Source organism: Physella acuta, unplaced genomic scaffold (assembly GCF_028476545.2).
Source record: "Physella acuta isolate Inbredline_101_S28 unplaced genomic scaffold, ASM2847654v3 ptg001074l, whole genome shotgun sequence".
Classification (NCBI taxonomy): Eukaryota; Metazoa; Mollusca; class Gastropoda; family Physidae; genus Physella; species Physella acuta.
This window is the reverse complement of record NW_026732591.1, coordinates 10,152-82,240: the sequence shown is the minus strand read 5'-3', so window position 1 is coordinate 82,240 and position 72,089 is coordinate 10,152. Positions and strand designations below refer to the sequence as shown.

General features: G+C 42.5%; 1 protein-coding gene and 1 long non-coding RNA gene across 2 annotated transcripts; one reads left to right on the top strand and one right to left on the bottom strand.

The window, feature by feature from the left end:
• Window positions 1-13,131: 13,131 nt before the first annotated feature.
• On the top strand, window positions 13,132-17,542 carry LOC131955530 (uncharacterized). Its single transcript, XR_009388867.1, has 2 exons — window positions 13,132-13,269; window positions 17,176-17,542. It is a non-coding gene; the product is annotated as an uncharacterized LOC131955530 (long non-coding RNA).
• An 11,430-nt stretch (window positions 17,543-28,972) lies between these two features.
• Window positions 28,973-33,803, bottom strand: LOC131955528 (uncharacterized protein PF3D7_1120000-like). Its single transcript, XM_059319686.1, has 3 exons — window positions 33,795-33,803; window positions 32,899-33,645; window positions 28,973-29,143 (listed from the first exon to the last, which is right to left on the bottom strand). Exons 1-3 carry the CDS (start codon window positions 33,801-33,803, stop codon window positions 28,973-28,975), a joined length of 927 nt encoding a protein of 308 aa, XP_059175669.1.
• Window positions 33,804-72,089: the final 38,286 nt, after the last annotated feature.

Here is a 72,089-nt window from a genome sequence, read left to right as displayed (position 1 = left end):
CCAACGATCATATTATTTTGCAGTTAACCATGCCCACTGATCATATCGCTTGCCAGTTAACCTCGCCCCATGATCATATCATTTGACAGTTGACAGTTAACCACGCCCACATATCATAGTATATGACAGTTAACCACGCCTAATGATCATAACATTAGGCAAACTTAAACCACGCCTACCAATTGTGGCCAAACAAAACGAATTGACCATTGATGATATGGCTCGCAAAAAACATAAGATCCACACACCCACACACACAAGGTTTATATTTTATTACCACCCAAACCCCCCCCCCCCCCCATACCACCACCTATTCATTCACGCCAATCAAAATTGTCTATTTACTTTTTCCATCCCCCACCCCCAAACATATTTACATCCTCTGCCTACCCCCACCCCTATAAATCTTTACCACCCCACCCCACCCTCACGAATTCACTTCCCCCACCCCCCAACCATCTTCACCTCCCCCTGTTTTTCCCCCTTATCTCCCAAGTTTCCAGCCACTTCCGCTAAAGAATCCACTGTCCTTTATCCGGGACACGTAAATCAATCCCTCTCGATGACGCAATCAATCTGTGTGTAGCCTGCCACATCATCGGCGTGCTACCCACCACAGACCCCAATACCCCCAAATTGAACTTTTCCTCTCGCTTCAACAACACTACCACCCCGAACAGCGAAATGCGTTTACCCTTTATTGAAGGGCCTGTTCCCTAATGGGGCGACGGAGGGGTCAGGTGGCCCGGTGGTGTAGGGTGGGGGAGAGGGGGTGGGGGTGGAAGGTCAAATTTATGAATACCTTGAACTTCATTTTGAGGGTTTTGGATGAGTAAAGTTAAGTGTAGTGTGATTGTGTGTGTGATTGTGTGTAGGAGATGTGATTGTGTGTTGGTTGTGTGATTGTGTGTTCTGGTGTGATTGTAAGGTGGTTGTGTGATTATGTGGAGGTGTTATTGTGTGTTGGTTGTGTGATTGTGATTTTGTTGTGGGATTGTGCATTTGTGTGGGATTGTGATTTTGTTGTGGGATTGTGCGTTTGTGTGGGATTGTGATTGTGTGTTGGTGTTGTGATTGTAATGTGGTTGTGTGATTATGTAGAGGTGTGATTGTGTGTTGGTTGTGTGATTGTGCTTTGGTTGTGTGATTGTGATTTTGTTGTGGGATTGTGCGTTTGTGTGGGATTGTGATTTTGATTGTGTGTTGGTGTTGTGATTGCAAAGTGGTTGTGTGATTACGTAATAGTGTGGTTGTTATTTTTGTGTCATTGTGTTTGTTGAGTGATTGTGGGCTCGGGTTGTGATTGTGTATTGGTGTTGTGGTTAGGTTGCTTCAAATATATACAATTTGAGATACGTATCGGGTGTTATTATGTGGGTGTTCAGTGTTTTAAATTACTAGATCCGAGGGTCTAGATCACGTGTGGTATACATTTGATGCTAAATTAAGGGTTAGCATATATATTTTAATTAAATTAACGGAATGGGGTTGGGGGGAGGTAGTTTTTAAAAATAATTCTAGTCACCATTCCAAAGTAAATTGAAGGGTGACAGCGATCGGGTGCTGGTGCTCCAGAACTTTCCAGAAGGTTCTTGAGGTACCTCTCACGTCCCGACTCTCACATAAATGACGTCACGGATGTACTAGCTGCTAGGTGGATGGGGGGGGGGGTGAAGGTTGAGGTGACCGTAGCTGGTTGGTTGGCCTGGACTTGACCACCTTGTGGTTTTTGGTTTAGTTTGGTTTAAAACAAGTTTGTCACATGATGCGGCTTTTATCTAATGCACTCACACTCACACACACACATACACACACACACACACACACACACACACATATATATATATATATATATATATATATATATATATATATATATATATATATATATATAATGTATATATATATATATATATATATATATATATATATATATATATATATATATATATATATATATATATATATATATATATATATAGGCCTATATAATGTATATATATATATATATATATATATATATATATATATATATATATATATATATATATATATATATATAATGTATATATACATAAGCATATATTAACGCCTATATATATATAGGCCTATATAATGTATATATAAATATATATATATATATATATATATATATATATATATATATATATATATATATATATATATATAATGTATATATACATAAACAAATATTAACGCCTATATATATATATATATATATATATATATATATATATATATATATATATATATATATATCTTGTGTATATACATATCTATTTACAAGTACACATGCAGATATTTAAAACAATCTGGCTTTACTTGTCTATGACCAGTGATCTAACGAAAAAAAAACTCAATCAGATATAAATAGCTCGCTATGATCTGTTTGTTCGCTGAGATAAAAGCCTGTTTGGTTTGGCTGAATTTGGGATTGAATCTCTGAAGAAACTGCAAGAATGTATTTTTGTTTAACCTGCCCCAAAAATAGACCTACGTCCTCCTATAAAGGAAAGAGTTCAACATGTTCCCGTGTCATCAACTTAAGTAATGTTCGTGTTTGTCACAGAAAAAAAAAATACGCGAGTTATTGTTCCTGGTTTTACTGATCTCCCCTGAAAATCTAATCGCTGTTATGCGGAGGAATATTTATTTTTAAATATTTTTTTAATAGCTAAAATCGATCGGGAAATTCTTAACCGGCAACAAAAGATGAAAGGGCGAAATGTAATACCCGGCATCGTTCACCGGTGCTCCAATAGGAAGAGCTTATGCTAATGAGCCTCGGAAACATCCTGATTGGCTAGGATGAAGTGATTACGTCATTATGGTGCAAAGCATCGCTAGCGTTAGCTAAGGACCAAATACTTTTGTTTTGATTAAATGTTTCGCTGATTCGGGTACAAAAGTAACAAAAATAGCCACGGGTCAGATATAATTTTGGTTTTGTGAATTGTGTTTGTCAGCAAGGTACAATACAGAAATAGCCGAGGTCAAAATGATTTTGTTCTGTCTAACTTAGGTCCCTTGGAAGAAAAACAAAGATAATTATTTAATTGTATCCCCCTATATGTCCGACAATAGACTATTCCAAAATCAGGTGTATTAGATTGTTATTGAGCTAATATCGAATACTGGTACAACACATACTCCGAAAATTTCACATTTAAATGTAAATTCTTACGTAATTTTATGCTTTTTGTGTTACTGCTAAAATGTGGTACATGCGTTCTCATGATGGCGCACAAAAATACTTACATTGTGCCTTCTACCAGTGTTAGCCTACACGACAATTGCTTAGTGACCGCCATTCTTACAAACTAGGCATGCTGCCCAGCTTCGCTTAGGCTTTCGAAAACATTGAGAATTTGAATGCTTAATTAATTCGCCCGAAGGTCGGTCTACGACCTCAAGAGTTATGAAGAGGTTCCTCCGTGGACATTTTTTTTCGATTTATAGCTCATATAAGGTACCGGTCAGTCGAGGTCAGTTTTGACCCCCACATCGTAGACTTTTCGGCCAACCGGCCCCCGTGTTCTGTCGCATCAAGGCAAGATCATGCCAAATTTGAAGCGCCTGCGGCGCCGGGAAGTGCCCTATCGGACACCCGACAATCTAGATCTAGATCTAGATTTCTAAAAGAATTTTTTTTTTAAGTTTAGCCCGAGCATAATAAAAAATAATACATTAACCAAGTTGACTTGCTGTGTCTCGAACCCGCACCACCTGCGTGGTTTAATGTACACTAACATCTCCGCTATTTAGGCAACTTATAAAATACGGAGAATGAAACACGTATTTTAAAATCTTAACTTACGCGAATATGCCTATTCTTTCAAATTAATTTTTTATCCCAAATTAGCCAGTTCCAAACAAAGATTTTGTATAAAATAAATAAGTCTTGAAATAGTTTAGTCCTAATATAGAAATTTATTTTTGGAATTGATTTTAGAGAAGTTAGAGTCTAAATCTAGATCTTAGCGTCTACGCCTAGATCTAGTTATTGCGTAGATTTAGATTTAGTCTAGATCTAGAATCTCTAGATCTAGAATCCAAATAAATAAAATAAATTTTATGAGTTTAGGCCGGAAAAATTGTATTGTATACATTTCATAGTGTACGTAGATCTAAATCAAATTTGAATGAAATAGTTCATTTCTTTTCATTTAAAACACAGCAGATGACGTCATTAGTTAATGTATAAGCAATAGCGACGTCACAGTTTTATGCGTTCTTTTTCACATGTATTAATGCTTTTCCGGTTGCATAAATAATACTGTTTCTCTACATTCGAATACGCCTTTAATTTTTATTTTTCTTCTTTAAGTAAAATTGTGGTTATACATTTAAAACATCTAACATATTATTTTCAACAAAAGTCCGTAAAAATTTCTCGATATATCGCTGCCGATTCTGACGTGATGTCCGGCGAAAATTTTTTGCGGACAGAGAAAGAGAGAGAGAGAGAGATGTGCGAACGTGGGGATTTATATATTAGGATAGGAATACAAGCAGTTGGTGAAAATGCAGGTGAAGTTTGGTTCGACCCGTGGAATAGGTAGGAACCAATCGTAGGGGTGGTTGACAAAATGTTTTAGCGCACACACACACCTATATATAAATACATATATATATATATATATATATATATATATATATATATATATATATATATATATATATATATATATATATATATATATATATATATATATATATATAATATTTATATATATGTATATGTGTATATATATGTATATATATATATATATATTTTATACATATATATATATATATATATATATATATATATATATATATATATATATATATATATATATATATATAACATAAATAAAGCGATACTGTTGAACTACCGACAAAAACTGGAACAACTTGAAATAGCTTTCAGTATGGAGTGTATACTGTATACCACCCCTCCTCTACCAACAACCTCCTGCACACTAGACTTAATTGGTGTTTAGTGTTAATCGCAGTCTTTGTTCCTTCATAGATGTCACACCAAATTACGAAACTATCACGCCTTTACTAATTGTGATACCTCATTTTGTTACAATTTCTTAATTACATTTTTAAATTCTAATTTTGTTGAACTATCCGTCCTGTTTTCTCATTCTAAAAGTCAAGTTGTGCTAAAATCCATACTTCTTTAATTTTTTTTTTCAAAAAGAAAAAAAAAAATTCCCCACTAGGAATGATAGAATTTTTAGGATCCAATCATACATCCAGCCCCAACATCATAAAGTAAGGGATGGAATTCATGCAATATTTTCCATCGAGTGATCTCCCCTCGTTGCCTGTAGATCTCAGGGAATAAATTGTGTTTATAACTTAACATTACGGGCTAAAAATACACGGGACAAAGAATTATTTGTGGTGGGTTGTTTTTCGTGTGTGATATATTTACAGGAGTACATCTTTAGTATACGTGATTAGGTTGGTGAATTAGTGAGGTGGGTGACTTATGGAGGTGGGTGAATTATGGGGGTGGGTGACTTAGGGAGGTGGGTGACTTAGGGGAGGTGGGTGACTTAGGGAGGTGGATGACTTAGGGGAGGTGGATGACTTAGGGAGGTGGGTGACTTTGGGAGGTGGGTGACTTATGGCGGTGGGTGACTTAGGGAGGTGGGTGACTTAGGGGAGGTGGGTGACTTAGGGAGGTGGATGACTTATGGAGGTGGGTGACTTATGGAGGTGGGTGACTTTGGGAGGTATATGACTTTGGGAGATGGGTGAATTAGGGAGGTGGGTGACTTATGGAGGTGGGTGACTTAGGGAGGTGGGTGACTTAGGGAGGTGAGTGACTTAGAGAGGTGGGTGACTTTGGGAGGTGGGTGACCTAGAGAGGTGGATGACTTAGGGAGGTGGGTGACTTATGGAGGTGGGTGACTTAGGGAGGTGGGTGACTTATGGAGGTGTGTGAATTAGGGAGGTGGGTGACTTATGGGGGTGGGTGACTTATGGGAGGTGGATGACTTAGGGAGGTGGGTGAATTAGGGAGGTGGGTGACTTATGGGGGTGTGTGAATTAGGGAGGTGGGTGACTTATGGGGGTGGGTGACTTATGGGAGGTGGGTGACTTATGGGGGTGTGTGAATTAGGGAGGTGGGTGACTTAGAGAGGTGGTGACTTAGGGAGGTGGGAGACAGGAAAATGGGAGTCAGGAAGGTGGGTGACTTAGAGGGGGGTGACTTAGGGAGGTAGGTTACTTAAGGAGGTGAGTTACAGGGAAATGGATGACTTAGGGAGGTGGATGACTTAGAGTAAGGGAGGTGGGTGACTTAGGGAGGTATGTGACTTAGGGAGGTGGGTGATTATTGAGGTTGATGAGGGTTGCAGAAAAATAAAATTGGGTGTCTTCTCTTGAGCCTGCAAGACTTAACATCCAATCTTGACTGCACCAGTAACCGGATGCGCTGAGGTGCGCGTGGCGCTGAGGTGCGTGTGGCGGTGAGGTGCGTGTGGTGGTGAGATAAGTTTATCTCAACTTCCAACCTCACCTTTTTTCCACAACCTAATCTCACTGTAAAACCTCAACACATTTTAACCATGTACCTCTTTATCTCACTTGTATCAGATTTTTTTTTTTACAATTACAGTTCCAGGAAGAGGGGGGGGGGGTGACCGGAATGGATATTTGACGGGGTGGGGGTGGTCTGGTGGTGACGTAAAACGGGGTGCCGTTAACGTCTCATTAGGGGATGCCTCTCTGTTCTAGCCGCGCTTGTAAACCGGATATCTCGGAGAGATAACTCTTCCTGCAAGTGAATACCTCTCAAAACTTTTGGAGTAACGTCCCATTTAATTGGAAGTAATGGCGGGGACGGGGGGAGGTGGAGGACAGATTGAGTCTAGCAATACCGGTTCGCATTTTCGCATCGTGAGCGAAGGATGGTCATGGTGGCTGGATGACAATGGCGACTAAATGACCACGAGAGAGGACGGCCATGACGAGTTGCATTCTTTTACTTTCTCGTATACAAAGTATAGAGAAAGTATTGTAATCGTGCAAAAAAACAACTACGTTTTACACCTCCCTGAGTCGAAAAAAAATAGTTTTGCAATCTTGTCCATATGTCTGTCTGTGTGTGTGTATGTGTGTGTGTATGCCTGTAAACTCGATAACTTGAGTACCGTTACAGATAGGTTGATGAAATTTCATATATAAGTATTATATCAATTTGTAGTTCTGTATAAACTTTTCAGTGATTTCCGGTACCCGGAAGTGGAGCTTATTCTACTTTCATTTTTTTCAAAAGCCTATAACTTGAGAGCTGTTGCCGACAGATAAACAAAATTTCACATATAAGTAAAAGATCTACATTTCTGCCTTCTCTCAAATTTTGAGTAATTTCCGTTGACCAGAAGTAGTAATTTACACCATTTCCAATTTCTCAAAAACCGCATGTGAATTTAAATATATTCCGCAGATTATACACAGATTGTTTGCCGCTCACTTGGTGCGCAATTCTTTTTTTTTAAATACGAGATTCTATTCTATTTTTAAAAGTTTAAATAAATAAAAATGGATTAAAAATATTGTCTATATCCCGAGTTGCCATCCCCCGTAGTGTTATATAAGAATATTCGAGAAAGTTTAGGGGAGATCACTCCCTGTTTATTTTACTTATAGGTAATGTAGTTGACCTGGGCTAAAGATTTTTAACAATAGCTCTTTTCCGTTACAAGGGACCAGTTTGCTATTTTGCAGCTTTCTGGCTTCAAGATAAGAAACAAAAATTAACACCCATTTTGGTATGAGATGATTATGATTAGGATTATGGGGTTTGGATTATTGTTGCGTTGAAGTATCCTGTGTGGACAAATTGCGAAACTAAATCTGTTATGTATATATATTGGTATACATTTACTTGTATACATATATTTTGTGGACTTCTAAAGTTAATCATCGTAATAAAAATTTGTGACAGTGATAGCTGTCTTCGAACTTAGATGTTATGGCTACCTTAAACCTACTCATGATGGCTACCTTAAACTTACATGTGATGGCTACCTTAAACCTAGGTGTGATGGCTACCTTAAACGTACTCATGGTGGCTACCTTAAACCTAGGTGTGATGGCTACCCTAAACCTACACATAATGGCTACCTTAAACCTACTCATGATGTCTACCTTAAACCTACTCATGATGGCTACCCTAAACCTACATATGATGGCTACCTTAAACCTACTCATGATAGCTACCTTAAATCTACTCATGATGGCTACCTTAAACGTACTCATGGTGGCTACCTTAAACCTAGGTGTGATGGCTACCCTAAACCTACACATAATGGCTACCTTAAACCTACTCATGATGTCTACCTTAAACCTACTCATGATGGCTACCCTAAACCTACATATGATGGCTACCTTAAACCTACTCATGATGGCTAGCTTAAACCTACTCATGATAGCTACCTTAAATCTACTCATGATGGCTACCTTAAATCTACTCATGATGGCTACCCTAAACCTTCAAATTATGGCAACGGTGTGACATAGGATTTGGTGGCTATTGATTCACGTGCTCACCCCCCCCCCCCCCCCAGCCCCTCCCCCCTCCCTAATATCTCCCACCCCACATCAAATTCTCTTCATGTTTCTATATCGTTTTTAACCCCCAGCCCTAACACCAGTCCCGTCCCAACACATCAAGTCACCCCCCCCCGGTATCACAGCCTATCACACTCGCACCCCTGCCCTACCCCCTTCGTTGAATCGACCGACCCCTTTTGACGAATCGATAATCCATTTGGAATAAACCAATTTAACACCCATAGGGATGTCCAGCTCTCGCTAGGAACATGTACCCGCAGCAACAGCTCGGCTATGATTACATTCCGTGCTTTTTTTTTTATCACCTCGGTGTGGCGAACACAAAAATATCACATACCAACATCACATATAAGCATCACATGCACATATAAACTCAAACATCACATACAAGTATCTACTAAAACATCACATATAAGCATAACATACAAGTATCTACTCAAACATCACATATAAGCATCACATGCAAATATCAACTCGAACATCACATATAAACATCACGTACAAATATCTACTCAAACATCACCGATAAGCATCACATACAAATATGTACTCAAACATCACACATAAGCATCACATACAAATATTCACTCAAATATCACAGATTAGCATCACATACAAATATCTAATCAAATATCACATATAAGCATCACATGCAAATATCAACTCAAACATCACATATAAGCATCACATACAAATATTCACTCAAATATCACAGATTAGCATCACATACAAATATCAACTCAAACATCATATAAGCATCACATACAAATATCAACTCAAACATCACATAAAGCATCACATACAAATATCAACTCAAACATCACATATAAACATCACGTACAAATATCTACTCAAACATCACATATAAGCATCACATACAAATATCTACTCGAACATCACATATAAGCGTCACATACAAATATTTACTCAAACATCACATAAAAGCATCACATACAAATATCTACTCGAACATCACAGATAAGCATCACGTACAAATGTGTACTCAAACATAACATATACTCATCACATACAAATATCTACTCAAACATCACATATAAGCATCACATACAAATATCTACTCGAACATCACATTTAGCATCACATACAAATATATATTCGAACATCTCATATAAGCATCACATACAAATATCTACTTGAACATCACATATAATCATCACATGCAAATATCAACTTAAACATCACTTCATATAATCATTGCAGGTAAAAATTAACATAACATACAAACATACGAAAACCTCACATTTAAGCATCACATACAAACAGTGTTTCTTCCAGACTTTTTTCTCCGGGGGGGGGGGCACTTGAAATTTTCGGGGGGGGGGCGGTAAACTTTCTTCGGGGGGGCGGACACTGTTAAAAGTATATATTTTCTATATAAATTATATAAATTTCATTTCGTTCGGGGGGGCGGTAAAAAATTTTCGGGGGGGCTTCGCCCCCCCCCCCCGAAGACATGCCTGGAAGCAACTCTGCATACAAACATTAGCACACACATCTTATACAAGCATTGACATCAACATCACAAAAAAAAACCTTCACACGAAAACAATGCATACACAATTAACACAAACATCCCATAAACATTAATACAATCACATACTAACATTAACATCTCATATCATAATTAACACAAACACCATATATAAAATCAATTAAAACATTAAAACGAACATCACATATCACATAAAATACACACATATCACATAGAACAATCCCAATATTAGTAGCATAAAAATCCCTGTCAGACCTACACGATGGCTACTAGATCAAGTATGATCTTACCTAGGTAACAAAGCTCTTACAACTCGTAGGGTCATTGACACTATTTTTAGTTTTGTGATATGTTTTCTGGAAACCTGGAGTACCTAACAAAAACTTATTACAGTGGCTCCTGTCACACCATGGCTCCTGTCACACCATGGCTCCTGTCACATCATGGCTCCTGTCACACCATGCTCCTGTCACAGTGGCTCCTGTCACAGTGGCTCCTGTCACAATGGCTCCTGTCACAGCGGCTCCTGTACCATCATGGCTCATGTCACACACTGGCTCCTGTCACAGTGGCTCCTGTCACACCATGGCTCCTGTCACATCATGGCTCCTGTCACAGTGACTCCTGTCACACCATGGCTCCTGTCACACCATGGCTCCTGTCACATCATGGCTCCTGTCACACCATGGCTTCTGTCACACCATGGCTCCTGTCACAGTGGCTCCTGTCACAGTGGCTCCTGTCACAATGGCTCCTGTCACAGTGGCTCCTGTCACAGTGGCTCCTGTCACAGTGGCTCCTGTCACACAGTGGCTCCTGTCACACCATGGCTCCTGTTACAGTGGCTCATGTCACAGTGGCTCCTGTCACACCATGGCTCCTGTCACACCATGGCTCCTGTCACACAGTGGCTCCTGTCACATCATGGCTCCTGTCACAGCGGCTCCTGTCACATCATGGCTCATGTCACACACTGGCTCCTGTCACAGTGGCTCCTGTCACACCATGGCTTCTGTCACATCATGGCTCCTGTCACAGTGACTCCTGTCACACCATGGCTCCTGTCACACCATGGCTCCTGTCACATCATGGCTCCTGTCACACCATGGCTTCTGTCACACCATGGCTCCTGTCACAGTGGCTCCTGTCACAGTGGCTCCTGTCACAATGGCTCCTGTCACAGTGGCTCCTGTCACAGTGGCTCCTGTCACAGTGGCTCCTGTCACACAGTGGCTCCTGTCACACCATGGCTCCTGTTACAGTGGCTCATGTCACAGTGGCTCCTGTCACACCATGGCTCCTGTCACACCATGGCTCCTGTCACATCATGGCTCATGTCACACACTGGCTCCTGTCACAATGGCTCCTGTCACACTATGGCTCCTGTCACAGTGGCTCCTGTCACACCATGGCTCATGTCACAGTGGCTCATGTCACAGTGGCTCCAGTCACACCATGGCTCCTGTCACACCATGGCTCCTGTCACAGTGTCTCCTGTCACAGTGGCTCCTGTCACAGTGGCTCCTGTCACACCATGGCTCCTGTCACACCATGGCTCCTGTCACACCATGGCTCCTGTCACACAGTGGCTCCTGTCACATCATGGCTCCTGTCACAGTGGCTCCTGTCACACCATGGCTCCTGTCACATCATGGCTCCTGTCACAGTGGCTCCTGTCACACCATGGCTCCTGTCACACCATGGCTCCTGTCACATCATGGCTCCTGTCACACCATGGCTTCTGTCACACCATGGCTCCTGTCACAGTGGCTCCTGTCACATTGGCTCCTGTCACAATGGCTCCTGTCACAGTGGCTCCTGTCACACCATGGCTTCTGTCACACCATGGCTCCTGTCACATCATGGCTCCTGTCACACCATGGCTTCTGTCACACCATGGCTTCTGTCACACCATGGCTCCTGTCACAGTGGCTCCTGTCACAGTGGCTCCTGTCACAGTGGCTCCTGTCACAGTGGCTCCTGTCACATAGTGGCTCCTGTCACACCATGGCTCCTGTTACAGTGGCTCATGTCACAGTGGCTCCTGTCACACCATGGCTCCTGTCACACCATGGCTCCTGTCACATCATGGCTCATGTCACACACTGGCTCCTGTCACACAGTGGCTCCTGTCACAGTTGCTCCTGTCACACCATGGCTCCTGTCACAGTGGCTCCTGTCACAGTGTCTCCTGTCACAGTGGCTCCTGTCACAGTGGCTCCTGTCACACCATGGCTCCTGTCACACCATGGCTCCTGTCACACCATGGCTCCTGTCACACAGTGGCTCCTGTCACATCATGGCTCCTGTCACAGTGGCTCCTGTCACACCATGGCTCCTGTCACATCATGGCTCCTGTCACAGTGGCTCCTGTCACACCATGGCTCCTGTCACACCATGGCTCCTGTCACATCATGGCTCCTGTCACACCATGGCTCCTGTCACACCATGGCTCCTGTCACAGTGGCTCCTGTCACATTGGCTCCTGTCACAATGGCTCCTGTCACAGTGGCTCCTGTCACACCATGGCTTCTGTCACACCATGGCTCCTGTCACATCATGGCTCCTGTCACACCATGGCTTCTGTCACACCATGGCTCCTGTCACAGTGGCTCCTGTCACAGTGGCTCCTGTCACAATGGCTCCTGTCACACAGTGCCTCCTGTCACAAAGTGGCTCCTGTCATAGTGGCTCCTGTCACAATGGCTCACGTCACAGTGGTTCCCGTCACACGCCGAAATTCATGACCCCCCCCCCCTCCCCATCCCCCACCCCGACACACCCCACCGTCCACCCAGGGTCCGCCATTGTTTTCCCCAATTCGATTCCATCATCGGCACGGCACGGCGGCCATCTTTCAGCAGAAAACAATCCTGGCAACAAACTTGCCTCTCTCCGCCTGGAGACCGCCGGCACCCCCCTCCCTCTCTCCCTCCCCCCCGTCCCTCCCCCCTCCCTCGATGCTCGAAGCTTGCAGAGCACTGCGAGTATTTGACGCGAGAGTTTGCGCCTCGGCTCGCACCACTGGTACAAGTGTTTGTTGTGCTTTAACACATTTAGTCTTCTTAGTCGTCCGCGCGTTTTCTTTTCTCTATCGGATTTATCAAACGTTTTTTCGAGGGGATATCGGAGCAGTGTGGTACCCGTTGGTCCAGGTTTGTATGGCGTTAGATAACTGGTTTAACCCTTTCATTCCTACGTCAGCTGTGGCCAGGGGGTTAAAATAGCGCCATGGGGAAATGGCCGGCTAAGGAAAAGCTAAGTGTTATGGCCGGGACAGAGAGACAGCTGGTCAGTTTACACGATTGCGTGTAGTTTACTGGATGGGTGTATTTTATTGAATACGTGGTTTTTACTGAAAGCGTGTATGTTACTGAATGCGTATATTTTACTAATATATTATTTTTCTAAATAAGTGTATGTTACTAAATGTGTTTATTTTACGGAATTCGTGTACTTTACTGAATGCGTGAATTTTACTATATGCTTGTATTTTACTGAAGTTGTGTAGTTTGCAGAATTCGTATGTTTCGTTGCGTATGCTGTTAAGGTGATTTATTTGATGTAGTATTTAGCTGATGGTGTATTTTGTTGATGGTATTTAGCTGATGGTGTATTTTGTTGTAGTCATCCTATCGAGCAAGCCCAAATTTTCAGGGTCACTAGTTAAAATGGCTGGTCAATCCACCAAAATTAGTGGCAGAAAGTTCCACCACAGAGCGGTGGCAAACATCCACCACACGGATGGTGAACCCTCCACTACACTGACCACTGAGTGGACATTGCTACGCCACTAACCACTAACTGGACGCCACTAACTGACCAGTAGCTGGACGTCACTACACTGACCACTGAATAGATACTACTACGCCACTAACCAAACTGGACGCCACTAACTGACCACTAGCTGAACGCCACTACATCATCATCATCATACCTTTGTGGCCCCTGGGGAGCAATGGGCTGCAACTACACATCTCCATCGGACTCTGTTTTGGGCTGCTCCCTTTATCTGTGCCCATGTGAGCCCAGCCACTATACAGGCCACTAATTGGATATAATTACGCCACTAACAGCTAGCTGGACGCCACTACGCCACTACACTAACCACTAGTTGGCCACTACTACGCCACTACACTGGTCACTACTACGCCACTACACTGGTCACTACTACGCCACTACACTGACCACTACTACGCTACTACACTGGCCTCTACTACACCACTACACTGGTCACTACTACGCCACTACACTGGCCACTACATTGCCCACTACTACGCCACTACACTGGCTACTACTACGTCACTACACTGACCTCTACTACGCCACTACACTGCCTACAAATCTACCATCACGACGTACTGGCGTGTTGCGCATCTCTGGTCACAAGTATCGACCAGCCGGTATCGATCTCAAGGGATCGATATCTCGGTATCGAATATACCTAGCAGTCTTACCTCCTCTTTGATTGATTTTTCCCCCTTTCTCCCACCCGGCGTGTCAGAGAATCCGTCAGCTTCTCGTGGTTTGAATCTCATCTTTTCTCGTGTTGGTGTGGTTAGTGTAAGGCGTCAGGCCGTCACTGGAGTCAACGGCGTCAGTGACTTAAGTCTTTGGCATCAAGCAATGACTGAAGCCCCTGGCATCAATGACTTAAGTCACAGACGTCAACAACTTGAGTAATTCGTGAATTAAATTTAAAATAGCATCAGTATTGAACGCTTTAGCGACAGTCAATCATCCCACGTGACACGTCACTATTTAATTTCTCAATGCTAGCACGGAAGTCACTTTGTGACACAGGAGAGTAGAGTTTGTGTCACCTGAATTAAACATCATGTGACTGAAATCTCACATTTAGCTACAAATAGGTGACACATCTATGACAGTCATTATATATATATATATATATATATATATATATATATATATATATATATATATATATATATATATATATATATATATATACTTATATATACTCATATATATACATATATATATACTCATATATACTCATATATATACATATATACACACACACACACATACATACATATATATATATATATATATATATATATATATATATATATATATATATATATATATATATATATATATATATATATATATATATATATATATATATATATGTGTGTGTGTGTGTGTGTGTGTGTGTGTGTGTATGTTTTTGTGTGTATGCATAGAGAGAGAGAGAGAAAGAGAGAGAGAACATATACATGTATACGCCTATTAGTATTATTATACAAATACATAAATACATATACCAGGTAGTGTCAATGCGATTGAGCCGCTGTATAGAAATGGTATATACCTGGGGGCTCACCTTACCATGTACACACTGCACGTGTTGTTAGTCAGCTGTGTGAGCAGAAACACGTGCCGGGAAGGGCAATGACAACGTTCAATTTAGTGGTACTCTATATATATATAGAGAGAGAGGGAGAGAGAGAGAGAGAGAGAGGCCTATATATTTAACGTTTTCAGATAAGCAGATGCGCTCTTCTTCATCTTCCCTGTACTCATTACTCAATTACACCCAGGAGCTTATTACTTTATACCCATAAAGCTTACATACTACATTACTTGAGAAGTAAACCTGGTGTATAAATCTTTGATCACCCCCCCCCCCCTTTCCCCACTCTCTCTTCTCCCCCAATGTGTGATAGTCCACTAATGATATTCACATATTTTTTGTATGATTTCACACACTTGATGTAAATGAGATGGATTTATTATTCTCGAAGATTTTTTTACATTCATGTAGAAATTAGATTAGCCGTACCTTGTACGTGGTGCTTCTTTTATCCTTAGTTGTTTTGTGTGTGTGCGTTTGTATGTACGTGTGCGTGTAAGTAGTGTTTATATGTGTTGTTATCTGGTGAATGTGTGTGAGTGGGGGGGGGGGTGTTTGCGTGTTTGTCTGTTTGTGTGGATGTGTAAATGTAAGTGCGAGTGTAAGTGTGTATGTATAGGTGTGTGTGTGTAAGAGTGTGTGTAAGTATATGTGTGTGAGTAGTGTTTGTATGTGTTGTGTGGTGAATGTGTGTGGTCGTGGGTGTTTGTGCGTTTGAGTTTGCGAGTTTGTGTGCATTTGTAAGTACGAGTGTCTGTATGTAAGTGTGTATGTATAAGTGTGTGTGTAATTGTGTGTAAGTGTGTAAGTGTGTGTGTAATTGTGTATGTAAGTATGTGTGTAAGTGTCTGTGTGTGTGTTCGATGTTTTATTTCCTGCACCCAATCGACCCTACTTGTCCTCACCCATCCCACCCCACCCCTATTGCAAACCCTCATTTGATGACGTCATGGGTGCAGAGGTTAATTACTCTGTAAGTATGTGCAAGTGGTGCTTGTCAATAGTCGGCATGGCGGGCTCAGTTCTGGCCTTTGGTTATGCATTGGGAAGGAGGGGTGGGGTGGGGGTGGTGAGCCCACCCACCCGAGAATGGGGAGCTAGGGGTCTGACTTTAATGACTCTGCGGGATTTCGGAGGGTTGAGAAATGTGACGTCACATTTGGTATGTTTTGAAAATAATAGTTTAAAAATATGTTCATGTGGAGTTATATATATATATATATATATATATATATATATATATATATATATATATATATATATATATATATATATATATATATACTAGGAGATGACTGGGCTAGCTGTTTTATGATGTCAGTAAAAAAGGTATCAGCTTATTTTTAATACTACTCCACTGTCAACAAGTTAACGAAGCTCTAACCCTAACCTTTTCCATTGTTACATTTTTTCTGTGACTTTCTTCTGTGACTTTTTCCTGTGACTTTTTTTCTGTGACTTTTTTCCGCTCACTACATCTTTTAGTAGCTTGTTAGTTTTAAACGTAGACTTTCCACTGCCAAACATTTTAAGCTTTGAAATTTTATTTATTTTTTTAATTATTCGTTTTCTACAATTAGTGCATGTGAATATGTAAAATTATTTTTTTTAAATGTTTTGGAAATATTTTAAATTTTTTTTAAAATGTGTTTTTGTTGATAACGGAATTGTTTTCTGACAGGAACACCCGGGGGAGGAATTTCTAACAGCCGGAACTCGGCGAACCCCTGGGTAGCGCGGGATTAACAAAAACTATGTCACGTGACACGGTGCTTGTCCGCTGACTGCACCGACCGACCTCTGACCCCCCACTGCACCTGTGCATGGAGCGTCACTTGCTCGTCGTCTGCTGCCACCGGCTTGGTCCACACCTGGTCGCACCCACACGTCTGCACTAGGGTGACGTCACGCCGCCTACGTCACACGCACGGTTCGTCTGAGTGACGTCGCGACAGGCTCGTTACGGTGACGTCACGCCCATGGAAGGATCGCTAGAGTGACGTCACTCACGGATTTATCTCTTCTGGGGAGAAGGAATTGTTATTTTTTTTTTTAAAATAGCAGCGACCTTGACATTGGCTGCTTTGAAGTTATGGACTAATTGGATATTATCTTCATCTAATTAGGGTAAGTACATTATTTTTAAAAAAAATTGCCTTACGAAATCAGAGTGCTTACGGTTTAGCTCTCGCTACATAGATTTTTATACGACATTGACATTTAAGAGTTGCTACACTACACTGCTACATATTGCTATATACTGTGGCTACACTACACCGCTACACATTGCTATATACAGTGGCTACATTACACTGCTACATATTGCTACATACTGTGGCTACACTACACTGCTACAAAGAGTCGTGATTCGACATCGCTACATCCAGGTGCTACATACCGAAAGTGGGTACTATATCAGCAGACAATATGTTGCTACATTAATAGCTAGACCTACAAACTACGATCCATCTGAAATAAACACAAAATAATAACAAAATTATCACAAAATAAGCACAAAATAAGCACAAAACAAATCCATAAAACATTTTGTTACACTTGTTCACCTGTGATGGGGAACATTGGATTTTTGGATAACAGCCGTTGTTGGTTTTTTCCGTAGTACCAGAGTTTTTTTTACAGGCATCTCCCTTAGTATGGAGGGTAGGGGAGGGGCTGTGCTACGTTGGGCATTGCCCCCCCCCCCCTCCCCCTCCCACCCCCAAACTAAATAGCATTTGTTTAGAGATTTCACTGCGCCGTTTGATGCAAAAAGCCGGCACATCAGTGGGTGATTTTTAATTCACTAATCCAACACAGAACACATTCATTGCTACACAGGGACGTAACGAAGGGGGGGGGGGTGCGGACCGGGTGACATCATTTAGGGGGTGACACCAAGGCAAAAAATAGCAAAATATATAGAGAAAAACTTGAGGGGGGGTGCAAATCGAAAGTTTGAGGGGGGGGTTGCAAATCGAAAACTTGAAAGTTTGTCCCCTGGAAGGGTCGCTACGCCTCAGGGGGGTGCCGCACCAGGTGACACCCGACCTCGCTACGCCACTGTTGCTACCTCAACTATTTCACACATTCATTGCTACATTAACCATTTCACACAGTAATTTCTACCTCAGCTTTTCATAAAATTATTGCTACCTCAACTTTATACACCATTATTGCTAACTCAACCTTTTACACAATAATTGCTACCCTAATTTACCACACAATCATGATTACCTCATATTCCACACAATCATTGCTACCTCAACTTTTCACCATCATTGCTACCTCAACTTTTCACCAACATTGCTACCTTAACTTTTCACCATCATTGCTACCTCAACTTTTCACCATCATTGCTACCTTAACTTTTCACCATCATTGCTACCTTAACTTTTCACCATCATTGCTACCTCAACTTTTCACCAACATTGCTACCTTAACTTTTCACCATCATTGCTACCTCAACTTTTCACCATCATTGCTACCTTAACTTTTCACCATCATTGCTACCTCAACTTTTCATCATCATTGCTACCTTAACTTTTCACCATCATTGCTACCTCAACTTTTCATCATCATTGCTACCTTAACTTTTCACCATCATTGCTACCTCAACTTTTCATCATCATTGCTACCTTAAATTTTCACCATCATTGCTACCTCAACTTTTCATCATCATTGCTACCTTAACTTTTCACCATCATTGCTACCTCAACTTTTCATCATCATTGCTACCTTAACTTTTCACCATCATTGCTACCTTACTTTTGCTGCCTCCAATACCCACACAATCCCTGGAACCAAACTCTCGTGGAATTCAATATTTTTGCAGCATTTTTTTTTAACCTCACCACTTTGAGTCTACGCGACTAGAAGTGGCTGACCTTTCCATAAAGCCACGAGAGGTCAAGGCCGGGGCATCCTTATCTTCAGACATATTTCATCAAAAGAATTTTTTTTTTAAAAACCTAACACCCACTCCCACCGCTAAAAACGGGTAAATTTCACAAAAACGTAAACAAGAACATCTTTCAAAGCAAACTGCATGAATGTCGTTGAAATTTTTTTAAATAAAAAATTAACTCGTTAGCAAACACCAACCACATTCCTCAAAAAATAAAAACGGCTCCACAGCAAAAAAGCGAACCTACCACATGTTATGGTGATAACCACATTCCACGTTAAGACAACAACCACACAGAGACAACAACCACATTACACAGACAACAACCACATTACACGGACAACAACCACATTACACAGACAACAACCACATTACACAGACAACAACCACATTACACAGACAACAACCACATTCCGCATAAAGCCAATAACCACATTCTACATCGAGACAACCACAGTCCAACTAGATACCTACCACTCTTAGCAAAACCCAACTACCACCAAATACCACCACCAACTCATGACATTAAATCAAGGAAAAAACTAGCACCAAAAGGGCAGCAACTCTCGGCTAAATCAAAAGTTAACGAGGGAAAGGGAAAATACCCAAAGGGTGATCGTTGCCATAGTTGCTTTGCACATCCAACCTTAGCTTTTCCCTAAGTCTAGCTTGATCATAGATTCATTCACATCCTTATATTGCACTAACTTATCTAGTTTTGTCATTGTTTCATAGCCATCTTTACACAAACCTAGGTATTAAAATAGGTACTCCCCGCCCTTATATTTCACCAACTTTTCTAGTTTTGTCATTGTTTCTTCTATTTCACCAACTTATCTAGTTTTGTCATTGTTTCATGTCTTTCTTTACTTTACACATGCCTCGGTATTAAATGGCTATATCCCCATTTTTATCACCGCTCCCCCCCCCCCTCTTTCCCCCACCTCCCCGTAGCTAATTACGTCAAGCCTACACTAGCGAAGCAGACAGTATAAAATCATTTCAAGAAGTCAAATCACGCCAGTATTGACAAGGATCTCTGGCACTGGGGTCAGACTTTGGGGTGGGGGAGGGGTTGTATTACACCGTATCACGTGCCTGGGTCAGACTTTGGGGTGGGGGAGGGGTTGTATTACACCGTATCATGTGCCTGGGTCAGACTTTGGGGTGGGGGAGGGGTTGTATTACACCGTATCATGTGCCTGGGTCAGACTTTGGGGTGGGGGAGGGGTTGTATTACACCGTATCATGTGCCTGGGTCAGACTTTGGGGTGGGGGAGGGGTTGTATTACACCGTATCATGTGCCTGGGTCAGACTTTGGGGTGGGGGAGGGGTTGTATTACACCGTATCACGTGCCTGGGTCAGACTTTGGGGTGGGGGAGGGGTTGTATTACACCGTATCATGTGCCTGGGTCAGACTTTGGGGTGGGGGAGGGGTTGTATTACACCGTATCATGTGCCTGGGTCAGACTTTGGGGTGGGGGAGGGGTTGTATTACACCGTATCATGTGCCTGGGTCAGACTTTGGGGTGGGGGAGGGGTTGTATTACACCGTATCACGTGCCTGGGTCAGACTTTGGGGTGGGGGAGGGGTTGTATTACACCGTATCTTGTCCCTTACCCTAGCATTGTTGTGTCTCCTGTAGATTGTGTTGTTCAGTGGTTAATCGTACATAAACACAGCGATTAAACACCCATAAACACAGCGACTAAACGCCCATAAACACCGCGATTAAACACCCATAAACACCGTGACTCAACCAAAAGGTCACTTTAAATCTTAACTTTACCCTAAACTTTGGTGCCACCCCTCACACCTCCCCTGATGCCACCCCTCGCGCGTTCCCTGGTACCACCCCTCACACCTTTTAGTGCCACCCCACCCCTGCCTCCCCTGATGCAACTCCTCACAAGTCGCCTGGTAACGCCCCTCACACCTCTCCAAGTGCCACTCCACCCCCGCCACCCCTGGTACGACCCCCGCCTCCCCTGATCCCACCCCTCACATCACCCCTGCTACCACCCCGGATGTAAACAATGACCTGTATCTCATCTTACCCTACTGAAGAATTTTGTTTCTTTTTAATGTTGTTGTTTCTGATGATTCATCACAGTGAGCATACACCCCCCTCATTCCCCTCCCCACGCACCCCCCCCCCCAATTCCACCCCACTCAACCTATCTATATTAGATTCCTGCAGTCTATAGTACCAGGGGCAGATAGTCGCGGAGATTAAGTTAGGGTGGGGGTGGGGGTGGGGGAATGTACCGAGTATAGGTAGTCTTTAGACTCAGGTCATTGACCTTTGTGTTGTAGGTAGGGCAAAAGTATTTTGGTTTAAGATGGAGGGGGGGGGGGGGTGAGGGTTGAAACGATTGTATCAGATTTCTTTCATTTTACAAGCTGGAGGGGATGGGCGCTTCATTAAAATATTTCAGGAGTTAATTAATAATTAATTATTACATTACACAGACGTGTCAGATTTTAATGTTAAAATCTGATCTTAAGTGTGTCTGTTAAAACAGTGTGTGTGTGTGACTGTGTGTGTGTGTGTGACTGTCTGTCTGTGCGCATGTGTGTGTGTGAGTGTATGTGAATATATGCGTGTATGTGTGTATGTGAGCGTGAGTAATGTAATATTGATCCTAACTTTAGTAGTAGTACGTTTTTTTTCTAGATCCAAAGCTTTTGTGGAAGACATTAGATGTTTCAAAGTAGGCTATAGGGATTTAAAAAAAAATTAAAACCGAAATTACTTCTTTTACAGAAAGTTTATATATTTTTAGAGCGGGATTAGGCAACCCTATATATATATATATATATATATATATATATATATATATATATATATATATATATATTTGTGTGTGTGTGTATATACAGTGGAATAGAAACAAAGCATTGCAATATATTTTATTGAGTGAAGATAGCTGATAAATGAGTTTCGTGAAAGTTTGAGTTTGAAACTTGGACGTTTTTCTAGTTTGGTCTAAAGCTGCAATAAATCTGGCCACATAATTCATGGCTTGCCACCGACGGTAATTAACTTATTTTTTAAATGTTTTTTTTTGCCTGCCCCGTGTGGCAGGAGAACTCGCCCGTGCCAGGGGATGATGACTGGGTAGTGTTGGCCTCTTCTGACATCGTGACGTCACACGGGAGGGGTGGGGTGGGGGGGGGGGGGTCGAAAGTCACTATGGTTAGAGAATACAAAGTGATTGACCATGACATGACACCATTGGTAGTGAAATCATTACACAGCCTGATGTGGTTTCATAAACATCATGTGACGTTACATTGTGTGACAGTGATGACGTCACAAAGGTACACATTTGTAACTGTTCTTTGACCGAGCTTATGTTTTCATAACCGTAACGTAACGTCACCCCCCCCCCCCCAACCGCCCGTGACGTAGCCGCGGTCTTAAACCGCAGGTCGTGACAGCCGAGTGACGTCACGAACTCAGCAGAAGACACGCGCATGACGCGAGTGTAATCGTGAACCAGCTGGCAGTATCGATTCCTCTTTTCAAAAGGAAAACTTCAGGGCGGAAAGAAAAAAAAAGTGGATTTCGCTTCCAAGGTTGTTCGGGCAATGCAAATTGTTCCTGAGGAAAATCAATGAAGTCTATGATGCCAGAACTAGAGACAAGCACGGTTTGAGCAGCCTGCAAGAAGTTCTTGTCACAAAAGTTGTTTCCCTTATAGCACATGTTATAGTGTGTCCTTGCAATACATGCATCGTGTTCTCAAAACTCAACAAACCGTAACTCAAAAGTATACCATTATAAAACAAAAGTATACCTTTATACAGCAAACGTATACTTTTAATCAAAATTATGCCTTTATACAACAAAAGTATACCATTACACAACGAAACAATACCTTTACACATAAAACATTACCCTATATACAACAAACGTATACCTTTATACATAACAAAGGTATACATTTACTCAACAAAAATATACCTTAATACAAAAAGAATATCCTTTATACAACAAACGTATTCCTTTACACACAACAAAAGTATACAATGACACAACAGTCAAATTAATTTCACTAATTACATCCGTGTCACATTAGTGAAACCATTCTAAAATTGTATTTTCACTACACTTAGTTGTCTCATCAATCGTCACGTTATAGAAATATATGGTTTTTAACTATACATCAAACGACACACTAAAACATTAAATTATGACACATTAAACCTTCTGCTCCTCACGACACAATAAACCATGCAATTACGACACACTAGACCATCAAATTAAGACACACTTAACCATGCAATTACGACACAAGAAACCACCAATTTACGACACACTAAACCACCAACTTACGACACACTAACCCAACTATTTACGACACATTAAATCATCAAATTACGACAAAGTAAATCAACAATTTAAGACACATTAAATCATCAAAGTACGACTCAGTAAATCACCAAATTAAGACACACTAAACTACCAAATTACGACACACTAACCAATCAAATTACGACACACTAAACCATCAAATTACGACACACTAAACCACCAAATTACGACACATTAAACCATCAAATTACGACACACTAAACCACCAAATTACGACACACTAAACCACCAAATTACGACACATTAAACCATCAAATTACGACACACTAAATCATCAAAACACGACACACTTCTCATCCAAGTTACGACACACTAAACCACCAATTTACGACACACTACATCACTTCATCTCAAGCCGCTAAAGCCTGTCTCTAAATTTCACCGAGCCGTTTGCCGGCATCGACCGGCAACTTGCCGGCATCGACCGGCAACTTGCCCTAGCGCCATATTTAGCAACCCGCCTCTCCCCTGAACGACACAAGACCGTCTTAGCCTTCTCTCGGCTTTCATTTTAAAATTAGATCAGCCTCGTGACGTAGTAACCAGGGGACGTAATCGTGTTACATCGAACCGGGAGGAGTTACGTATGTGTTTAGAGAAGCGTTGCTTTGTAGGGTGCTTCTGATGGGGTGAGATTGTTGGGGTTTTTTTTTTCATTTTTTGGTGACGATACAGGTTTAATAAAAATCATGAGAGGAGGAAGATTATGCTTTTTTCAGCCCCCCCCCCCCCCGCTCTATGGGGTCGTCCATAAATGAAGTCACACTGGTAGGGGAGGGGCGTCCGTAATTTTGTGACGGTGTGTTATGAGGGGGGGGGGGGGTTCAGATAGTGCGACGTTACACTTCTGAATTATAAAAAAGTAGTTAGAAAACTAATTTTAGACGTTATTTCGCGTTTTAGAAAACTGTTTTAATAAATTGTAATAGGAATTGATTTAAATACTCTATGTCGACAGAGTTCTAACAAGATTTTGGAAAAATAACGATGTTTTATGAAAAATTCAACTGCTATTTTGAGGGGGGGGGGGTTGTAGGCGGAGTTGTGACGTCATTTTGGGAGTTGGTCTGGATTTTTGTGACGCTCTGTGACGGAGGGGAGGTGGGGGGAATGTAAAAATCGTTCCAAAAAAGCGTGACGTCATTTATGGATGACCCCTATCCTGTTTGTGTTAACGTTAATGATTGGTGTGTGTGTGTGTGTGCTAATCACTTGCATGTGTGTGATAATGATTTGTGTGTTGCTTGTGGTAACATGATATATTGTACACCTGTCTTGTCACCTGTGACATGTGTCTTATAAGAGGTGACACAGGTCGGTTGTGTGACAGTGATTGTGACAGCAGGTGTAACATTATGACCTTTGAAGTGACAGTAGTTGTGTTAATATGACAAGGAATGCTTGACATCAGGGTGAGGTGTGGTTGAATGGTAGCGCGCTAGACTGCTAACCTGAAAGTCTCGAGTTCGAAACCCGGGTGGGAACTTTTTGGAGTCTACCCAGCTCTAATTGGTGCCTGACACATTAGGACAACAAAGACGACTTCTCCTAGTAATGTGACAGTGTGACGCTAGGCGTGACAGGTGTGACAATCTGCCTTTCTCGTATTTCATATAAGATGTACACATATAATTCATTAGTATATAGAAAAGGCTGAACAAAGTATTAGGAATATTCCAAAGAAATCAAAGGGAAGTAACTGCTGGTTAAGGCAATAAGGGGGACAATCAGTTGCCTTTTGTTACGGTACATATTTGTATGGAGTGGCTATTTCTGTGTGGCTACATAGCTTCAAGTTGGCTATTTCTGTTGTGGTATTATTGTTACAAACTGGCGTATTTGCTTCACATTGGCTTTTTAGACTGGCTATTTAGACTGGCTATTTCTGTTGTGGTATCTTTGCTTCACATAGGCTATTTAGACTGGCTATTTAGACTGGCTATTTCTGTTGTGGTATCTTTGCTTCACATAGGCTATTTCCAGCTCAATTCCCGGAAAACTTTCACCCCATATTGTTTAGCCGGAGACAGAAACGATTCTGTTGATCTATAAATAGACATCCGGGGTCGGTAACGATGAGGGTGGGAGTCATGTTTTGGGTAGGGTTGGGTAGAGGGTGGATGTTGTATTTAGGGTTGGTGTGGGTATATATGGGGGTCGTGTTTTGGCTAAGGGGTGGGTAGAGGGTGGGGGGCGGGTTTTGGTAGGGATGGGTATATATGAGGGTGGGGGTTGTGTTTTTGGGTAAGGATGGGTAGAGGTGGGGGGCCGGGTTTGGGTAGGGGTGGATAGGTTTGGGTATATATCAGGGTGGGGTTGTGTTTTGGGCAGGGGTGGGTATAGGGTAGTGGCCGGGTTTATGTAGGGGGGTATACATAAGGGTGTGGGTCGTGTGTTGGACAGGGGTGGGGTGGGTATTATTGTAAATGGAAGCGTAAGTTCCACGTGCGTGACATGAAGATGTTGGGCGATGGTTTGGGGGCGTGTGACCAAGTTCGCTGATGAAGACGTGTGGGCGAAACAAATTAGACGTGACGTTGTCCGGGCGGTGGGGTGGGGAGGGGGGGGCTAGATGACAAGACTAGAATAGTCGTAGCAGAGCAGAGGTGTACATTTTAGGGACCACGACAACTAAAATCACACCGTCCATATTGGAACCCACCGCCAACATTTAGAGCCCAATAACACCAATACTGAAATAATGATGGTGTCCCTTTTGTTTAGTTCGAAAAAAGTGACGTTATATCTCTACATTGCTGAGTGCTTGATTATATATATATACAACGGACACTAAGACTTACCTGTAACTTTTAGATCAACAAAACACGGCCCTGCCACAATGACTTACTTGTAATTTACCTGTAACTTTACTTGTAAATTTACCTGTAATTTCTAGAACAACAAAACACGCCCAGACCTCAAGACTTAACTATAACTCTGTAAATTTACCTGTAAGTTCTAGAACAAGACTTACCTGTAAATATACCTGTAAATTTACCTGTAAATTTACCGGTAACTTTTAGAACAAAACACAGATGACTTACCTGTAATTTTACCTGTAACTTTACTTGTAAATTTACCTGTAATTTCTAGAACAACAAAACGCGCCCAACCCCAAGACTTAAGTATAACTTTACCTGTAAATTTACCTGTAAGTTCTAGAACAAGGTCCTGCCCCCAAGATTTACCTGGAACTTTACTTGTAATTTTACCTGTAGCATCTAGAACATGCCTCTAGAGTTGCCTTACCTTGCAGGTCAGACTCGAGGTAAGTCTGCGATATTCACCCATCCTTTTCCTCGGCTTAGCTGGATTAGAGGAAAGATTCGTTAATCTCTTAACGCTTGCTGGTAATCGTAAAGGTTTTTCATTTCTTATAAGTTGCTGGACGTCATTTTATTCATGTTGGGAGACTTCCTGTTTATAATGTTGACGTGACGTACTCGTTTTAATAACGTTGTTAGACTATATTGTTAGACTATATTGAATAATGTTTATATACATTTCTTGCATAAAGTTCTATTTTGAGGTCATTCTTACGCTAGGCGGAGATTGTTTTAACTGTCTCCCCACCCCCCCCCCCACTCTCCACAGTTTTAATACAATGAGAATAATATAAATATATAGATATGTATATGTTTATATATATATATATATAAATATATAAATATATAAATATATAAATATATAAATATATATACATATATATATATATATATATATATATATATATATATATATATATATATATATATATATATATATATATATATATGTATATTATATACACTTATCAAACATTACTACCAAACCAGCAATTATAGAAACATACATTTTTAGTTTCGTCATGTAAGCAGTAAATGTTAAATCCTGCTAGCTCTACTTACCTTAACCCTTGCCACCCCCCCCCAACCCCCATTTAATTTCCAACCTGAAATTTCGAAGGTAAAATAAATGGCATCAGTCTGGGGTCGGTGGCAGGAAGCGGTGAGTCATGATTCACGTGTGAATGGAAGAGTTCTCTGCTCCTGCTTGAGCTTTGGTGTTTTAATGATGTTGGTGTTGTCTTTGAAAATATTAGCGAACATGCTGTTTTGATGGATCCATTAAGAGAAATATTTCTCGGAGAATGGGGTGGGAGGAAGGTGTGAGTGGAGGGTGTGTAGAAGGTTACAGGTTGCTGGTCGTTAGTGGGTTAAGGTAGGAGCTGGTTCGTGAAGGGTTAAAGGAAGGTTTCGTAATCGTTTTGTTGGGATTGTGGTTATTGTCTACATGTTAGAGAGACAGAGAGAGACATATAGAGATAGAGAGACAGAGAGAGGTATGTAGAGATAGAGAGATATACAGAGATAAAGAGAGACATATAGAGATAAAAATACAGAGATAGAGAGAGGTATAGAGATATAGAGAGACAAAGAGAGACATATAGATAGATTCAGAGAGATAGAGATAGAGAGATAAAGAGATACAGATATAGAGATACAGAAAGACAAAGAGACCAAGATATAGAGATATAGAGAGACAAAGACACAGAGATAAAGAGAGAGAGAGATATATATAGTTATAGAGATACATATATAAAGAGAGACAGAGATATATAGAGACACAGAGACAGATAAAGAGAGACATTGATATAGAGATAGAGATACATATATAAAGAGAGACATCGAGATACAAATAGACAAAGAGACCAATATATAGAGATACAGGGAGACGAAAACACAGATAAAGAGAGACGGATATACAGCTCTTAAAGATGTTTTGAGAAAACTAACGGCAGAGTTCTAGAATTTTCTTCAGAGAGGTGTTCATAGAGGGAGTTTTTGTATATGGAAGAGAGGCAACAATGCAAGGATTTTTAAGATCGCAACAGGAAAGAGAAAATGACTCTGATTTCTATGATATACGGAAGATAGGATACTGGGATTTCCGAATATACGGAATATTGGGTCGTGGGGTTTTAGGATATACAGATGATCATCTCTAAGCGTACAGTAGCTCACGGGGCATGGCAAGTGATCGCCATTTCAATCAAACCTCTAGCTCTGTTGGAATGTTAGGTCTCTGTACTTCAACACTTTCTCCATTGATCTTCTCCATCTTTCTTCTGGTCGCGTTTTTTCCCCCTTGTCCTGTGGTGTCCATCTGACAGTTTCCCCTAGCCCTGTGATGTCCGTCTGACAGTTTTCTCTAGCCCTGTGGTGTCCATCTGACATTTTTCTCTAGCCCTGTCATGTCCATCAGACAGCAGTCCTTGCCAAAGTAACTGCTCTCATCCCTAGCACATGGCCCAACCATCTCCATCTTCTGGGTCTGATAACTGCCGTTAATGGTTGAACGAGTGTTCTTCTTTTTAAACTCCTTGTTTGGAATGAGGCTTTGGCCTGAGGATTCTCAATATTTGTTGTAACATTTGCTCCGAGAAGCTTCTAGTTGCATCCCAATCCCATTTGTGTTTTTCCAACATTCCAAGTCAAACAAGAGAACACTAAGCACATAGCATTAAAATATGCGTAGTTTGGTAGTAAAGCTAATCTTTCCTGAGTTTCGTATGTTCTTTAGCATCCATTGGGATTGGTTGGCTCTCCCTAGTCTATTTTTATCTCTTTAAAGCAATCAGTGTCATATACAGAAAATTGGATACTGGGATTTTAGGATACACATCAGATTACTGGGATTTTAGGATATACAGAAGATTTGGAGTTTACATGGATTTTAGGATATACAGAAGATTTGGAGTTTACATGGATTTTAGGATATACAGAAGATACGGTACTGGGATTTTAGAATATACAGAATATAGGATACTGAGATTTTAGGATATACAACAGATTTGGAGTGTATTGGGATTTTAGGGTATACAGAAGATAAGGTACTGAGATTTTTAGGATATACAGAAGATAGGATACTGGGATATACAGAAGATAGGATACTGGGATATTTAAAAGATAGGACACTGGGATTTACAGAAGATAGGCATCGATTCACACTCTCTTGAAATATCCAATCAAGAACGGAAAAGCTTTTGTATCCTAGTTGTCCCCCTTGCTGAGTCCTCGCCCTTGATCTGATAGAAAGCAAGGCGCCCCGTGGCCCCCAAACGTCTGCGATCACTCCACACCACCCCAGCTCCCAGGGCTCCAGGAGCTTCCGCGCATGCGCCCAAAGAACGCTAAGTGGAGATAGCAGCGAGATGGAGGCTCCCATGAGCAAACTGTGTGTTTTCCATTCTATTTCTATCGCGGGAATTTTTTTTATCAATCAGAGGAGCAGATGTTATCACATCCGGGGACCGTCTTATCCGACAAGGGCGGTAATCAGATTTTAACATATCTATTTATAGAAATTCGGCCGTACTTCTCAAAGGATATAAGATGACGCTAACTACGATATGCATTAGCTGGTTAAGGTTAGGGTGCATTAAACCGTCCATTACGCCATTATTTTCCAATCCTGTTGAGGCTATGATGGTTTATATGTTTAAAGAAAAGGGGCTTGTTTTCTAGTGGTCACCTTTTTTTTCTATTTCCGCAACAATGAAAGAAAAATTGCTATATAAGACTAGTTTTGTTTTAAGCTTGTGGGTCACTTTGTGTAATTAAATGATGATTCAAGGGATTTTTTTTCATAGGCGTGGTGAGTTGAGGGGGTTTGGGCTTTTAAGTAGAGCTGAAATAAATTTAGGATTAAAGAAAAATAAGATTTTAAAAATTCTAAGGAACCGGAATGGTATGCTGATTACAATGAGACACACCAAATCAAACCTATGTTCTATATCTATAGCAGTCCTCCCACAATTTTTATTTTATTTTAATTTATTTCAAACATTTAAAATAGTAATAATAATTTATTTGGTAGTTTTACACAACTTCAAAGACTTGGAAAGTCAAAAGTATATATAGTTATTAAATGGAGAGAGTAAAATGGCATAAGAACTAGACTAAAATAGGGTGTGCAACTCGGTTTCTTTTGACTGCTTAGTTTACTGTGCTCCATCCTCAGTTGCGAAGTCAAAAGTTCACATTGTAGCCACTCATGGACAGAAACAAAAAAAAAACGACTGTAGGAAAAGGGTCTCTGTAATACTCATACTGATCTATTGTACGTTTCTCTTACTAAGTGTATAATAAAATAATTTTGAAGACAAAACAAAAAATGTGGGTCAGTTTGTGTGAATTTTTGAGTGGGTTTGGGAATATGTTTGTGGTAGTTTTGGGTTTGGGTTGTGATCAGGTTTTATATCTCAGCTTTGACCCATATCTTCTTCTTCTTCGTTCTTAATATTTTTTAGTGTTGAAGGGATCGAGCCTTATCTGCCAGTGGGTTTGAACTAGAGACTTTCTCGAATTTATCAACCATGAGCTTTTGCCTACGCGACCACGCCTCCATCACAATTAAAGATACGTGTCAACTGGTTATGCCATTGACCCCTAATTTCAGCCTGCTTTTCTTTTTGGATTTGCTTCCATAGCCTTTGTCCAACCAAGAAAAAACTAGATATCTACAAGGTAGCAGTTGTTTGATTTTGGAGTTGTCACTCCTAGAAGGAGTGGCTGTCCCCAGTTAACGAGCCTCATCTGCCTTAAGGTTCGAACTCGTACCTTTTTCGTTTTAACAACCATGAGCTTTACCAACTCGACCACGCCGACCCATATGTTTGGGTAGATTTCTTTGAAATATAATATATAATTCCATGTCAAAGCAATGATGTTAAATGTTAACATATTACATATAAATTAGGGATGTCCCATTCAGCGATGAAAAAATGCATTAAAATACGGAAATAAAACAAAACAAAAGTTTAATTTCTTAGAATTTCTAGCAAATAGAGTTGGTTGATACAATTTGTAAAATAAATGTCTAGCACCTAGGTTTGTAATATTAGCACCAAGGTTTGTAATATTAGCACCTAGGTTTGTAATATTGGCACCTAGGTTTGTAATTTTAGCACCTAGGTTTGTAATATTAGCACCTAGGTTTGTAATATTAGCACTTAGATTTGTCATATTAGCACCTAGGTTTGTAATATTAGCACCTAGATTTGTAATATTAGCACCAAGGTTTGTAATATTAGCACCTAGGTTTGTAATATTAGCACCTAGATTTGTAATATTAGCACCAAGGTTTGTAATATTAGCACCTAAATATTAGCACCTAGGTTTGTAATATTAGCACCTAGATTTGTAATATTAGCACCAAGGTTTGTAATATTAGCACCTAAATATTAGCACCTAGGTAATGTCAGTACCTAGGATTGTAAGACAAAAAAGCGTGTAATCTTCTGTTAACATCGATTCTAAGAGAATCGGCGTTATTTGATGGATTATTAGACAGGAAATGTCATAATCGAATACTTTAACATGGGGCACCTTTTGACAAAAAGAAAGTACATGAAAATATTTAGTCTTAGTGATGTAATTTTTTAAAATTGTAATTACTGAATTACCGTAGTACTCCAAATAAATACTGAAACAACTGCCTGATCATAACTCTCATACACTACCCCGTTCTTTGTGACTCCAGCTCTGCCGACTCTGACTCCATTTTTATCGACCACCCAGGCCCCCATCGATGGGTCATTAGATGACAGATGAATCTCACGCCAAAACTAATCTCATGTTCAATGATGACGCGAGTGACGCCCCGTCAAAGTTTTTTTTTTTTTACATTATCGAAACCGTGTACTGGGTGGTTGGGAAAGGGAAGTAATCGATAACTCCGACTTTGTATCTTGATGGATTGTGCCCATCACGTGACCGCCACGTCTCTTTCTGACCGGGTTGAAAGGTCAGGGGGTCGGGAGAAATTGCAGGTTATCAATCAGCCTACGGGAGTGCCCGGGTACCGGGCTGAGCGAAGCCCTCTAATGGAATTCCTATAGTTGGTGCCGGGTTGGGGTTCGGGGTTCGGGGTTTGGGTCTGGCCTCGGGGTGATCCGGTCTGTTGGCTGCCGAAGACGTTCGGTCGAAACAGTTTCGATGTAGATCACGTTAAGACGAATGTACTTGACCTTGAGTTTACTTGACCTTGAGTTTACTTGACCGTGAAACTAGCCCGCTCTTCGGAGAGACGAAACTAATTGACCTCGATTCGAATATATTCGTCTTTTTTCTGACCTCAATGCGAATATATTCATCCTTGTTACGAATCTTTTTGACCTCGATACGAATGTATTCGTCATTGTTACGAATCTTTTTGACCTCGATACGAATGTATTCGTCCTTGTTACGAATCTTTTTGACCTCGATACGAATGTATTCGTCCTTGTTACGAGTCTTTTTGACCTCGATACGATTGTATTCGTCCTTGTTACGAATCTTTTTGACCTCGATACGATTGTATTCGTCCTTGTTACGAATCTTTTTGACCTCGATACGAATGTATTCGTCATTGTTACGAGTCTTTTTGACCTCGATACGATTGTATTCGTCCTTGTTACGAATCTCTTTGACCTCGATACGAATGTATTCGTCCTTGTTACGAATATTTTTTACCTCAATACTAATGTATTCGTCCTTGTTACGAATCTTTTTTACCTCAATACGAATGTATTCGTCATTGTTACGAGTCTTTTTGACCTCGATACGATTGTATTCGTCCTTGTTACGAATCTCTTTGACCTCGATACGAATGTATTCGTCCTTGTTACGAATATTTTTTACCTCAATACTAATGTATTCGTCCTTGTTACGAATCTTTTTTACCTCAATACGAATGTATTCGTCCTTGTTACGAATCTTTTTTACCTCAATACGAATGTATTCGTCCTTGTTTTGAATTATGTTGACCTTGACGCGAATAGGCTCGTCCAGCGCGCGAAATGGTTCGTCCTGATAACGAGGAAGCCTCTCTTTGTTACGAACCTTCGAGGACCCAAAACATTTTAATACAATTTACAAGTGTAATTTTCAAAAAAAAAAAAAATCAAACTCTAGTACACACTTTCTGATGACGTCAACCGCATCTTTAACTCCACCCCCACTCTACGCCACCTACTCAGCCACTAACGAACCGGAATCATTATGGTGACTGCGCATGACCGGACGGTGGCTGAAGAATGCTACAGGAAGTTCTATTTGTCTACAGAATTTAAGGTCAATTTCCCCCCCCCCCTCCACCCTCTCGCATCTTAACTTTACTCACCTCCAGAAAATGTGCGCAGTAATTGAGTGCTTAGTGTGTGCGTACAAACTAATTTCTGGCACGTGTGGTCTTCTCTTGATTCTCGTGTTCCGGCCCTACCCAAATAGCCTGTTTTAACTATTGAGACAGCCTAGACCAACAGTAAAACAGCCTAGACTTAGACCAACAGTAAAACAGCCTAGACCAACAGTAAAACAGCCTAGACCAACAGTAAAACAGCCTAGACCAACAGTAAAACAGCCTAGACCAACAGTAAAACAGCCTAGACCAACAGTAAAACAGCCTAGACCAACAGTAAAACAGCTTAGACCAACAGTAAAACAGCCTTTAAAATTGTAACCAAACAGCTAGCATAATCATAAGCTCTGTTTGGCAGAGCTCTTTGGCTGTTTAGTAAAACCGGCTATATAGCTAAGCTGTTAGGTTGTTTCGTAAAGTGGTTTGGCTGTTTGTAAAGCTGTTTGGCTATTTAGCAAACTACTTGGCTGTTGGTTGATTAGTGAAACAATTTGGCTGCTTAGTAAAGATTATTAGTAAAGTTGTTTGGCTGTTTAGTAAAGCTGTTTGGTTGTTTAGTAAAGCTGTTTGACTATTTAGTAAAGATGTTTGACTGTTTAGAAAAGCTGTTAGGCTGTTTAGTAAAGCTGTTTGACTGTTTGGTAAAGCTGTTTAGTAAAGCTGTTTGGCTGTATCGTGACAATGTTTCTAGGGGCTATCACATTATCTGTTGTGACTCTTTCTGTCTCTGTTATCTCTCTCTCTGTATCAGATCTTTCTTATTGTTTTTGCTTCTCTCTCTCGATCTGAATGTCTTTGGTATATCTGTATGTCTCTCTTTGATGGCTCTTTCTGATTCTCTCTTTGATGGCTCTTTCTGATTCTCTCTTTGATGGCTCTTTCTGATTCTCTCTTTGATGGCTCTTTCTGATTCTCTCTTTGATGGCTCTTTCTGATTCTCCCTTGATGGCTCTTTCTGATTCTCTCTTTGATGGCTCATTCTCTCTTGATGGCTCATTCTGAGCCTGACCTGGCTCTGTATGACCCTAACACTATTCCTCCTGGCTCCTTGCGAGCCTAGCATTGTTCTACCGGCTCCTACAGATCTATGAAAACCGGCCCGGAAGACCGTCAGACACGTTGATCAAATGAATGGACCCCCGACGCCGGCCTAAAGAAAAGCGGCCCCTGTCGTCGGACTCTAATATCGAGCCTGGGTAAGCGAGAGAAGTTGATTATCTTCCCTTGGCTGGTCGTGAATGATGCGACAGCCCTACAGTTCGGCCAGTCAGGGGAAGGCAATCTGCGCCGGCCAGGATCTAACACACCGAGGAGGAATTATGGCCCCTTTTCCCGTTTATTAAGTCAAAAGATATTAGTTATTCGGTTCAAACGGTTGATTAATTAATCAGTTAATTGATTAATTGTGTGTTTTTTTTTGTTCCAATTGACGTTTGTGAGAGCTGTACGGTAGAAACCTGGAACGTAAAGGACAAAAATATTTTTAGTGTTTCTGTGACGTTCGCTTAGAATTCTGCAATGGATAAAACAAGGAGGGCATGCTAGTTGTTTTTGAGTAAAGATCGATAAAGCAAATCAAAACACTAATTGTTCTATGAATTTTTTTCGTGATTTTTTTTCCGTGACTTTTTAAGCACTGCTCGCCCCTGGGCTAGTCGTGGCACTGACGTCACGATTTCAGTTTACCCCGCGCTACGAGAAGTAGAGGAACTCTACTGCACCTGCAGGAGAATTTCTGGCCCAGCTTGCCATTACTAAACTGGAATTAAGAGTTCTGTTCCCTGTCAGTGTTTCTTCCAGACTTTTCTCTCCCGAGGGGGGGGGGGGGGTCGATACTTTATATTTTTCTTTGGGGGGATGACTCAATTTTTCGGAGAGGGGGGGGGGGGGGGCGGACACTGCTAAAAGTATATGTTTTCTATATAAGTTCGACTCCGTTCGGGGGGGGGGGTAGACTTTCTTCGCCCCCCCCCCCCCCCCCCCGAAGAGATGCCTGGAAGAAACTCCGTTCCCTGCTTAAACCTGTAGGACGCTGATTCCCCACCCCCTTTACCCCCCACCCCCGCCCCTCACATACACACACGTCTGAAGCCGGAGAGCGTCACAACGAATGGATACTGTACTCACCATCAGTCGGGTGTCTGGTTTAAAAAAAAACAACAACAACACAAACATAGACTTGAGGTGATGTCATTGGTAATCCCTCCTCCCCAACCCCAGCACATGACCACTCCCCTACCCCCAACTACCCCCCCCCCCCCCCCCCCGTCGTACACCATCCGGATCCAGGCTCGCTGTGGCATAAACGCCGTGTTGTCGTTGTTTACTTTTTATCAAACACAACAATGCGGTGTGGGGGGGGGGGAGTTAGGGGAGTGATTGGACAAATGGACAACCTTCAACGTTGCCAGCTATAATGATTGGTTGGTGATTGGTTAATCTGCCTTTTGTTTGGTTCTTGGTAGCCAGTGCGAAACTGCTAAAACTGGACGGAGTTTTTTCCCTTTGTTAAACAATAATGGGCTCACTGGGTTGTATGCTACACACACACACGGTCATTAATGTAGCTAGAAGGCTATACATGTTGTTAGTGCTACACATACAAGGCCATACATGTAGCTAGTGCTACACATAGGAGGCCATAAATGTAGCCAGTCCTACACCTACCTGCCCATACATGTAGCCAGTCCTACACCTACCTGCCCATACATGTAGCCAGTGCTACACCTACCTAGCCATACATATATCTAGTACTACACCTTACACAGATGAACCCCATTAAACTAATAATAAGAGTTGAAATACACTAACAAACAGATCATTAACTGAATTGACTGATCAATGAATTACCTATTGCAATCTTCGGATTACCCAAATTACCAGTAAATCACATCATATTTGAACTACTTTGTAAAATCACTAGTAAAACGCTTACACATGTCGGTTAATTTGTTGTGAGTCACGTTTCAAGTCATTCTGCGTGACTTTTTCTGTCGACCTAACAATAGCAAATAAAGCAATATAAAAAACAGCAGTGCATTGTACATATATTTAATCAATTGAAAACACAAAAATTCCAAAGATTTCGTATAATTTAGCTTCAACAATTTATCAGAATTGGATATATAATTTTCAGTGCGTTTTTTCAGTGTTTAGTTGGGTTTTTTCTTCGAAATTAGCCAGAAAAAAAAATTAACTTGAGCGTTCATTACCAGATCAATGTTTGCAGGAGTTCCCTGGGAAGGGAACACGGGTGGAACTTTCTGAAGGCTCCGTCTGTACGCTGTGTGGTATCCGCTTTTGTTTGTGTACGACGTACTAGTCACACGAGATTTGTTTATGTCTCGCGAGATTTGCTGTAGACTTACGAGATTTGATAAGTCACACGAGATCTGTGCTAGTCACACGAGATTTGGTATAGTCACGTGAGGTTCAGAGGCGTAGCGATGGGGGGGGGGGGCAGGGGGGTACATATGTCCCCGGGCGCCGACCTTGGGGGGGGGGCGCCAAAATGGGTTGTAAAAACAAATTAAAATGTCATTTTAGCTGCATTTTTGCAGTTTCAGAGGGGGGGTGCAAATCGAAAGTTTGAGGGGGGTGCAAATCGAAAATTTGCTCGCGAAGGGGCGCCAAATTGAAAGTTTGTCCCCGGGCGCCAGGAAGGGTCGCTACGCCTCTGGTGAGGTTTGATCTAGTCACACGAGCTTTGGTCTAATCACATGAGATTTGGTCTAGTCACACGAGATTTGGTCTAGTCACACGAGATTTGTTCTACTCGCAGGTTTGTTTTCGTCTCGCGAGATTTCTCTCTCACGAGATTTGCTCTGATCGCACGAGATTTACCGTCGTCACGACGCCGTCATAGTTCTGTGTGTATACACGACTCCTATCAATCGACCGTCAGCAGTTTGACAACTCCGTGCCTCTGTTCACTACGTCATAAGTCATAATTGCTCCCTGGCTCCTGAGATGATGAGGGTCCCGAAATAGCCCCGGGACCCCCATTACAATTTGTTTTGTTAAACGCTTGGTTATGAAGACAAACAGCTCGAACTTTGGGAATGTCTTCGGCTAAATAATGCCGGCTAAAAATAGAAGTTGGGGTTTAATTTTGTCCAATCAACTAGTTTCTTGCCAAGACGTCATAAACAGATGACGTCAGTAGGAGGTATTGGCCTTGTGGAGACTGTACTGTAAAACGCGTTCTTTGTTGGAGGAAAATGCTTTCAAACGTATAGAGTACTGGGCGCACCTGACAGATTAGAAGCGATTGTAATCATTGTTTTAGCTAGAGGGTGTAGCGTTGGTCCGTTATGGGCATAACGAAGGTCAGTTTGGGAGTAGCAGGGGTCATTTAGGGGAAGAGAAAAGGTCATTCAGGGGAGGAGAAAAGGTCATTCATGGGAGTAGCGAGTAGCAGAGGTCTTTCGGGGGAGTATAAAAGGTCATTTATGGGAATAACAAAAGACAACCAAAATTGACCTCTACAATTCAACCTAAAAAATATAATCTGGCCTTAAAATTAAAATCTAACCCGAAAACACTCAAATTTAACCTAAAAAGAAAAATCTATCCAAAAATATTTCATTTTAAATCTAGCCCAAAGACTAAAATTTAACCTAAAAAGAAAAATCTATCCAAAAATATTTCATTTTAAATTTAGCCCAAAGACTAAAATTTAACCTAAAAAGAAAAATCTATCCAAAAAAAAATAAAAAGACTGCAATTTTACCTAAAAACTAAATCTAATCTAAAAATTAAAACTGCACACTAAAAATTAAAATCTAACCTAAAAACTAACATGTAGCCTAAAAAACTGAGGCGAGAGGGTACGCTAGACTTGTATTTGTTGTTGTAAAATTCACAATCTTAAAATAAAAATATAAACAGCGCAGTTACAAATTTACACGCTCTCAGCTCAATGTTTGGTGAAAACATGTTGGCGCAAGTGGCTAACGACGATAATTAATTATCGTTTATTTAAACTCGCCGATACTGCCGCGAAAACACCGTGGCTTCCGCGGTTTCTATGGACGCACACCGGTTCTTTTTGTTGCTATGGACGCGGTTACTCCGTCCCGATTTCGTCGCATGACGTCACGGGGTTTTAAAAAAATAACAGGCACGTCAAAATATTCGCTACAAACTCCAAATTTGTTTAGGGGGCCGGTTGAAACTGGATTTAAGTTTCATGGGTAAACAAGGCATCAAAGAGACGTCTGCTTTCGTCAGAGCGCGCGAAAAGCAGATGATGGTTTCATCCTGCTAAGAGATTGCATGGGCAGATAATTTGCTAAACGGGAGTTGCTGCCCCTGCATCAAATTGAGGATTTTTTTTTTAATTTGTAATTTTGTTAAATGGAGCTCATTTTGAAATTTGAAGGAATAATTAACGATTAAGATTTGAGCTCAAATTTCTTTTATTGACTCAATGTTTGAAAATCCCATACACAATTAGATTTTTTTAGGTGGTTTTAATCGATTAGCTTATTTCATATCAGATGTAGATGAGTTGTTTAACGGAAATAACTACCATGTTTGGCTAGACATCTTCAGCTAGGCATTCTTAGCTAGGCTTGTATGGCTAGGCATCTTCAGCTAGGCATCTTCAGCTAGGCATTCTTAGCTAGGCTTGTACAGCTAGGCATCTTTAGCTAGACATCTTCTGCTAGGCTTCTTAGCTAGGTATGTATGGCTAGGCATCTACGCCTAAGAACAAACCATATCGTTACAAACATTTCACGCCCTCTCACCCGATGATCCATTTTTTTTTTCTTTAATCGGACGACTTAGTCGAGTGGAAGACCACGCCATTGCTAACCTCAAGGTCCGGAGTTCGGATCCCAGGAGTGGGGGAGGGGGGAATTAAAGCAGGCGTGGCGTATGGTCAACCACACGTTCCTACCTTGAGGACATCGAAATAGATAGCTACCTCTACCCTACCTACCGCTGTGTGAAACTACTGACATTGTAGCTTAGCCGTTCAGAACTTTTCTTATAACATCGACCCGCCCCTTCTGTAATTAACCTCACTCTTTTCTCAGTCAGCCCACTCCCTCTCTTCCACCACAACCCCAACGTCACTCCCTCTCCCTTTATTGTCACCCCTCCCTACTGTGTTACCACCCTCCCCCCCCCCCCCCCACCCCCATGTGAAAAACCAAACTCAGTTGTAATAAGTGTACTCAGCCATTACTCTCCACTCGCCCTTTAGTTAAACGACTTAGTCACCCCAACTCACTCATGTCTTCCTCACTCCGTTCCGTCACCCCCACCCCTTCCAATGCCACCCTTAACCCCTTCTCTGTCACTCCTCCCCACTTTTGTGTCACCCTATCGTATCACCACTACCTTCCGTACACCTTATTTCTGTCACCCATACCCCCCATGTCTTCCTTACGCCCTTATTTGTCACCCCGAACTTTGTCACCACTCCCCCCCCTCCATCACCCCTACTGTACCACCCCCTCCCATGTCAAAAAACAAGCACTGTTTTAATAAGTGTACTCAGCTATTACCCTCAGCCTACCCTCTAATTACCCGACCCGACCCCCACCCCCCACCCCCCCCCCCCCCATACACACAAATTATTCCATCATCAAAAAAGGGAGGGGCCCTGCAGTCGATCGCAGTCAACTGAACACGTCCCGACACCCCCCCCCCCCCTGCAGTCAACTGAACACGTCCCGACATCGCAGTCAACTGAACACGTCCCGACATCGCAGTCAACTGAACACGCCCCGACATCGCAGTCAACTGAACACGTTCCGACATCGCAGTCAACTGAACACGTCCCGACATTGCAGACAACTGAACACGTCCCGACACCCCCCCCCCCCCCCTGCCGTCAACTGAACACGTCTAAACCAGAGGGTTCGAGGATTTGCCGGGCTATTTCTGGCATTAGAGTGCAGGAGGAGCAGTGACAGATACAGCTTAGGGTGGGGGGGGGGGGGGACATTCATATGTTTCGAAGTTAGGTGAGGGTGGGGGCATTAATATGATTCAAAGTTAAGGGGGGGGGGGGCATTCATGTTTCGAAGTTAAGGGGGGGGGGGGGAGGGACCAGAAGTTATTTCCTAGTCGTTTAAAAGGGAGTCGACACAACTCGGAGTTGTTAAAAATGTAAAAAAAAATTAATTTAAGCAGAGTTTTTAAAAAAAAATTCATAAAAAACGTTTTAATAATAAGCTTTTATGTAATAATGCACTAAAAAGTAGAAAATAGATTATAGACTACTATTTAAATAACTATAAAGAAAAGCGTGGGTCGCTTTAGTATCTATTGGATACCTTTACTTATGTTTATGAAGAGACCCACGCGTTTCTTTATATTTATTTAAATAGTAGTCTATAATCTATGTTCTACTTTTTAGTGCATTAGTACATAAAAGCTTATTATTAAAACGTTTTTTATGAATTTTTTTTAGCACTTTACATGTTTTTATTTACAAAAGAGTTTCATGACTAAAAACCATTGCGCACCTATTAAACGTGATGGCACAGCTATTGAACGTGAAAACGCGCTTTTGCCGTGATGACGCGTTTGGATAGACATGCCTACTAATTCGGTCCAAATTTTAATTAATTCATAAAAAAATGAATTAGGCATCCAATTAAGTCAAATTTAATTTCACATTGCATTGTCTTCATGTCTTGACCCACGTGCCAAGTGTGAACCGTATCGCTCAAGTAGAAGTGTCCGAATTTTCGCTCCGTCGTTTCGATCTAGACAGACAGATAGACAGAGGAAGTGAGTTAAATAAAAGCTTGTAAAAAAATGTTTATCCCGATGAACTCTAATTTAAGCGTACCACCCACCTGTCAGTTTTAGCTTTTTTAACTTTCTTAGGGTAAACCTTTCTTTGGGTATACCTTTCTTTGGGTATACCTTTCTTTGGGTATACCTTTCTTTGGGTATACCTTTCTTTGGGTATACCTTTCTTTGGGTATACCTTTCTTTGGGTATACCTTTCTTTGGGTATACCTTTCTTTGGGTATACCTTTCTTTGGGTATAATTTTCTTTGAAATATCTTTCTTAAGGTATACATTTCTTATGGTATAACTTCCTTAGGGTATTACTTTCTGAAGGCATGACTTTCTTATGGTATAACTTTCTTTGGTTTGATTTTCTAAATATATAACTCTCTAAGAATATAATTTTCTTAGTGTACCAATTCTGTTCAGTATAACTTTCGTTCGGTATACCTTTTTCCCGTACAACTTCTGTTCCGTGTAGCTTTCTACGAATACAACTTTCGTTAGGTATAACTTTTCTCCGTACAACTTCTGTTCCGTGTAGCTTTCTACAAATACAACTTTCGTTAGGTATAACATCAGCCCATCAGCTCCACACCGAGCAGGGCCTGAGCAGTGTGATGTAATAACATCAGCCCATCAGCTCCACACCGAGCAGGGCTTGAGCAGTGTGATGTAATAACGTCAGCCCATCAGCTCCACACCGAGCAGGGCCTGAGCAGTGTGATGTAATAACATCAGCCCATCAGCTCCACACCGAGCAGGGCTTGAGCAGTGTGATGTAATAACGTCAGCCCATCAGCTCCACACCGAGCAGGGCCTGAGCAGTGTGACGTAATCAGGCAGGCAACCTGCCTTTCACCTGTCTACAGGTCAGGAGTGTCAGGTTAGTGTTAAACGTTTAACCATTACCAGGCTTAACGCGTGGGGTTACGCTAATGGTTTAAGTGATTTAACAAATCTCCTTACATTCCGTGTTTCTCGCCTGTACTCCGGCGTAATCCCCCATCTTGTTCCGTGTAACGTTCTCCGTCGTATTCTTCCTCCTATTTTTTATCCTTTTCCACATATTATTAACTATCATATTCTCTATCATATTCTCTATCATATTCTCTATTATGTTCTCTATCCTATCCTCTATCCTATTCTCCATTCTATACTCTATTCCATTCTCTATTCTATTCTCTATTCTATTCTCTATCCTATTCTCTATCCTATTCTCTATCCTATTCTTTATCCTATTCTCTATCATATTCTCTATACTTCTCTCTATCCTATTCTCTCTTCTATTCTCTATCCTATTCTCTGTCCTATTCTCTATCCTATTCTCTATTCTATCGTGCATTCTGTCCTCTACTATTTTCACCATTTGTTTTATTACTTTCTCGTATACGAAGTACAGAGGAAGTATTGTTATCGTGCAAAAAAAACAAAAACCCAAGATTTTTACCAATCTTGACGTTTTACACCTCCCTGAGTCGGAAAAACATAGTTTTGCAATTGGTAGGTATGTCTGTGTGTGTGTATGTATGTATGTGTGTATATGTCTGTGAAGAAGATAACTTGACTACCGTTACAGCTAGGTTGATGAAATTTCATATATAAGTATTATATCAAATTTGTAGTTCTGTATCAACTTTTCAGCGATTTCCGGTAACCGGAAGTGGAACTTATTCCACTTTCAATTTTTCAAAAGCCTATAGGATTGTTTCATTTTATGTTTATATTCGCTCTCTAAACCTTTTTTTTTCATAATCCAGAAGGGTTAGCCTTTAATGTACCAGATGTTTAGTACTTTTTGAGTACTAATGTACTGAATTTGTTATAGTACATATTTTTAAAGTGCATATTTTGTGGAGTGTAATTCATAGGGTTGGAGTGTTGTGAAGGGGTGGAGTGTGGTTGGTAGGGTTGGCGTGTTTGATTGGAGTGTAGTATTCGATTGGGATTTGTGTATTGTTGTAATGTGGTTTATCTTTAGTGTGTTATGTGGTAGGAGTGTGATGTGTATGATTGGGGTATTGTGCATGATTGTAGTGATGTGTATGATAGGAGTCTGTTGTATTATTAAATTATGCTGTATGATTCAAGTGTGATGTATGATTAAATTATGATGTGTGATTAAAGTGTGATGTATGATTAAATTATGATGTATGATTAAAATGTGAAGTATACGTAGGCGTGTTACATGTAAACTAGCTGATGATTTGTAGAGTGCATTAAATCAAGCCGACACCCAGCAGACGCTAACATGCACGCCTGCCGCACGCCTGGCCTCCCAGACATGCTAATTATTTAGTGCACTCACTTGCCGCGTGACATCGCGAAATGCGCGCAGTATCTCGCGGCAATCAACTGGTGTATCTTAATACTGGTGGTGCGCCGACAAGATAATTATACCTCAGAGGTTTTCGTATTTCTCGCGCGAAAAAAAAAATGTGTTTGGGTTTTTGTTTTTATGCTAACCTCAGGTAAGAAGATTAGCTCCACTCCTCCCTGATTCCCCTCTGTTTTGTAATATACAAGATTTTATATTGTTTTATAACGCGTGGACATGGTGAAATGACATGTTGTTGACTGAATAATGCGGATTGTAATGCAGGGGTCTCCAAACTACGACCCGCGGGCCTGATGCGGCCCGCGAAGTCCTCTCATCCGGCCCGCGGAGATCTTTTTGTCCAAGGAAAAATCGTTTGTCGGTGATTGCTGAGGAACTTTGCCCAGAAAAATCAAAGACATGCCTGGAAGAAACTGGCCCCCGAACTGAAATTTTATAGTTAATGCGGCCCTCGGACTGAAAAGTTCGGAGACCCCTGTTGTAATGCTATGCTGTAATGTTTATGATCGCTGTTACGTAATACACTAATTAAAAAACAATGTCGTCATGATACAATTATCCTATCAGTCAAGTCATCCAACTTTAAACTCATTAACCTACAACCTGGTTCTTTTAAAAGTAAGAAAATTACATTTGAAACCTTTATTTCCGGTCAACTATTATGTAATTTTATGATTTAATGTAAACTCGGTTGTTTTTTTTTAGCGTAAAAATGATTTCTTTTAAAACCCTTAATTTCTGTCAAATGTTATGTAATTTTCTGAATGTATGTAAATGTTCATATAAACATATTGATGTTCGTCTCCGTGTTTTCACGAACTTACTATCAATGTAGTTTATCAGCAACCACCACCCCTACCCCCTCCCCAGCATGTTATAGATTTTCTCTAACAAACTCGCCTGTCTGCTCCCCCACCGTCCCGCCCCCACCCCCTCACCTACCTGCATCTACCTGGGCTAGGTGTCACGTGATTCATGCTACCTGCCCCAGGGCTGTTGCTACCAGACAGACCGGTGTCTGATGTTCATCACGGCTACCTGTCTGGCTAGTGGCTACCTGGGGTAGCAACTGGCTTGCTACCTCGGCAGGTTACTTAGGTAGTGAATGGCTAGCTACCTCGGCAGGCTACCTAGGTAGCGAATGGCTAGCTACCTCAGCAGACTACCTAGGTAGCGAATGGCTAGCTACCTCAGCAGGCTACCTAGGTAGCGACTGGCTAGCTACATGTTTGGCTAGTTGCTACCTAGGATAGCGACTCGCTAGCTACCTCAGAAGGCTACCTAGGTAGCGAATGGCTAGATACCTAAGCAGCTTGTTTGCTACTAGACAATGCAATACCAATCAAACTGGTTACCTACAGTTTTTTGTGACATGGGTAGCCATTGGCTACATGGTTAGAAGAGGGCTACAAGGGTAGCAGGTGTTTACATGGGTATCAGATGGCTACATGGTGTAGCATACGGCTACAGTAGTAGCATGTAAAGATTTACACAGGCTGTAGGTGTTTTTTTCTTTTAAACATTAAACTTATCAATGATGTCATGTGCTGCCCAAAACATCTTTTTAAGCCATCTTTTTTAGCAGAGAGAGGTAGGAGGAGAGGGGGGAGGGGCAGGGGAGTAGAGAGACAGAGAGAGAGACAGAGAGAGTATTTGGGATGCAGGGAATTAAAGATTGAAAGACATGGTAAATTAATATCGAAGATACACCAATAAAAATAGGGAGAGTAAAAGAGAGGTAGGCAGGGATGGAGAGACAGAGCGAGAGAGCGAGAGAGAGAGATTCTACTCTCACCAGACAGAAGAAATTAGCATATGTTAATGAGGGTATAGGTCGGCATTGTCCCCCGCAACGCATTAATAAACAATCCGGCTCTTGTGGCGGCAGTACGAGAGGTGCCGGAATATGACACGAGGGCTGATCCACAGGGAGATAACGTTTATGATACTGACACGGCCCTTGGGCGGCTTGTGTTCTGGGAGCGCATGAATTTTGTGGGGCGCTGGTTATGCCGATTGCTGGGTGACAGGTATATGGCTGGTGTGTTGGACGTCACAGATTTTATGTTGGATGACGGGCGGACGTCACAGGTTTTATGTTGGATGTCGGATGAGTCATGTTAGGCGCATGTCGTGTTGAGTTGGATGATGGTCCGTGGTGTCTTTGGCTGTCTTAAGTGTAATGTCGATAGTGACATTTGGATATCTTACGTGACATTGGAATGTCTTAAGTGCAATATTTCCTGATGACATTTGGCTGTCTAAAGTGTAATGCTCCGTGGTGACAGACATTTGGATATCTTAAGTGACATACGGCTGTCTTAAGTGCAATATTTCATTATGGCATTTGGCTGTTGTAAGAGCAATGGCCGAATGTGACATTTGACTGTCTCATGTGCGATGTTTCTTTTGTCTGTCTCAAGTTACTTAGTCACCATTAAAGCCCATATAAACTCTCGTACCGACCAATTTGACCACGCCTATTTCAACTCTTTGACCACGCCTACTTAAGCTCTTTGGCCACGCCCACTTCAGCTCTTTGACCACGCCTACTTCAGCTCTTTGGCCACGCCCACTTCAACTCTTTGACCACGCCTACTTCACTCTTTGACCACGCCCACTTCAGCTCTATGACCACGCCTACTTTAGCTCTTTGAATCAACCCACGTGATGAACTGGCCTTGAACTTCCGGTCTACCGGACGTTCTCCCCTCGTCCAGCCCTCACTGCGCATGCCCAGTGCCATTATTTCACACCAATCGCTGATTACATCACCCCCACCAACAGTGTGGCTATGTGTTGGCTGTGCCAAAGTAAATTCGAGAAATCCCCAGGGGTAGGGGCGCTTGTGACACTACAATGTCCGCTCCCATCCCGGCATCGATCCTCACCCCCCCCCCCACACACACACACACACCACTGTTCTGTTATGTCCGAAATTGTTCTTTTAAAAGAACACACTCTAGGTGTTTGATGGTGTTTTCCTATTCTGTGTACCAAACAACTTATGCATTATGCAACGTAAAGCTGGTTATTTTTATATGCTGATATATCTATTATATATATATATATATATATATATATATATATATATATATATATATATATATATATATATATATATATATATATATATATATATATAATATCTATTATTCGGATTCAAAAAGTGAAAGAGTTCATGTAAATATCAATAAAATTAATGAACTGATCAAAACGATTATTTTTAGAAACAAATAGCCAAAGAAAGTCGGTGAAGAGCCGTGTATTGGTGAAAAACAAGACTACAGTCAAGTCTTTCTTCTCGCTCAAACTAAAATAGCTTCACAAAAATTGGAACTCGTGTTCTCTTTACCTTCACATTGCTTGTTGATGTTAAACTAGTAGGATAGCCCGCTACTTTGCCGAGTCATAAACACTCTTAGAAAATACTAGTAGAAAAACCCGCTACATCAACGGGCCATAAACACCCACAAAAATACTAGTAGAAAGACAAGCTACATCAACGGGCCATAAACATTCACAAAAATACTAGATCTAATAGAAAAACCCGCTACGCCAACGGGCCTTAAATTCTTACTTAAATACTAGTAATAAAAAAAAAAGCCCGTTACGTCGACGGGTCATAAATACACGAAAAAGGCTAGTAGACGGACCATGAACACCCACATATCATAGACGTGTCATGAACACCCACACAACATATCCCTGTCATGAACACCCACATACCATATTGCGCTAACTAAAATCCCCGTGAGAGATTGATATTGCATCATGGGACGGAAAGGTCCCGTTCCTCTATTTAGTTTGACCTATTCGATTTGGCGGTTATGACGTACGTGCGCTCGGTCATACATGTTTTATTATGTTTTCTGTTTACCTTTGTGGCTTATTCCCACTGATTTGTCCCCTGTTACTGGTGCTAAATTCGCGCTGTTTCCACTAGTTAACCTCTATCTACGTCTCGTGAAAGTTTCGCAAACCTCGAAAAAAAAGTTTATGTTCAATAAGAGATTATTCTAGGATAGGTACTGGAGGTAGGGTTTAGCTTAACTTACGTTTTGTTTTACTGTTAATCAATTACAATTTCCGGTTGAAGCTATGGATAGGAAGTAAATTTGGAGAGGGGGGGGGGAGTTATAAGAGTTAAAGGAAGGGTATGTATGAGTAGAAAGGAAAAAATCTTTATTTTTAAGAGTGAATGAAAGAAAAGAAAGCTGTTTGTTGTGAGCGAATGGGAAGAAAGGGTGTTTCTATGAATGATTTGAGGAAGAGATGTTTGTGTGTTTGAATCTTAGGCATAGGTGTTTCTACAAGTAAATTATCAGAAGATGGGGGGGGGGTGTCTGTGTGAAAGCATGCAGTCAAACAGCTGTTCCTTGCCTCTGTGAGCATGTTGTAAAACAGCTCCTCTGTGTGAGAGTCTGTTGTCAAACAGCTCCTCTGTGTGAGAGTCTGTTGTCAAACAGATCCTCTGTGAAACTTCGCTCCGCCGTCTGACACTGAAGTCTGTGACGCACCTGTGTTCCGTCCCGCCGTGACGCACCTGTTCTCCGCTCTGCTGTGACGCCACTTTCACGGATGAGTGCCCCAAGCTGTTCCTCCCAGGCGGAACCAGCGTCAGTTTTTTACCACAGCCCAGAGAGTGCCTATAAAATCTGCGAGGAAAAAATTGTTTCTTTAATCTTTTACTCGGTGTTCTTAAGTCAATTGTTTACCTGATGGTTTGTTCTATTCTTGGGTTCTCCGACGATTCTCCTGATTTTAGATCCATAGTTTTCATCAGCTTCATTCTTGGAAAAGTCGCTACGAAGGGCACTTCCCCCCACCCTCCCCCCATCCCTCACCGCAAACCCTAATGCTTTAACAGACTGTATGAAGGTGGAAGACAGATTATTATAATAAATGCTAATACTTTTAAAGTTTTTAATTTCAGTAATTTGAAAAAAAAAACACCACAAATTATCAACAAGTGAATTAATATTTCTTTGTAAACTTTTGTGGCTATGTTTTTATGACTTTATTTCTGTGACTTTTTTCCGATTTTTCTTTACTGACTTCTTTCTGCGACTTTTTTTCATAGCAAAACCTGCTACTTTATTTCCGTGACTTGTTTCCCTTGCCGTTCGCACTGCCCCTCCCCACACCCCACCGGCAACTATCAGCGCATCTCGTCTAGGCCTATTTCGTAGACCAACTCCCCCCCCCCCCCCAGCAGGTGAGCACCACCAAAATGATGACGTACGTACCCAGGGTTATCTCCCCCAGGGGTCAGGGGGGTCACACACGGGTCTCGTTATACCAAAACTTCTAAGACAACACCCACTCTGTTCTACGCTCCAACGCCCATGTTTGACCCCTGTCGACAACCGCTTAACCCCCTGACCCCTCTGACCCCTCCCTTCAAGTTCCCCGCGTGTAATCATTACACTGATAGACCTACACTGTGTTAGCCAGGATGTGTTCATCTTTTTTTAAACTTTAAAAAAATTTCAAGTCAATGAAATATCAAAACGTATAAACTTTACATCAATGGAATATCAAAACATTATGAACTTTACGGCAAGCCAATGAAATATTTTTAAAAGCAACTGTATTTGTTTTGTTTTAGTTTTTATAGCTTTTTATATGTGAATTTTAAGCTATGGTTTGTTTGTCTAACCTCAAAGCGGGCTGATTTTGAAATAAATTCTGCCTACCCAATCAAAGCTTTTCATTTATATCATGTGACACCATCTGACGCAATTGATAGGTTGTTTTCTTTCAGGGATGACGCACATCATGTTTTCTTGCGTAACGGATTTATCTAAACTAGATATCTCCATCAGAGCTAGGCTCACTAGGCTTTATATGTCTCAGAGCTAGGCATCAGATATCTTTCAGAGAAAATTTTCCATCCCATATACCATCAACCACTACACACCACTCACAACATAAACCACCTTCCCCATAAACCACCTACCCCTAACATTATAAACCTCCCATCTCACCGAGCTAGATGTTACCTACAACCCCCCCCCCCCCGCTAAAACCTCGACTATCAAGATCTACCTGTTCGTAATGAGCACGTCATGACAACGTGGTTCAATTTATGGCTAATAATACCCAACCTTATAAATTTATTGAAGGTAATAACCACCCATAGATGTATAGAAGGTGGAAACCACCGGTGCTAAGTCTGAGTTTGTCCATGGTGGTTTTTATGTGTGTTTATGTGGTCTTGTACTCGTGTTTTGCTTTCAGTCATTTCGTAGATTCTGTCTTTTCCTGTTTTCAGTCATTTTGTGATTTCAGTCATTTTGTGATTTCAGTCATTTTGTGATTTCAGTCATTTCGTGATTTCAGTCATTTTGTGATTTCATTCATTTTGTTCGAGATTTCAATCATTTCGTTATTTCAGTCATTTTGTGATTTCAGTCATCTCGTGATTTCAGTCATTTCCTGCTTTCAGTCATTTCGTGATTTCAGTCATTTCGTAGATTTTGTCTTATCAGTCATGTCTTGCGTTGCCTTGCTTCTCACTTTCAGTCATTTCCGTTCCCTGTTATTACATTCTTCCAGCCATTTCTTGCATTCTGCCATTTCTTGCATACTGCCACTTCTTGCATTCTGCCATTTCTTGCATTCTGCCATTTCTTGCATTCTGCCATTTCTTGCATACTGCCACTTCTTGCATTCTGCCATTTCTTGCATACTGCCACTTCTTGCATTCTGCCATTTCTTGCATTCTGCCATTTCTTGCATTCTGCCATTTCTTACATTCTGCCACTTCTTGCATTCTGCTACTTCTTGCGCCAGTCACATTTCTTTATCTGGTGTAACGCAGTAACCAAATCACCCCCCCCCCTTACTCACCCCCCCCCCTCCCCCGAGAGGCTGTAATGAGATGCTGATGCTAAGTACCCACGTCTACAAGAAGAATGTCTTTACGCTCCGATATTTAGGGCAATACGGGATTTTTTTTTTATCAGGGCCGCCAGTGCGCAGGTTGTCGGAACTTTTAGAAGGTTGTCTATGGCTGGTTGTCAGCTGGTTGTTTCGGCTGGTTGTTTCAGCTGGTTGTTTCAGCTGGTTGTTTCAGCTGGTTGTTTCAGCTGGTTGTTTCAGCTGGTTGTTTCAGCTGGTTGTCAGGTGGTTGTCAGCTGGTTGTTTCAGCTGGTTGTTTCAGCTAGTTGTCAGCTGGTTGTTTCAGCTGGTTGTCAGGTGGTTGTATCAGCTGGTTGTTTCAGCTGGTTGTTTCAGCTGGTTGTCAGCTGGTTGTTTCAGCTGGTTGTTTCAGCTGGTTGTTTTAGCTGGTTGTTTCGGCTGGTTGTTACAGCTGGTTGTATCAGCTAGTTGTATCAGCTAGTTGTCAGCTGGTTGTTTCAGCTGGTTGTCAGGTGGTTGTATTAGCGGTTGAATAGGACTACAGCCATCTGATGTACGTGTTCCTATACATACACATCAATACATCAGAAAAGTAATATATATATATATATATATATATATATATATATATATATATATATATATATATGTGTGTGTGTATTTATTTCTTTATCTATAGGGAGCTGTTCTAGTCTATAAGGGGGTTGGGGGTTTGAGGTCTATCCCGGGAGTGGGGGGAGGTGGAGAGAGCAGTTCTACTCTATCCCAGGGGTGGGGGGTGTGAGGTCTATCCCGGGAGTAGGGGAGGTGGTGGGAGCAGTTCTACTCTATCCCGGGGGTGGGGGGTGTGAGGTCTATCCCAGGGCTGGGGGGAGGGGGGTGGAGAGAGCAGTTCTACTATATCCCAGGGGTGGGGGGGTGAGGTCTATCCCGGGGGTAAGACGAGCGCTTGCCGTTCTCCGTGGAGTATCCGATGTCACGATTTCAACACGGCTAATTTCACCGGCGTGACGTCACTGCCTTCTCCATCTACTGTATAAATATCAGGCCATGATTGATAGGAATCTGCTCACCCCCCCCCCCCCCACACACCCACACACACACCTTCTTCACACACACACACAGACATACACACACTGTAAGCACACACATGAACACCAGAACTACAGCACATCACACCGTGGATTTCACACAAACACATGTACACGTTAGCTTTTTAATGTATTTTATCTACAAAGCTTGGAAGATACATCTGATCTACAAATGCTAAGGACATAGTGTGCCAAAGCCTCACTATGCCACTGTTGTTAGACTGCACTAAGTAATTTATGCCAGTTTTACATGAATATGGCGCGTTTACAATCTACGATGTGGAAATACAGCGCTCAATGCATTCCGTTGGTCCAATCAATATAAAGATTTCACTTTAGACTGAGTGATCCATTGGGCAGATGAAGTAGAGTTCATATATTTCTTGACCTCGCATAAAGGGAAGGTGTGGTCAGCACTATGCCCAGCCGCATTCATAGGTACTCATCAGAGCTGGGTTGACTCAGTCACAAGTCCGAACTGAGATCCGAACTTATGACTTTCTGGCTAGCAGCCAAAGGCTCTACCATTCGACGACGCTGTTCCCAAATTAATATTACGGTGTGAAATTTCTACGAATTATAATCTATTTCTTGGTTGGGGCTCATGAGAGGACCATTTTGGGTTGGGTTCATCGCATGATCTGTTGGGGTTGGGTTCATTACGTTGGGGTTGGGTTCATCACATTATCTGTTGGGGTTGGGTTCATCACCTGATCTGTTAGGGTTGGGTTCATCACATTATCTGTTGGGGTTGGGTTCATCACGTTAGGGTTGGGTTTATCACATGATCTGTTGGGGTTGGGTTCATTACGTGATCTGTTAGGGTTGGGTTCATTACGTGATCTGTTAGGGTTGGGTTCATCACGTGATCTGTTGGGGTTGGGTTCATCACGTGATCTGTTAGGGTTGGGTTCATCACGTGATCTGTTAGGGTTGGGTTCATTACGTGATCTGTTAGGGTTGGGTTCATTACGTGATCTGTTAGGGTTGGGTTCATTACGTGATCTGTTAGGGTTGGGTTCATTACGTGATCTGTTAGGGTTGGGTTCATCACGTGATCTGTTGGGGTTGGGTTCATCACCTTATCTGTTGGGGTTGGGTTCATCACCTGATCTGTTGGGGTTGGGTTCATCACCTGATCTGTTGGGGTTGGGTTCATCACGTGATCTGTTAGGGTTGGGTTGATCACATTATCTGTTGGGGTTGGGTTGATCACATTATCTGTTGGGGTTGGGTTCATCACGTGATCTGTTGGGGTTGGGTTCATCACGTGATCTGTTAGGGTTGGGTTCATCACATTATCTGTTGGGGTTGGGTTGATCACATTATCTGTTAGGGTTGGGTTCATCACATTATCTGTTGGGGTTGGGTTCATCCCATGATCTGTTGGGGTTGGGTTCATTACATGATCTGTTGGGGTTGGGTTCATCACCTGATCTGTTGGGGTTGGGTTCATCACATGATCTGTTAGGGTTGGGTTCATCACGTGATCTGTTAGGGTTGGGTTCATCACATTATCTGTTGGGGTTGGGTTCATCACCTGATCTGTTGGGGTTGGGTTCATCACATGATCTGTTAGGGTTGGGTTCATCACATTATCTGTTGGGGTTGGGTTCATCCCATGATCTGTTGGGGTTGGGTTCATCACATGATATGTTGGGGTTGGGTTCATCACATGATCTGTTGGGGTTGGGTTCATCACATTATCTGTTGGGGTTGGGTTCATTACATTATCTGTTGGGGTTGGGTTCATCACATGATCTGTTGGGGTTGGGTTCAACACATGATCTGTTGGGGTTGGGCTCATCACATGGTCTGTTGGGTTGGGTTCATCACATTATCTGTTGGGGTTGGGTTCATCCCATGATCTGTTGGGGTTGGGTTCATTACATGATCTGTTGGGGTTGGGTTCATCACCTGATCTGTTAGGGTTGGGTTCATTACATGATCTGTTGGGGTTGGGTTCATCGCATAATCTGTTGGGGTTGGGTTCTTTAGATGATCTGTTGAGGTTTGGTTCATTGGCGAATTCTCTCCTATTCTCTCCGAATCTTTCCGATTCTCTGCAATCTTCTCCAATCCTCTTCAATCTTTCTTCCAGACTTTTTCTCAGGGGGGGGGGAGGGGCACTTGAAATTTTCGGGGGGACGCGGACACTGGTAAAAGTATGTTTTCTATGCCTGGAAGAAACTCTGTCTTCAATCCCCTCCAGTCCTCTCCGATCCTCTCCCTTCTCCAGCAATCTGTTTACCAAAAGTGTCAACAAATCAGTTGCCCAATCGCCCATCTTCAACTCACCAACCTGTAAATATTTACATCCGACCCCTGACCTCTCACATTTGCAAGTTGACGCATGACAGCTACCATAACCTTGAGGTTAATTACTCACTATGCGCGGTTGACCTTCAGAATGTCAAGGCCGGCTGGGAGTAATAAGTTCATAATGTCAGGTTAAATTCTGCTCTCGCTATACTGTAGACTGTGGGGGTGGGGGAGGGGGCAGTTGCCTATGTGTTGTTAAGGTTAACGTTATAATGTGCTGATTTTAAAGATTATTTTGAGCTTCTTTTGGGCTTTTTTGAGCTTATTTTGAGCTTATTTGAGTTTGTAAAGAGGTCTTTGAGCTAAAGGCCATTGAGGTTAGGGCTTGAATTGTTAGTTATGTGATACAGTGTGTGAGAGGTTGGTTATGTGATACAGTGTGTGGGAGGTTGGTTATGTGATACAGTGGGGAGCCCCCCCCCCCCCCCCCCCAGAGAAAGTCTACCGACCCCCCACTCCAGAACGAAATGAAATTATATGGAAATTATATACTTTTAACAGTGTCCGCCCCCCCCCTCCCCGAAAATTTCAAGTCCCCCCTCGGAGAAAAAAAATCTGGAAGAAACACTGATTGTGGCTATTGGCTCTTCCGTCTCAAAAGGTTGCCGACCCCTGACCTACAGGCATATGGTTTTATAGTCGTCTAATTTTAGAACTAGAGTAAGGGAGTTAATACATGCTGTAATGTCAGAAAATGAACAAACAAAACAAAGAATTTTTTTTAATTAGCAGGTTGAAATGTATAATTTGAAACATGTATGGTTTATATTTAAAAACAAAAGGTCGTTCAAATTTGATTTTAAGCTTTTATAAATTTAAAGAAACAACGTGTATTAAACTTACATAGACAATAATATAATGTACATATATTTGCTATAATTAAGAATGCTGAATCTGATTCCTTTGGTCAATAATGTATATATATAATAATTTTGGATCCCACACAAGGGACAAATTTTAAATAAAACAAAAAATGTCAGCATTTTTGTATTTACTTGCGAAAATATTAAAAACTTACTTGGAGCTTAATCTCACTTCACAGGCCGTTGTGTTTCAGCTCAAGTTTACAGGAAGCCGGTTCAGAGTTTAAGCTGAGTTTAGAAACACCTTCTTTAAAGCCAAGAACTGGTTACCTACAAATGTGTTGAGCTTAAAATGTGGTGGTATAGAGCTTAAGCTAAGCTCTCATTTAATGAACTGTTGCTATAAATAAAGTCAGTCGCGGACGGCGGATATTGTTGAACAGTCCATATGACAGATGAAGTAGAGTTTACCTGTTTCTATGATAAGGACTATTCTGTGATTCGATCGATTCAATTCATGAATCATAAATCGTAAGCTCTGCCATCCGCGGGAACCCCCCCCCCCCCCCCCCCACCACCACCACCATCCCTGTCTGGTTTTTTAATACAGTTTTTTTTAATCAAAAGATATCAAAGTCCCATCTACGTCACGCGGTAGGAATAAAACAAGATGACGTCACACGAGCGCCCTTTCGAGATCCGCAGCACATGCGACCCGCCTTTAAACACGGCGCGTGTGTTTACATCACGTGGTCTTAACCTATGACATCACATGCCTCGTGACATAGGTGCGTGTGACATCATGACGCGGGGCCGTGGGAAGGGCAAGAATTTTCAAACCACCTCGGTTGCCCTTGGTTACGTTTTTATAATGAAACCGGATGTTGTCTGAGATAAAATTGTGTGTGTCTGGTACATCTGATGTAATACTGGTGAGGGTGGGGGGGGGCACTTAGTCGATGGACAGGGAATGGTGGGACGACTCTGGAACTGTAATTAACTTTTGATTAATCCTGACTTGATAACGGGTTAATGGCGGAGATAGAAGGCAGATGTGGGGACGTGAGCTAGAGAGACAGGGGGAGGGTTAATGCTGAGCTGCAAGATCGTTGCTGGCTCCATGGCTCCATGCTGGTGGCTCCGTGCTGATGGCCCTATACTGCTGGCTCCATCCTGATGACCCTATACTGTTGGCTCCATGCTGATGGCTCCATACTGTTGGCTCCATGCTGATGGCTCCATTATGTTGGCTCAGTGTAAATGGCCTCAGCAAACTACACAAAAATCTCAAGAAATAAATGGATATATCTCAAAATTTGACAGAAGACAGAGAATCACATCTTTTACTTACACGTGAAATTTCATTTATCGGTGTGAAACAGTACTCAAGTTATAGGCTTTTTGAAAGTAGAATACGTTCCACTTCCGGTTATTGGAAATCACTGAAAAGTTGATACAGAACTACAAATTGGATATAATAATTGTATTTCAAATTTTATCAACCTAGCTGTAACGATACTCAAGTTATCGTGTTCACAGACACACATACACACACAGACATACAGACAAGATTGCAAAACTATGTTTTTTCCGACACAGTGGGGTGTAAAACGTCGAGATTTACAAAAATCTCGATATTTTTTTTTTGCACGATTACAATACTTTCTCTATACTTTGTATACGAGAATGTAAAAACGAATGGTTTCTCTAGTGCTGACTCCCACACATTCGACTTTCGCTTTCGTTTTTTGTTTTTTTACCTGTAAACTTTTGGTTTTTTTTACCTGTAAACAACCGACCACGCGACCAGCGTGTTGCCTTACGTCTGCTACAGTTTTTTACAAAAGCCACCGCGCGCGTCCCAGATTCGGCGCTCTGAAGTTGGCGCACCTTACGACCCTGGATCAAAACACGTCCGCGACCCGTGACGTCATGGTATACATTTCTGATTATAATTATTTGATGACTTTCTCAGAATTTAATATCATTAACAGATATGCAGGTATATTTTTATGTCAATTTATGATAGTTAAAATGTCATTAGATACTAAAAAAAAATATATGAAAAGTCGAACTGACAAAGTTTGATATTTTTAAAAAGTTTTTATTTTTACTTTGCAAACTTTCTAGTGTCTAGACACCTCTCGTAATTCTGCAGTAAGATGACGTCATTTCCGCAATAAAGCAGTTAAAATTTGCTGAGAAGATGGTTGGGGGTTGAGGGCGTAAATTTCAAATAATTTTACTGTGGTACTAGTCTGCCTCAGTGTACTTTTTTAAAATGAGATTTTTGAGGAATAAACCTACTAGATTAAAACCTACTTGATTAACACCTACTAGATTAAAACCTACTAGCTTAAAAACATACTAGATTAAAACCTACTAGATTAAAACCTACTAGATTTAAAACATACTAGCTTAAAACATACTAGATTAAAACCTACTACATTCATTTCTCTTGACCGTTTCTATTTTTAAACTGCTCAACTACATCACAACCTATTCATTAATTATTTTAATTTCCCTTTCTATTTTTAAACGGCTCAACTACATAACAACCTATTCCTTTTCCTTGACCGTTCTATTTTTGAATGCTAAACTACAACACAAGCTATTCATTTCTTGTGTTCATGTCCTTTCTATTTTTAAACTGCTCGACTACAACACAACCCTAATCATTACTCGCGTTCATGTCCCTTTCTATTTTTAAACTGCTCAACTACAACACAACCTATTCATTTCTCGCCTTCATGTCCCTTTCTATTTTTAAACTGCTCAACTACAACACAACCTATTCATTTCTCGCATTCATGTCCCTTTCTATTTTTAAACTGCTCGACTACAACACAACCTATTCATTTATTGTGTTCACGTACCTTTCTGTTTTTTAAACGGCTCAACTACATCACAACCTATTCCTTTTTCTTGACCGTTCTATTTTTAAACTGCTCAACTACATCACAATCTATTCATTTCTCGCATTCATGTCCGTTTCTATTTTTAAACTGCTCAACTACAACACAACCTATTCATTTTTTGTGTTCATGTCCCTTTCTATTTTTAAACTGCTCAACTACAACACAACCTATTCATTTCTTGTGTTCATGTCCCTTTCTATTTTTAAACTGCTCAACTACATCACAACCTATTCATTTTTTGTGTTCATGTCCCTTTCTATTTTTAAACTGCTCAACTACAAGACAACCGCCTAATTCGCGTTCATGTCCTTTCTATTTTTAAACTGCTCGACTACGTCACAACCATTTCATTTCTTGTGATGTCTGTTTCTCTTTTTTTTTTTAAACTGCTCAACTACAACACACCCTATTCATTTCTCGCGTTCATGTCCTTTTCTATTTTTAAACTGCTCGACTACAACACAACCTATTCATTTCTCGCGTTCATGTCCCTTTCTATTTTTAAACTGCTCAACTACAACACAACCTATTCATTTCTCGCATTCATGTCCCTTTCTATTTTTAAACTGCTCGACTACAACACAACCTATTCATTTCTCGCGTTCATTTCCCTTTCTATATTTCTCGCGTTCATGTCCGCTTCTTTTTTTAAACTGCTGAACTACAACACAACCCTATTAATTTCTCGCGTTCATATCCTTTCTATTTTTAAACTGCTTAACTACAACACAACCTATTCATTTCTCGTATTCATGTCCCTTTCTATTTAAACTGCTCAACTACAACACAACCTATTCATTTCTTGTGTTCATGTCCCTTTCTATTTTTAGACTGCTCAACTACAACACAACCTATTCATTTCTTGTGTTCATGTCCCTTTCTATTTTTAAACTGCTCAACTACAACACAACAGTCTTATTCGCGTTCATGTCCCTTTCTATTTTTAAACTGCTCAACTACAACACAACAGTCTTATTCGCGTTCATGTCCCTTTCTATTTTTAAACTGCTGGACTACAACCAACCGCCTCACTCGCGTTCATGTCCCTTTCTATTTTTAAACTGCTGGACTACAACCCACCACTTGTACGTAATCGTGGCGTCACCCAAGTCTCATATCTTATTCACTAGCAGCGATCGATTGGACGACGTCGAGAATTGGAACTTGTACGTACCACGTAGACGTGCAGCTTCCCCGGGGGTGTCGGGCGGTGGGGGAGGGGAGGGGGTGGCGCTCGATAGGCTGTGTCGCCTGATGGTGATTTACGCAAGGGCCGACGACTCTCGCGTTAAAAATCTTTACATTTGCTTGGTTTGTTAACTCCCTCTGCTGTCCGAGGACCGGAAGGTTGGGTTTCAAGTAAGTGGCGATGGTGTGTGGGGTTTGTGGGGGGGGGGGGGGGATGTGTGTGTAGGGGAGGAGGATGGTGAGTAAAGGTTTTTGAGGGGATTGTGTGTGAAGTTTAGGATGTCATGTGTGATAGGGTTTGTGCGGGGTTCAGTGTCCATTGGTTTTGTGTGGGGTTCGGTGTCGGTGGTTTGTGTGTAGGGGTTTCTGTGGGGTTTCTGTATGGGTTCTGTGATTGTGTGTGTGTTTGTGTGTGTGCATATATGTGTGTGTGTCTGTGTGTGTTGTGTGTGTAGGGGTTTCTGTATGAGTTCTGTGTTTGTTTGTGGGTGTGTTTGTGTGTGTATCTGTGTGTGTGTGTCTGTGTGTGTGTGTGTGTGTAGCCTTGTCAGAACCCCCACCGACCATCCAATGACTCCAGCTCTTTCATCTTCAACATCCAATGTTAATGCATCTTCCCCCTCCCTCCCCCGCCCGCAACAGGTAAAACAACCCACCCACCTGTTCCTGCATTAACCCCCCCCCCTCCCCCACACATCTGCTTTACATCGCGGCCCCACGAACAAGTGGGTCAGGTGAGTTTTGTGTTATCAGCCTCCCCCTCCCCCTCCCCCACCCCCAGCCTGTCTGTTGGGGTTCTGGCTATCAACTCACGTCTGTAAGTCCAGCAGTAACGGAGAGCCAGGTAGATCTGTAGACAGGTAGTCGTGTGGTGGAGTTGAATCACACCCCACATAAGACCCCCACCCCTGATAAGACCCCCACCCCTGATAAGACCCCCACCCCGGATAAGACCCCCACCCTACATAAGACCCCACCCCACATAAGACCCCCACCCTACATAAGACCCCACCCCACATAAGACCCCCACCCTACATAAGACCTCACCCCGGATAAGACCCCCACCCCGGATAAGACCCCCCCGTCCAACATAAGACCCCCACCCCGGATAAGACCCCCACCCCACATAAGACCCCCACCCTACATAAGACCCCACCCCACATAAGACCCCCACCCCGGATAAGACCCCCACCCCGGATAAGACCCCCACCCCACATAAGACCCCCTCCCCACATAAGACCCCCACCCCACATAAGACCCCCACCCCGGATAAGACCCCCACCCCGGATAAGACCCCCACCCTACATAAGACCCCACCCCACATAAGACCCCTACCTCACATAAGACCCCCACCCTACATAAGACCCCACCCCACATAAGACCCCTACCCCACATAAGACCCCCACCCTACATAAGACCCCACCCCACATAAGACCCCTACCCCACATAAGACCCCCACCCTACATAAGACCCCACCCCACATAAGACCCCACCCCACATAAGACCCCCACCCCGGATAAGACCCCCACCCCGGATAAGACCCCCACCCCACATAAGACCCCCACCCCACATAAGACCCCCACCCCGGATAAGACCCCCACCCCACATAAGACCCCCACCCCGGATAAGACCCCCACCCCACATAAAAACCCCACCCCACTTAAGACCCCATCCGACATAAGACCCCCACCCCACATAAGACCCCCACCCCACATAAAACCCCCACCCCACAAAAGACCCCCACACCAGATAAGACCCCCACAGCACACGTACTACCCCCACCCCGTGTAAGACTCCCTACCCCCACCCCACATAAGACCCCACACCCTACACAAACCAAGCTAATCCTACATACTGTCTAGACTGGTACAAAAAAAATCTGCACCGCGCATTACTGTGATCGTCTGCTTCAAAAGTCTGTTGCCAACATCTCAATAAATCTATTTAGTTTCAACTGTTATCTTACACCCCCCCCCCTCTACACTCTGACCCCCCCCCCCCCCCCTCAACCCCTACCCCCTAACACCCGCGCCTCACTTTCTCCAAAAAAACCAATCGTCCAACGCAAGTTGTATGGCGAGTGCGAGTACCGTAATCGATACTCAGGAATATGGTAATCGATACGCTACAAGATCAACGAACGAGTGGGCCAAGTGAAGGATCGATACCGGCTCGACACGCTCGATCCCGCCCTGGCGTGTTCGCGAAGCCCGCGTCAGCCGGCGCTGGTTTAGATTTGGGTTAATTATTTTCTGGTTAAGGGTTAGACTCTAACCAGCTGTAGATGTCTAGGATTTTGATCAGTTTTGTCTACCTGTCAGGTGTGTGTGGGGGTGGGGAGGGGGGACTTTAACTCTTCCCTGATTTTGTGATTTTGGACACAAACTATCACCAAACCGCCATTATATAGTTCCTTTTTGAACCCGATGTTCCTAGGGGCAGGTGAAGTAGAGTTCACCCGTTTCAGGTACTTCAGCATATGAAGCGATAATGTGGTCAGCGCTATGTCCAGCCGTCTTTACTTTCCCTAATGTGAGCCAGGTACCCCACCACAGCTGAGTGGACTCAGGGACGTTAAGCAGTTTCTAGTCGGGACCGAGATTCGAAATCGAGACATTCAGGGTAGCAGTCAGAGCAGGGTGAACTCATTGGTAAGATAAAACGACAACTAAACCTAGGATCAACACAACCACCACTAAACCTAGGACTACCACTAAACCTTGGACCACCACTAAACCTTGGACCACCACTACCACTAAACCTAGGACCACCACTACCACTAAACCTTGGACCACCACTACCACTAAACCTAGGACCACCACTACCACTAAACCTAGGACCACCACTAAACCTAGGACCACCACTACCACTAAACCTAGGACCACCACCACCACTAAACCTAGGACCACCACTAAACCTAGGACCACCACCACCACTAAACCTAGGACCACCACTAAACCTAGGACCACCACTACCACTAAACCTAGGACCACCACAAAACCAACATCACCCTCTCCCCACAGATAACTAAAAATGTTGATCCCACAAGGCCTTTGTTCCCTAAATTAACCCCCAGCTAGCACTAAGCCACACCTACCTGGTAACTTCTAACGGAAAAGAACATTTCTCCCCCATGATTTCATTAAAATCCGCGAAGCTAACATGATTAAAGTCTGATCAATGAAAGCTCAACAACTCATCGATCTAGCATCGAAACCAGTCACCCTACCTCCCCCTCCCCTCTCTGTCCCGTGTGACGTCAGATGGTTTTACCGTGCTGGTTTTTGGACGCCGGCAGCCGTGTCGTCGGGGGGGGGGGGGGTAATGGAAGGAGGGGGAGGGGGAGAATAACATTTGAAGGCTGATAGTTGATCGGGCAGGGGAAGTAGAGCTTAAGATATAATTACATGAGGTCACCTGTTGATGTGGGTTGTTCGCGTGGATATGCCCTGTGGATGTGGATGTGGATGTAACTTGTGATTGCGGTTTACACTTGTGGATATGCCTTGTGGATGTGGATTTAACTTGTGATTGCGGTTTGAACTTGTGGATATGGGTGTGAGTAGTTCGTGTGGATGTGGTTTATCACATGTGGATGTGGGTTGATTGTGGGTGTTGCTAGTTCGTGTGTTTGTTGTTTTGTACATGTGGATGGTGGTTAATTGTGTGCGGGGGTTGCTTGTGTGGATGTGATTTTGTACATGTGGATGTGGGTTAATTGTGGGTGTGGGTAGTTCACTTAAAGCTAAGAACGTCTCTAAACTTCCCTTATCAGACACAATTTAAAAAAAAAAAACCTCGCCAAAAAAACAAATCCCACGAACCCTAGAACCAGATACACAAAAAAGTTTGTCTCCCAGCCTAATCAGACTCACTCTCGTGTCTGTCTGCCCTCACTAAAGCAGACTTCTCGCTGAGACAGACAGCACGGGCCGTGCTGGGCCCTCTACTGAGGCCTCTTCAGCCCATCACCCAGCAGGCTGAGAACCCTCAGCTGTTCTCCAGTCAGATCTAATAGCCAATGGACGGCCTCGAAGTGACCGTCGACTCGTTTTATTAGAGTCGCTAGTGGCGCCCCCACCCCACTCACACACCCTCACATCCTACTCACATAGAGCCCAATTGCAGTTGGATTTAGTTTTTTTAAGGGTGTGGAGGTGGGGGAGGGGGTTGGGGGTGCTCTAAGTGACGAGATATCTGGTGACGTGTTTAATTCTAGGGGTGGGGAGGGTGGTGGTTTGTGGGAGGTGTATGTGGTACATATGGTGGGGATTGTATGGGAGGGTGGGGGTTATGGGGTGGGAAGGATGGATGGATGGATGGTGTATAATGGATAGGGAGGGTGGAAGTTGTTGGATTAAGCAGGAGGGGGGGGGGGGGTATGAGAAGGTACGTGTGGTGGGAGGTATATTGTGGGTGTGGAGAGTTGGTGTTGTGTTGGTGTGGGTGGTGTAAGGGGGTGTGTATGTGGTGGGATGTGTCTATGAGAGCTGAAGGTGTATAGGAGTGGGGGAAGTTATGGGTATGGGGAGGGTGTGAATTTATGGGGATGGGAGGTGGAGGGTGGTGTGTTGGTGTGAGAGGTTATGGGGGTGTCTGTGGTTGGAGGTGTATGGTGGGAGGTGTATGGGCGTGTTGGAGGTGTTTGGGCGTGTGGGAGGTGTATGGACGAATGGGAGGTGTATGGGCGTGTGGGAGGTGTATGGGGGGGTATGTATGGTGGGAGGTGTATGGGCGGGTGTGGGGGGGGGGGGGATATGAGGCTATCGCCTAATGTCACTCTGCTTTACTGTCTATTTATATTTGTTTTATCATAAGAGTTTTTTTTTTTTCTGTAGGCAGGTGAAAGAACGTTACTTTTTTTTTAACATTATAAAATAAAGATAAAGTGTTTTTTAGGTTTTGGTTTTTTAGCGGTTTTGTTTTGGTTGCTTTTAATGATGTGGTTTTTGTGCACAGTTTTTGCGTGTAAATTTCAGTGCATTTTATACATTAGTTAAGTAAATTACATTTTTTTAAAATAAAAATTGAGCCGTGGTTGAAATTCCTTCCATATCAAATTTAGGGAGTGTCCTGGACTTAACATTTTGTAATTTAAAAAAAAACGGAAATGGCTTGGTGAATTCAACAGAGTGTGACGGTTTCCGTTTCCGTTTAGTTTAAGAACCCAGTGAAGTGTGACGAAAAATGTATCCAAACATTCTACAAACGTATGACAAAAGTACAACAAAGGGTAAAAAAACCTTTATTTTATCCTACAACAAACATTAAACAATTTTTCAACACACACAACAAATATATTACTAAATATTCAACAAACATACAACATGCATACAACAAAATCTCTTCACTATAGTGACTTAGCATATTTTCTTTGTCCCATTCGTGCCCAAGATACATGGACAGATGAAGTAGAGTTCATGTGTTTCAGTTACCTCTTATATAATAGTAAAGTAGTCAGGACTATGCGCCGCTGCCTTCATTTTTCCAAACATAGGCTAGGTATCCATCAGAGCTGAGTGGACTCAGGGACTTGAACCCGGATTCGCACTCAAACTTAACATATTGTTTATGTATAACTTAAAAAATATCTTAGTGCATGAATACCTAAAAAAAAACGTACTTTAAAAAAACCGTTAACAGGGAGCCACCCGACTAATTAAAGACATCCGACTAATTAACGAGATAATCAGCAGCTGTCACCCGGGCTAGTGACAGGTAACATGCGCGTGGGGATAGGGCGTGGACACCCCACCTAGACACCAAATGCCGGCTTCAATTACCGGCTCGAGCCGGCAGATAGGAGGCAGTGGGACAACGGGACCGGCACAAGATGGATGGCCTCTGCACAAGGCCGGCTATCTCACCTAAGTGAGATAATTATCTCAGTGTCTGACAAGAGGCACCTCAGCTGAGAGCGAGATAATGGGGCGAGAGTGGAGATAGCGCGGTCACGTGGTCCAGATAAAGGGGGGGGGGCGTTCCTTCTGACTGCACGCCCTACCAGTTTCTTGCGCAACGCCATCGGAAATCGTGCACCTAAAGGCACCCAGGGGGGGAGCGAGGTCGAGGGTCGTTCACCTACACTGGGTGGGGTGGGGGGGGGGGGGGGGTTAGGGTGGTTGTGTGTGAAAGTGGTGTCATGGGGGTGGGAGAGAGATGGATGAGTGGTTTGTATGTCTGGTTTAAGGGCTTATGTTTAAGTATGGGCTTTTGAAGGTAATTTTTTGAGACATTTTTCTGTGACTATTTTCTGTTAGATATTTATAAGTATACACAAACTGAGATGAATACTTAAAACACATTTCTAGACGGCTGTAACCAGACTAAAAACACCTCTAACCAGACACCTGTACCCAAAGACCTGTAACCGAACACCTGTAACCAAACACCTCTAACCAGACACCTCTAACCAGACACCTCTAACCAGACACCTCTAACCAGACACCTGTAACCAGACACCTCTAACCGAACACCTCTAACCAGACACCTCTAACCAGACACCTCTAACCAGACACCTCTAACCAGACACCTCTAACCAGACACCTCTAACCAGACACCTGTAACCAGACACCTCTAACCAGACACCTCTAACCAGACACCTCTAACCAGACACCTCTAACCAGACACCTCTAACCAGACACCTGTAACCAGACACCTCTAACCAGACACCTCTAACCAGACCACAGACACCTCTAACCAGACACCTCTAACCAAACACCTCTAACCAGACACCTCTAACCAGACACCTCTAACCAGACACCTGTAACCAGACCACAGACACCTAACCAGACACCTGTAACCAAACACCTCTAACCAGACACCTGTAACCAGACACCTCTAACCAGACACCTCTAACCAGACACCTCTAACCAGACACCTCTAACCAAACACCTGTAACCAGACACCTCTAACCAGACACCTCTAACCAGACACCTCTAACCAGACACCTCTAACCAGACACCTCTAACCAAACACCTGTAACCAGACACCTGTAACCAGACCACAGACACCTCTAACCAGGCACCTCTAACCAGACACCTCTAACCAGACACCTCTAACCAGACACCTCTAACCAGACACCTCTAACCAGACACCTGTAACCAGACCACAGACACCTCTAACCAGGCACCTCTAACCAGACACCTCTAACCAGACACCTCTAACCAGACACCTCTAACCAGACACCTCTAACCAGACACCTCTAACCAGACACCTCTAACCAGACCACAGACACCTCTAACCAGACACCTGTAACCAGACCACAGACACCTCTAACCAGGCACCTCTAACCAGACACCTCTAACCAGACACCTGTAACCAGATACCTGTAACCAGACACCTCTAACCAGACACCTCTAACCAAACACCTCTAACCAGACACCTGTAACCAGACACCTGTAACCAGACACCTCTAACCAGACACCTCTAACCAGACACCTGTAACCAGACACCTCTAACCAGACACCTCTAACCAGACACCTCTAACCAGACACCTCTAACCAGACACCTGTAACCAGACACCTCTAACCAGACACCTGTAACCAGACACCTCTAAGACACCTCTAACCAGACACCTGTAACCAGACACCTGTAACCAGACACCTCTAACCAGACACCTGTAACCAGACACCTCTAAGACACCTCTAACCAGACACCTGTAACCAGACACCTGTAACCAGACACCTGTAACCAGACACCTGTAACCAGACACCTGTAACCAGACACCTCTAACCAGACACCTCTAACCAGACACCTGTAACCAGACATCTGTAACCAGACACCTGTAACCAGACACCTGTAACCAGACACCTGTAACCAGACACCTGTATCCAGACACCTCTAACCGAACACCTGTAACCAGACCACAGACACCTCTAACCAGACACCTCTAACCAGACACCTCTAACCAGACACCTATAACCGAACACCTGTAACCAGACACCTCTAACCAGACACCTCTAACCAGACACCTCTAACCAAACACCTCTAACCAGACACCTCTAACCAAACACCTGTAACCAGACACCTCTAAGACACCTCTAACCAGACACCTGTAACCAGACACCTGTAACCAGACACCTGTAACCAGACACCTGTAACCAGACACCTCTAACCAGACACCTCTAACCAGACACCTGTAACCAGACATCTGTAACCAGACACCTGTAACCAGACACCTGTAACCAGACGCCTCTAACCGAACACCTGTAACCAGACCACAGACACCTATAACCAGACACCTGTAACCAGACACCTCTAACCAGACACCTCTAACCAGACACCTATAACCGAACACCTGTAACCAGACACCTGTAACCAGACCACAGACACCTATAACCGAACACCTGTAACCAGACACCTGTAACCAGACACCTGTAACCAGACACCTCTAACCAGACACCTCTAACCAGACACCTCTAACCAGACACCTCTAACCAGACACCTCTAACCAGACACCTCTAACCAGACCACAGACACCTCTAACCAGACCACAGACACCTCTAACCAGACACCTATAACCGAACACCTGTAACCAGACACCTGTAACCAGACCACAGACACCTCTAACCAGACACCTCTAACCAGACACCTCTAACCAGACACCTGTAACCAGACACCACTAACCAGACACCTATAACCGAACACCTGTAACCAGACACCTGTAACCAGACCACAGACACCTATAACCGAACACCTGTAACCAGACACCTGTAACCAGACACCTCTAACCAGACACCTCTAACCAGACCACAGACACCTCTAACCAGACCACAGACACCTCTAACCAGACACCTATAACCGAACACCTGTAACCAGACACCTGTAACCAGACCACAGACACCTATAACCGAACACCTGTAACCAGACACCTGTAACCAGACACCTGTAACCAGACACCTCTAACCAGACACCTCTAACCAGACACCTCTAACCAGACACCTCTAACCAGACACCTCTAACCAGACACCTATAACCGAACACCTGTAACCAGACACCTGTAACCAGACCAAAAACACTTCTAACCAGACACCACTAACCAGACACCTCTAACCAGACACCTCTAACCGAACACCTGTAACCAGACACCTCTAACCGAACACCTGTAACCAGAACACAGACACCTCTAACCAGACACCACTAACCAGACACCTGTAACCAGACACCTCTAACCAGACACCTGTTGCCAGACCATAGACACCACTAACCAGACACCACGTAATACTGGACGCTGTCTGCCAGCTACAATGGTGTCTCACTACCAAGTGTCAACGCTAATGAACTTTCACACACGTCACGATAAAACTCGCGAGATTTTTTTTTCCTCTCCTAATTTTTTTGGGGACTTTTTAATATTTGTACATCAGCAGGGGAAATAACCGGGGTGTAAATTTTAATTAGCTGCAGCCTATTTTCTGGCCATCTCGTAAGTTCAAAGGTCGCAGTTTGCACGTGCTTTGTTACATCCGTGTGTGGGGTTACGCAATCGTGTCCGTTAGTGCACTTGTCAGACTCCACTTCTCTTCCTGATTTATTGAGCTTTGTCTGGTTATTGGGGGAGAGAGAGTGTGTGTTTGTGTGTCTTCATGTGTGTGTGTTTCTTCGTGTGTGTGTGTTTCTTCGTGTGTGTGTGTGTGTATGTGTGTGTATGTGTGTGTGTGTTTTAGTATGTGTGTCTTTGTGTGTGTGTGTGTGTGCGGTAGTTTGTGTCTTCGTTTGTGTTTGTATGTGTGTGTGTGTGTGTGTGTGTGCTAATATGTGTCTTTGTGTGTTAGTATATGTGTTCGTGTGTATGTATTTGTGTGTGTGTCTTCGTGTGTGAGGGACGGTGTGGTCGAGTGTAGAGCGCTAGACTTCCAACCCGATGGTTTTCGAGTTCAAATCTCGGTTCTGACTAGAAACTGCAGGAAGTCATTGAGTCCACCCAGGCATGATGGGGTACCTGAATCACATAGGAGGGGAAAAAAGCGGCTAGACATAGAGCTGACCACACCATCCCTTTATACTCCGAAGTCAAGAAGCATGTGGACTCTACTTCAACTAGGTAGAATCACCAGACAGGCACTAGGCTGGAATCCTCAAGAAGAAAGTAGGTAGGCTAAAACTAACTTGGAAAAGATCAGTTGTCAGTGAAGCAGAAGTAGCCGGAATGTCGCGGACCCAACTTGGAGGAATGGCCCAGAACCGAGTACGATGGAGAGGTGTGGTTACGTCCCTATGCTCAAGAAGGGGTCTACAGGAATGATGATGATGATGGTGATGGTGATGGTGATGGTGATATTGATAATGATGATGATGATGGCGGTGGTAGTGGTGATGATGATGATGATAGTGATGATAATGATGATGATGATGATGATGATGATGATAATGATGATGGTGATGGTGATGGTGATGGTGATGGTGATGGTGATGGTGATATCATGGTGATGGTGATGATGATGATGGTGATGATGATGATGATGATGATGATGATGATGATGATGATGATGATGATGATGATGATGACGATGATGATGATGATGATGATGATGATGATGATGATGATGATGATGATGATGATGATGATGATGATGATGATGATGATGATGATGATGATGATGATGATGATGATGATGATGATGACGATGACGCTGATGATAATGAAAATGATGATGATGATAATTATGATTGATTGATTGATTCTGCTTTATCTACCCTATGGATCTTCAGGTCTGAAAGAAGAAATACACTTCACTTTGTTTATTCTTCTTTTGTGTGTTGGATTTTAAAAATTAGTGTTTGTATCCATTTTTTATCCTCATAAAAAAAGTTCATAATTTAAAACAAAACTATAACACGTTTGACTTAAAACATTTCCGCTTAAGGGTGGCGTCTTTAAAAAAAAAACTAGGCCATGTCTGCTACTGAATTGCCGTATCGTCTGCTTGACTTGTCAAAGATTACAGGTTCCTCTGACGTCACTGGAACCACTCTCCAAAGCTCGGCTAATAAAGCGCGGCAGTGAAGGGGGATAACTGGGGGATTTGGCTGAAATAAACGGCGTCTGAGTTGCCTTCTGGGATTTGAACCCCGCCCTTCTAGGCCAGATTTCGGAACAGCGAAGACGTTCTTGTCTTATTTATGGGGTCAGCGGCCACTGGGTTATCAGCGAGATGGGTACTGATATAAGCTGGGTTGGGCACAGCCCTGGATTGTGGCGGGGTGGAAGGATAGACCGACATCAAAGGTTGCAGGAGGAAATTAGAATAGTTCCAGAAATGTGCGAGTGTACGCGCGTGTGTGTCAGTTTTATGTGTGTCAAATCTACCTGTGTCCATAGCAAGTGTCCACTTCAACATGTGTCTATAGCAAGTGTCCACTTTTACCTATGTCCATATCAAGTGTCCACTTTTACCTCTGTCCATATCCAGTGTCCACTTTTACCTATGTCCATATTAAATGTCCACTTCTACATATGTCCATATCAATTGTCCACTTCTACATGTCCATATCAAGTGTCCACTTCTACATGTGTCTATAGCAAGTGTCCACTTCTACGTATGTCCATATCAAGTGTCCACTTCTATCCGTGTCCATATCAATTGTCCACTTCTACATGTGTCTATAGCAAGTGTCCACTTCTACGTGTGTCTATAGCAAGTGTCCACTTCTACATGTGTCTATATCAAGTGTCCACGTCTACGTGTGTATGTCAAGTGTCCACTTCTAATTGTTTGCATTGAAACAAACCCAGTCATCCCACATATCGCAAAAATCAAAATCCACAACAAACTCTATTTATTGGCCATCGTTTATTGGCCACTGTTTATTGGCCATCTTCCTTCAAGAATTTATAGCCCATAATTATCTCCCTCTAATCTTAAAGGGCGCTAACAAATCCAACGTTATAGAGTTATCCCAAACTGCAGGACAGTACCCTCCCCTTGAAACTGTCATTTTAGTCTTTTGTTTAACCCTTTAATGTCGTCTGTACAGGAACATATTTTTTATTAACCCTTATCAGGTTGGTTCGCTATCTGGATCCATCTTCATGTGACGGTGGACCACGGGGGGTCGGGCTGGCCTGGAGAATGTTTAACGGCCCCACCCTGGGGTTTATCTCGAGTGTGTGAAAGTTAACGCGTCCTGTCCCACGTCACTGAAAAAGTTGTACAAATTTTATACCCCCCCCCCCCTCTCCCACAACTCCCCTCACCCCTCACATACACTGTCAACACCACGCCCATCATAACATGTTAGAGATATACTTTACTGTACACTTAAAGACCCCCCCCCCCCACACACACACACATACACACACCGTCCCCTCACGGAATTTCCGGAATTTTCAGCCTTATCATTTTGTGATCCTATTAAACTTGATTCTCACATGACGTCATCGACAAATGTCAAAACATTGGCCGGTCTGGCATTTCATTACAACATTTAAAAAAAAATAAGTTTTGGTCTCCAATTTAACCAAGGACCATCGTTTGAAATATCTGGCCAGCAGACGGATATCAGGGCCATCGTTTGAAATGTCTGACCAAAAGACGGATATCAGGGCCATCGTGCGACTGAGTTTGGCCATCTCACGTATAAAATTGGACTGGCCAGCAGACAGTTATCAGGGCCATCGAGCGACTGAGTTTGGCCATCTCACGTATAAAATTGGACTGGCCAGCAGACAGTTATCAGGGCCATCGAGCGACTGAGTTTGGCCATCTCACGTATAAAATTGGACTGGCCAGCAGACAGTTATTAGGGCCATCGTGCGACTGAGTTTGGCCATCTCACGTATAAAATTGGACTGGCCAGCAGACAGTTATTAGGGCCATCGTGCGACTGAGTTTGGCCATCTCGCGTATAAAATTGGAG

Coding starts and splice junctions, on each gene's coding strand:
- LOC131955528 (XM_059319686.1), bottom strand. Junction 29,144..32,898: donor ATGAATATATTCGCATTGAG/GTCAGAAAAAAG, acceptor ATTCCAAACAAG/GAGTTTAAAAAGAAGAACAC.